This window comes from Leucopleurus acutus (assembly GCF_964270905.1).
Source record: "Leucopleurus acutus genome assembly, chromosome: 19".
NCBI lineage: Eukaryota > Metazoa > Chordata > Mammalia > Artiodactyla > Delphinidae > Leucopleurus > Leucopleurus acutus.
The window spans coordinates 51,004,472-51,065,419 of record NC_139161.1 but is presented as its reverse complement, the minus strand read 5'-3'; the positions used below and the strand labels follow the sequence as shown (position 1 = coordinate 51,065,419).

The following is a 60,948-nucleotide window of genomic DNA, read 5'->3' as shown; positions in this document are numbered from 1 at the left end:
TTGCATTTCTCTGATGACATATGACATGGAGCATTTTTTCATATGTTTGTCACTTGTGTATATTCTTTGGTGAGGTGTCTGCTAAGCTCTTTAGCCCATTTTTTAATCAGGTCTTATTCTTGAGTTTTAAGAGTTCTTTGTATATTTTAACAGTCCTTTATCACATATATCTTTTGATTTTCTCACATTCTGTCACTTGTTCTTTCAGTCTCTTGACAGTACCTTTCACAGAGCAGAAGATCTTAATTTTAGTAAATTCCAGATAATCAATACTTTCTTTCATGGCTCATGCCTTCAGTGTCATATCTTTAAAATCATGACCAAAGCCAAGGTCATCTAGATTTTCTCCTATGTTACCTTCTAGAAATTTTATAGTTTTGCATTTTATATTTAGGTCTGTGATCTATTTTGAGTTAATTTTTGTGAAGAGTGTAAGGTTTGTAGATTCTAGATTCATTATTTTTTACATGTGAATATCCAATTGTTTGAGCATCACTTGAAAAAAACTATATTTTCTCCATTGTATTCCTTTGCTTCTTTTTTTTTTTTTTTTTTCCCTTTGCTTCTTTGTCAAAGATTGGTTGACTATATTTATATGGTTCTATCTGGGCACTCTGTTCCATTGATCTATTTGTCTATTCATTTATCAATGCCACAATGTCTTGATTACTTAGCATTATAGTAAGTCTTGAAGTCACGTGGTGTCGGTCCTCCAAATTTTTTCTTCTCCTTCAATATTTATTGGCTCTTCTGGGCCTTTTGCCTCTTTAGAATCAGCTTGTCAATCCTTATAAAATAACTTGCTGGGATTTTGATCAGGTTTGCATTGAATCTATAGATCAAGTTGAGAAGAACTGACATCTTGACTATATGGTCTTCTTATCCAGGATCATGGAATACCTCTCTGATTATTTAGTTTTTCCTTGATTTCTTTGAACAGTATGTATGCAGTTTTCCTCATACAGATCTTGTATGTATATTTTTAGATTTATATCTAAGTATTTAATTTTTGAGGTGCTAATGTAAATGGTATTGTGCTTTTAATTTCAAATTCCGCTTGTTCATTGCTGGTATATAGGAAAGTGATTGACTTTTGTATGTTAACCTTGTATCTTGCAACCTTGCAATACTAACTTATTAGTTCCAGGAGCTTTTTTTGTCAATTCTTTCAGATTTTTCTACATTAAAAGATCATGTCATCTGTGAATAAGGACAGTTTTATTTCTTCCTTCCCAAGTGGTATATGTTTTATTTCCTTTTCTTGTCTTATTGCATTAGATTTCCATTACAATGTTGAAAAGGAGTAGTGAGAGAGGACATCTTTGCCTTGTTCCTGATCTTAGTGGGAAAGCTTCAAGTTTCTGTCCATTAAGTATGATGTTAGCTGCAGGGTTGTTGTTGTTGTTTAGATATATATTTTTTAAATTAATTAATTAAATAATTTTTAAATTTTTGGCTCACTGGGTCTTCCTTGCTGTGCATGGGCTTTCTCTAGTTGTGGTGAACGGGGACTATTCTTTGTTGTGGTGCATGGGTTTCTCACTGTGGTGGCTTCTCTTGTTGCAGAGCGTGGGCTCTAGGCATGCAGGCTTCAGTAGTTGTGGCATGTGGGCTTCAGTAGTTGTGGCTCACGGGCTTAGTTGCTCTGCGGCATGTGGGATCTTCCCAGACCAGGGCTCGAACCCCTGTCCCCTGCACTGGCAGTTGGATTCTTAACCACTGCACCACCAGGGAAGTCCCAGGTATTCTTTATTAAGTAGAGAAAGTTCCCTCTATTTCTAGTTTGCTGAGGGTTTTTTTTTTTTATCATGAATGCATGTTGGATTTTGTCAAATGCTTTTTCTGAAATTGATATTAATATGATCATGTGATTTTTCTTCCTTAACCTGCTCATGTGATGGATTATATTAATTGATTTTCAAATGTTGAACCAGATTTGCATACTGGAATAAACCCACTTAGTCATGGCATATGATTCTTTTTATACATTGTTGGATTCTATTTGCTAATATTTTGTTGAGGATTTTTGCATCTATGTTTATGAGAAAAATTGGTCTGTAGTTCTCTTTTCTTCGTCTGTTTTTGCTATTAACGTGATTCTGTCCTCATAGAATGAGATAGGAAGTATTCCCTCTGCTTCTATCTTTTGAAAGAAATTGTGGAGAACTGGTGTAAGTTCTTCCTTAAATATTTGGTAGAATTCACCAATGAACCCAAACTACTTTCTGTTTTGGAAGGTTATTAATTATTGATTCAATTTCTTTAATAGAAACAGGCCTATTTCTGTTCTTCTTGGGTGAGTTTTGGCATATTGTGCCTTTCAAGAAATTGATTCATTTTATCTAAGTTATCAAATTTGTGGGAATAGGGTTGTACATAGTATTCCTTTCTTATCCTTTTAATGTCCATAAGCTTTGTAGTGATGTCCCCTCTTTTACTTCTGTTATTAGCAGAACACTCTTTTTTTCTTAGTCAGCCTGGCTAGAGCCTTGTCAATTTTATTGATCTTTTTACTGTTTTTTTATTTTTTACTTTTTAATTTTTTTTGGCTGTGCCACGTGGCATGCAGAATCATAGTACCCTGACCAGAGGTAGAACCTATGCCCCCTGCAGTGGAAGTGCAGAGCCCTAACCACTGGACCACCAGGGATTTCCCTTTATTGATCTTTTTAAAGAATCAGGGGCTTCCCTGGTGGTGCAGTGGTTAAGAATCCACCTGCCAATGCAGGGGACACGGGTTCGAGCCCTGGTCCGGGAAGATCCCACATGCCACAGATCAACTAAGCCTATGTGCAACAACTACTGGGCCTGTGCTCTAGAGCCCGTGAGCCACAACTACTGAGCCCTTGTGCCACAACTACTGAAGCCCACATACCTAGAGCCTGTGCACCACAATGAAGAGTAGCCCCTGCTTGCCACAACTAGAGAAAAGCCCGGGTGCAGCAATGAAGACGCAAAGCAGCCAAAATAAATAAGTAAATTAATTAATTAATTAAATTTAAAAAAAAAGAATCAGCTTTTGTTTCATTGATTTTCTCTATTGATTTCCTGTTTTCAATTTTATTGATATCTGCTCTAATTTTTTTTTTTTTTGACTGTGTTGGGCCTTTGTTGTTGCATGTGGGCTTTCTCTAGTTGTGGCCAGCGGGGGCTATTCTTCGTTGTGGTGCGTGGGCTTCTCATTGTGGTGACTTCTCTTGTTGCAGAGCATGGGCTCTAGGCATGTGGACTCAGTAGCTGTGGTGCACAGGCTTAGTTGCTTCATGGCATGTGGGATCTTCCCTGATCAGGGATCGAACCCATGTCCGCTGCACTGGCAGGTGGATTCTTAAACACTGCACCACCAGGGAAGTCCCTCTGCTCTAATTTTTAAAAAAATATTTAATTAATTAATTTATTTATGGCTGCATCAGGTCTTTCTTGCATCATTTGGGATCTTCGTTCAGCAGGCAGGCTCTTTGTTGCGGTGTGCAGGCTTCTGTCTAGTTGTGGTGCACAGGCTCCAGAGCATGTGGGCTCTGTAGTTTGTGGCACGTGGGCTTAGTTGCCCCAAGGTATGTAGGATCTTAGTTCCCCGACCAGGGATTGAACCCATGTCCCCTGCATTGGAAGGCAGATTCTTAACCACGGGACCACCAAGGAAGTCCCTCCGTTCTAATTTTTATTAGTTCGTTTCTTCTCTAACTTTAGATTTAATTTGCTCTTCTTTTTCTAGTTTCCTAAGGTGGAAGCTTAGATGATTGATTTTAGATCTTCTTTTCTAATATATTCGTTCAATGCTATAAATTTCCCTCTAAGCACTGCTTTCACTGCATCGTATAAATTTTGATAAGTTGTGTTTTAATTTTCATTCAGTTCAAAATATTTTTAAAATTCTCTTGGGATTTTTTTCTTTCTTTTTTTTAAAAATTTATTAATTTTATTTATTTACTTTCGGCTGTGTTGGGTCTTCGTTGCTGTGTGCGGGCTTTCTCTAGTTGCGATGAGCAGGGGCTACTCTTTGTTGCGGTGCACGGGCTTCTCATTGCAGTGGCTTCTCTTGTTGCAGAGCATGGGTTCTAGACGCGTGGACTTCAGTAGTTGTGGTGCAGGCTCAGTAGTTGTGTGCTCTGCGGCATGTGGGATTTTCCTGGACCAGGGCTTGAACCTGTGTCCCGTGCATTGGCAAGCGGATTCTTAACCACTGCGCCATCAGGGAAGTCCCACCCCTAGAGTTTTTAACTCTTAAGACTTGTTCACACTCTCAGAATTGCCTCCAGTAAATCATCAATTTCAGTTGCGGTTTCCCTAGCCCAGCAGTGGTTCCAGTGGAGGGTTCTGCTCCAGTATGTTTTGATTCTCTGTATTTGCCTGTCTCTCCAATTTTGGGGGGCAGTTGTTTGCCCTGTGAACTCACTTCTCTTATGGATCTTAGGAGAGTTTTTGATTTTTCAGCTTGTTTAGCTTTTTACTTGTTGTTAGGATGGAGTGGCAATTTCCAAGCTTTGTACATGTGGAACTAGAAACTGCAACAGATTACAGTTTTAAATAATGAACTCTCTTGACTTCCTTGCTCTATCATAACCTTATCGCTCGCCTGAATTCACATCTCTTCATCTGTCTCTTTTCTAGATTCCAGGGTTTTTTCAATTTAATTTTTAAAATAACCAGTACATTTGTGTGGTACAGAAAACAAAACAAAAGGGCATCAGAATGAAATTTTTCTCCCTAGAATAAGGATCTCGATCCTTTTAGAGATAGGCTGTGCATATACAATCAGGTTTGTGGGGTTTTCCTTCCTTTGTTTTTGTTTTGTTTTGTTTTGTTTTTTGCGGTACGAGGGCCTCTCACTGCTGTGGCCTCTCCCGTTGCGGAGCACAGGCTCCAGACGCGCAGGCTCAGCGGCCATGGCTCACAGGCCCAGCTGCTCTGTGGCATGTGGGATCTTCCCGGACTGGGGCACGAACCCGCGTCCCCTGCATCAGCAGGCGGACCCTCAACCACTGCGCCACCAGGGAAGCCTCCTTCCTTTGTTTTTGTTTGTGTGTTTTTGGTTACACAAATGGTAATGTTCAGTAAAGACTATTCGGAACCTTATTTTTATTTTTAAGATAGTTTCATATTGGTTTATAAAGAGCTTCCTCATTCTTAGTCGTGGCTACAAGGTATCCCATTTTATGTATGTATCATAATTTGTTTAACCACTTCCCTGTGGATCCATTTAGACTGTTTCAAACCATTTGCTATTATGAACAATGTTGCACTAAATAACTTTGTACAATTGTGATTTTACACACAATAAAGCCTATCTGTAGAACACATTCTTAGAATTGTTCAGTCAAAGGTGCATGCATTTTTCATTTGGGAAAATTTGCTCTCCCTGGAATTTGTACCAATTGGCATTCTTCCAGCAGTGAACAAGGGCTCATGTCCCCACCCCGCCTCACCAACAAAGTTTTATGAGGGTTTTGTTTTTAATCTTTACCAATGAGTTAGGTGAAAATGTGACATGAGTGGCTGAAAAATGTACACCATACTCCATATAGAGTAATTCATACTGGAGAAAAATCATATAAGCCTAATGAATACCAGAGTTTTCAAAGGGAAAATGGAATTCGTTAGGTATTATTGAATTCATAGTGGAAAAAACCTTAGGAATGTAAGGAATGTGGGGAAACTTTTTTAGGTGGCTATCTTGACTTGCTCAACATCAAGAGAATTCACAGTGGAAATACGCCATAGGAATGTAGTGAGTGTGGGGAAAGTTTCTGGAAGAGTTCATACATTGTTCATCATCAGAAAATTCATTTGAGAGAAACCCCTATGAGTACACTGAGTGTGGAAGAACCCTCAGCTACAGCTTAGGTCTCATTGAACATCAATGAATTCACACTGGAAAAAAATCTTATGAAGGTAAGGAGTGTGGGGAAACATTTAGATATAATTCAGCCTTACCAGTTCAGAGACTTCATATTAGGAGAGAAACCTTGTAAATGTAATGACTGCAGGAAAGCCATTCCTCAGAGCCCACATCTTATTCTGCATCACTGAGTCTAATCATGAGAGAAACCCTATAATTTATTGAATGTGGTAAAACCTTTAATCAGCTCTTGAGTCTTATTCAACATCAAAGAATTCATTCTGGAGAGAAACCCTGTGAATAACATCATAAGTGCTGGAAGGCCTTCGGTTATAGTTGAAACCCGGAGAATTCATATGGGAGAGAAACTGGCTGTAATAAATGTGGAAATGTTCTCTGACCTAGGTCAAGCTTTACAGCAACATCAAAGAATTCATTTCAGGGAAGAATCCTATGAATGTAATGAATGTGAGCATACCCTCAGCTAGACTTGTACCTGAGAATCTGCTTTGTGAAAAAAAGAGATGATAAAAACTTGAGCAATTGGAATGTCTCTGTGTATTTATTTTGTGACACGAAGCTGCTAGCTGATTTCTGTACGCACTGCCTTGGTTCACGTATTTCTTATGCGAATAATGGATCAAATGGTAAACCTGGAAGTAAGTTTGTCTACAGTTCCTCTTTCTATATCATCAGAAGTGTCACATCAGTTGGAAAAGCACTGGTTGCAATTCTTGGAAATTAATGGAAACATTCTGACTTGTCATGCCATGTAAGTAGCTCAGACGTCCTTGTCAATAAGGGTCAAAGCTCCTGACAGCTCTTGTAGTAATTTCCTACCTGGAATCAGGGAAATGCAAGAAGGCCTTGAATTGAAGGGTCCTGGCAAATTTTCTCCTACCAAGTAGTTTATACTGGGAAGAAAAATTCCAGGGTGCTGTGGTAAAAGAGCCCTTATGCCTTTGAAACTGTTGAAGAGTAGAGGGGCCCTGGTAAAGATGAGACAAGTGGATACTGGCATTAAAGTTATTTTCTGGTATTTAATGTTGATTGAATTACCCATTGGGATGGTGTATATTAAAGAGGAGAAAATGAAGATGCATTCATGCTCATATGAATTAATGCTTGACTCTTTCCCAGGTTCTGGCTTCTGTGTTTCTTCTCATACCTGCCCACACAAAACTGAGGGATACAGGTTCCCGTGCAGAGACTCTTTCGAGACAAAATGTGGTGCCAGGACGAGAGTGAATGCCTGGGGTACAGAATTTACAGAGGCACTTGCTCTCTTGCATGACCCTAAGAGTGATGCCACCTTAAATACTGTGGCCTTGTGCCTCACTTGCCTCAGCCTACTCCTGGCCCTGGAGGGAAGCCCTAGAGCCTGGATGCGTTGGTTGGAGGGGACTGAATGGAAATCTGGATCTTGGGGGTCTTGGAACAGCTGGAGGAGAGAGAAAGGGATGGAAGGAAAAATGAAGGAAACACTTGGGAGGAAGCTAGCCAAGGGAAAGAGCTGTAGGAGTGGACTTAGGCACAGAGCCACAGCTGGAAAAACTGGGCAGCTCTAAGACACAGATCTCACATCTCCAGAGGCACCGGTATTGGCCCTCCCTGTATTCATTGACTCACTTACTGAGTGCTGCCACGCTAGACACATTGCTGTTAGAAATATGCTTTGATTGGTCTCTTTCCAAGGAGGTTTTCAGAAGCTAGCTCATGTAGTGGTTCTTTATTATAAAGATGTTAGGTGGATTATTATTATTATTAATTTTTATGGCTTTATTGTAAAAATAGAGGGAGAACTCAGCAGGTCTGGGCTGCACAAACTCTGCACATTCCCAAGATTTTCAAGACTGACCCTTAACCAGCTCCTGGGGGGATAACCTTTGAGCCCGGAATATCTTGCCTGCTAAAAGTATCTTCGTATATCTGAGGCCTTGGGCCATACCAGATAGTTTATGCTAACAATGTGATGCATGGTGAACACCTGTTTTTGTATGCCTAGGGGCTTTGGGCCACATCTGGGCTGGAGACTGAACAGCTAAGGTCAGTCACATAGGCTTTCCATGCTTACATGACTGACCCCCAACAGAAATCCTGAACTCCAGTGCTTGGGTGAGCTTCCCTGGTTGGCAACACTTTGTATGGGTTGTCACACATTGTTGCTGGGAGAATTAAGCACTGTCCATGTGATTCCCCAGGAAAAGGAGAAACAAGTTTGTGTCCGCTGTCTCCTGAACTCCACCCTATGCCCTTTTCCTCTTTGCTAATTTTAATCTGCATCCTTTCACTGTAATAAACCAGCTTTCTGAGTTTGGTGAGTCATTCTAGCAAATCATCAAATCTGAAGGTGGTCTTGGGGACTCCTAACATAGATATTCTTGTAGGAGAACCCAGGAAGAGCAGAACAGGAAGACTTCAGATTGTTTTGGATCCAAGGCAGCTTGAAGGACTTCTATTTTTTCAAAAAACTTCTCAGGGACTTCCCCGGTGGTTCAGTGGTTAAGACTCCATGCTTCCATTGCAGGGGGCGCAGGATCGATCCCTGGTCTGGGAAATAAGATCCCGCATGGTGCGTTGCCAAAAAAACAAAAACAACTCAGTCACAGAACTTTATTTTTAAACCAATTATAAGTACCCAAAGATAAAGTTTCCAAAAAAAAAAAAAGCAAATCAAAAAGAGCACAAGCAGCTATAGTTGTCTATATGTTGCTAAATCTAGCAGCCCAAGAAGAATTCCACCAAATATCTAACAAAAGATGTCTCTGGACTAGAGGCAAGGCAACGGGCCTTGTTTGTTTTTGGCTATCTGGAGGAACCCATCTGTGACTTCTCCATTTAATGGGCTTCTGGTCTTTACTCTCAAAGCATCCCTTTTCCCAGGGGAAATGACTACTACTAAATACATAAGTACGGTGTATTATCTAATAGTCCTTACCACCATCCCAGAAAGTCTCTGTAAATATATATTTTCCAACTACTTGTTGGAAAAGTGCCTGTCCATGGTGACTCAATAAGGATTTATTGAATGATTAGTACCTTAAACTTCACCTCCACTTGTTCCTCTCTCATCTCAGAAACCTTTGGCCTTGATTAAGCCCCACTGGTTACTAGTTTGGTGACTAATTCAAACAGCTAGTGGGAGAGCCCAGCTGCTTCAACAGCAGGAGCTTTGCGGGTCTTCACTTAGTCTTCCCACTCTGGATTTTCCCTTCTCCTCCTCAGACTGCACTGAAAGAAGACTCAAATCAGTGATATTTGTTACTTTATTATTGTTCACATTTCCCCTTCTCTTTCTCAGTCTTAAAAGTTTGAGAGTTGTCTTCACATTTCTGTCACCATCTTCTCCATTCATCTTCCATTCTTTTTATCCATATATATATATATTTTATGCTAGGTTGTTCCCCCATCTTTTGTTTGCTTATTTATTTATTTATGGCTGCATTGGGTCTTCGTTGCTGCATGCAGGCTTTATTCTCTAGTTGTGGTGAGCGGGGGCTACTCTTCGTTGAGGTGCGCAGGCTTCTCCTTGCAGTGGCTTCTCTTGTTGTGGAGTGTGGGCTCTAAGGCGCGCGGGCTTCAGTAGTTGTGACTCATGGGCTCTAGAGCGCAGGCTCAGCGGTTGTGGCACACGGGCTTAGTTGCTCCACGGCATGTGGGATCTTCCCAGACCAGAGATCGAATCTGTGTCCCCTATATTGGCAGGTGGATTCTTAACCACTGCGCCATGAGGGAAGTCCCTTATCCATATATTTTTAAAATACGAAAGTATTCTTTAAAAACAAAAACAGGGTTCTTACATGGAGTATCAGTTGGATGGTGTTTGGCTATGGGTACCAAAGACCCCAAATAAAATGGCTTACTCGTGATTTAAATTTATTTTTCTCTCACATAAAAGGCCAGAGGTAGACAATTCAGAGTTCCTATGGAGCCCTCATAGTCTCTTGGGATCATCCGTAGGGTGCAGCCCCAGCCTTCAGGTACAAGGTGGAGTTGCTGGCATCAAAACCATGTTGCAGGCAGGGAATGGAGGAAGGTACTTGCCATCTGTCTCTCAAGGAAATTTCCTACAAGCAGCCCTTTCCATTCACGTCCCACAGGCCAGGGCTTAGCCACACGTCCACACCAGCTCAAGGAGAACTAGGAATTGTACTCTTTATTGCAAGAAGCTATGCGCCCCGCTAAATCTCCGGGATTCTAGGAGGGGTGGGTGATATTGGGATAGGCAACCTCCCATCTCCGCCACAGTTGTCACAAATGTTTGTTACATTCTCCTCTTTTCTTTCTCCACCAGGGCCATTGTTTCAATGCCATATTTGCCAACAGAAATGGCTTGTCTGTTTGGGATGCCGGTTATGATATTACTTTTATATTAAATAATATACATACAGTAATGCATGTTTCAACATGTCCCTTGATATAGGAATAACTAGAAAGAATCTGGATGAGGGGAACGGTCTATGTTTTGAATTTTATGGGTCCATTAAAATGTTAACACCTGACTTAAGACACCACATCTATTCAAAGTGGCAGCTATGTCAGGTTGACAGGTGCTCTGAGATTCAATTTTTTCACTCATCTACTTTCCCAGGCACGGCTGGACTTGGTTTTTAGGCTTGTGGCGCCACCTGACGCCCATTGAGGACACTGCGTCTTCATCCCCGAAAATCTCTCCTCTCTTTATTTGCACCAGCAGTTGCTGCATTGGTAACTGCCATTGCATACATTCTAGTGCCTGGCATATGCTAAGTGTTTTTCGTGCATTATCTCACTTAATTCTCCCAAGAGCCCTATGTACTAATATTATCCCATTTTACAGGTGAGGTCACTGAGGTGCAAAGCTGAAGTCATTTTCCCAAGTATGCAGAGCCAGTAAGTAGAGTGCAGGGCTCTCTCTAAGTCCATGCTTTACCAGTCGTTCTCAACCCTGGAAAGCACTTTTTTTTTTTTTTTTTTTGCGGTACGCGGGCCTCTCACCGTTGTGGCCTCTCCCGCTGGGGAGCAGAGGCTCCGGACGCGCAGGCTCAGCGGCCATGGCTTACAGGCCCAGCCGCCCCGCGGCATGTGGAATCCTCCCGGACCGGGGCACGAACCCGTGTCCCCTGCGTCGGCAGGCGGACTCTCAGCCACTGCGCCACCAGGGAAGCCCTGGAAAGCACTTTTAATATTTATTTATTTAATTTATTTGGTTGCACTGGGTCTTAGTTTCAGCAGGCTGGCTCCTTAGTTGTGGCTCGCGGGCTCCTTAGTTGCAGCATGCAGGCTCCTTAGTTGTGGTATGTGGGGTCTAGTTCCCTGACCAGCAATTGAACCCAGGCCCCCTGCACTGGGAGTGTGGAGTCTTATCCACTGAGCCACCAGGGAAGTCCCTGGAAAGCACTTTTAAATGTATCATTGTGTTAATGTATAAATACATTTTTGTGGGTTGTTAGGAAAACTTATCCAATAGTCATAACAATGTTCTGAAGGTAAATAAATGTATTTCTGGTTTCAATAACTAATCTAAAAATGAAATTTAGGAGCAGCTCCTGCATGTAGGCTGAAGGATGCCTGTATACTTATGTGTCTTGGCACATGTTCACTGAAATATTCATCATTCATTCTCTTGAGTGTGAATTTTAGCGTCCAGGCTGTCTGTGTTACTCGGATACTGAATTTAAATTGAAAGGCTGGGAATTCCCTGGCACGGGTTTGATCCCTGGTCGGGGAACCAAGATCCCACAAGCGCGTGATGCAGCCAAAAAAAAAAAAAAAAAAAATCGAAAGGATGTTCCTTAGGATTAAGGTGACTTTTTTTTTCTTTTTCTTTTTTTTTTTTTTTTTGGTCCATTTGGCATGTGCGATCTTAGTTCCCTAACTAGGGATTGAACCCGAGCCCCCTACGTTGGGAACGTGGAGACTTAACCACCTTGGAATTAAAATACAGATAGCTCTGACCCCGTCCTAGACGTTCAAAAGCACAGTCTCCTGAGGTGGGCCCCACAATATGGAATCTGTCTTCTGCTCAATAAGGGAACTGCCTTATATCTGTGTGGTGTTATTGGATGCATTTTATGAGATGTTGAATAATTTGAAAGCATGTGATATAAAATCCATTTAATACACAAAGAGCAAAATAAAGCCAATCCCCTCCAATTAAAACAAAATTTTGGGATTCACAATTTGAAAGCTCATGAAGGAAATTGGATACTGTTCACACTAATGAACCGGTAAACAAATGACCGCCTCCTTTGTGAGTATTATGAGAACTTGGCAGTTGTTTTGGTTTGCTTCTGCACCTCCTGTGGTGATGTGGATTGAGCTGTTATTTTTAAATGTACTGCACAGCCAAGAGGAGCCTACAGAGGCATGATAAATAAAAGCAATGTGGTGTTCTGGATGGGATCCTGGCATGGGAAAAGGACGTTAGGTAAAAACTAGGGAAATATGAATAAGATATGGATGTTAGTTAATAACAGTGGCTCAACTGGTTCCTTAATCGTAACATATGTACCATTCTCAGGTAAGATGTTAATGTGAGAGGACTTCCCTGGTGGTGCACTGGTTAAGAATCTTCCTGCCAATGTGGGGACATGGGTTCAAGCCCTGGTCCAGGAAGATCCCACATGCTGTGGAGCAACTAAGCCCGTGTGCCACAACTACTGAGCCCACGTGCCTAGAGCCTGTGCTCCTCAACAAGAGAAGCCACAGCAGTGAGAAGCCCGAGCACTGCAATGAAGAGTAGCCCCTGCTCGCCGCAACTAGAGAAAGGCCCAGTGCAGTAACGAAGACCCAACACAGCCAAAAATAAATAACTGAATAAATAAATAATACATAAAAAGATGTTAATATGGGAACTTGGGTGTGGGGCATATGGGACTCTCTGTAATACCTCCACAATTTTTCTATAAATCTAAAACTGTTCTAAAGTTAAAAGTTTATTTAAGGGCTTCCCTGGTGACGCAGTGGTTAAGAATCCACCTGCCGATGCAGGGGACACCGGTTGGAGCCCTGGTCCGGGAATATCCCATATGCCACGGAGCAACTAAGCCCGTGTGCCACAACTACTGAGCCCACGTGCCACAACTACTGAAGCTCGCGCGCCTAGAGACCCTGCTCCACAACAAGAGAAGCCACCGCAATAAGAAGCCTGCATACTGCAACAAAAAGTAGCCCCCGCTCGTCGCAACTAGAGAAAGCCCACGCACAGCAACGAAGATCCAACACAGCCAAAAATAAATAAAATAAATAAATTTATATTTTAAAAAGTTTATTTAAAATAAATAAAACAAGGAAATTCCCTGGTGGTCCAGTGGTTAGGACTTGGTGCTTTCACTGTGGGGGCCTGGGTTCGATCCTTGGTCGGGGAAATAAGATACCCGCAAGCCACACAGTGCGGCCAAAAAAAAAAGTAAAACAAAGAATTACAAAGGTGGCAAAAATGTACTGTTATAAGTTTAAATGTTTTTGCATTCTATAACCTCACCCTTGTACTTATTGTGTAATGGTGCTAATGTTAGCATTGAAAAATGAAAGTGAGATGTAATAAAACTCCGTAGAAAAGTTTCAAGAACTGCTATGCCACTTGATCCTATATGTTTAGGAGAGAGTACCTTGTGAAATTGTATACATCATAAACATAGCCTTAAAGCAAAACATATTCATTGACTGTAGGTTTATGAGCTACGTGATGACACCAGCTCACTTTATCTTTATTCCTTTTGGGGAAATTGCCTTAAATTATGTGATGTCTCCAGAAACTAATTTCTTGCCTAAAACTGTCAGCTCTGTACTTGGTGGTTTTCTCATCAGGCATATCATGGGCAGACGTGCCACGTCTGCCCATTTTCAGATAAGGAGCCAAGAGGTTAAGTCACTTATTAAGGTCCCAGAAATACTAAATGGCAGAGCCAGAACCGGAATCCAGGTCTTGTGATGCTTAATCCAACACTCTTTTCACCTCTCCAAAGCAGGAGCTGGGACCTAACCCTTTAAAGGGCACACCTGCCCCTCTTCCTCCTTCCTGTCAGGAGGCCACTTTCACTCAGGTATCTACACCTGCCTGGAGCACCTGAACTCCAGAGAAGCCAACTTGGTCCCAGATCCAGGTGGCTCCCCAATAGTCTAACCAGGGATTCTTAAGTTGGGGCACTTTGGAATCCCCCCAAGGGAGCTTTGCTGACGTTTCCACCTCACCTCCAGAAATTCTGAAATATTTGGTCTACAGAGCAGCCTGGGATTTTTTTTTATTCCCTAAAATTATGACATTTTGTGGTTTAATGTTGCTACCAAAGAACAGGAAAGGATCTGCTCATTAAACCTGCTTCAAAGGAGGTCATGGAGCTTTGCATGGATGTGGTTTCTGCTGCTGATCTCAGAAGTCAGAACACCTCCCCCTTTGAAGCAAATGCCTGGCTTTAGGCAAAGCTCTTTGGCTCTCCTCCCCACAAGGTAGACGTTCTATATCTCAGGATATAAAACAGAATTCATCTGTTGGATGGTGTTAGGGTGGAAGGCTAGTCCCACAAGCTGAGGGCTGAAACAAATGTAGCCATACCTGGACATTGCGCACTGTTGTTGAGCGCGCTATTCTAAAGGAGCAGGATAGTCCTTTGACTGGTCTCTGAGGGGTTGAAATGTCCATTGTCTCACGTAATTTCACACTTAGGCCTTGTCAAGGGAAGGGAATCCCCTGATTTTGACGAGACCTAATATAATCATTTATGTCCCTCTCCATGAATCCCAGTCTCCTCCAGGTTCAGCCCCTTTCTTCTCTCATCCTAACAACCCACATCTCATATTAAGCAGTATTTGTTAGGATGATGGGAGGTGTGACGTATTTGCCTAATTTAAGGTTGTTTGTCCATCTCCTCCAGGGATGCTGCTTTTCCCTCCGGGCTCTGGAGACTTTCAACAGTTGCCCTCTAGTGCTGGAAACAATCCCAGATTCTTTCAACATCTTGGCACCAAAGATACTGCATGAATCAGTGTGTCCTCCCTTGGGGTCCAGCACGGTAGGTCAAATTACATACTCAATCATGATTAAGGAAAGGTCTAGTTTGACTATCTAGAATGTATAATTTTATAAGATTGATTGTTGCTTATCCAGGGGTGGCCCTATCCAAAATTAAAGAATGAAATTAACCAAGCTTTATGGTTGATCCATCTGGTTGCTACATTTTGGTTCACTGACCCTCCTATATTAGGTAGAACTTGTGGACGCTAGGGTCAGCTAATGTTCCTTATCACCCTGTGAAAAAGTTACCAATCCCATGATAACTACTGATCTAGTGGGATATAAGGAGCTTTGCAAAGCCAGCTGGCTATATTTGCTCTTGTAACCAGCTTTATCCTGTGCCCCCAGTTCCTGCCATTACTCTTCTGGGTTAAGGTACTGCTCCTTGAGGCCATTGTTAAAATTCAGTTTAATCACAGAAGACTTTTCCAGGTAAACATTTCTCAGTCAACATGTACAGACTGTCTCTGGTCAGCGCTGTGCTCTGGGCAAAATCCCAGAGGGCAGGTTGGGTTTTTATCACTAGGTGGGGAGATGACAAATAGTCTTACAAGAGAATACAAGATCCAAAAGGTCAAATTAGCCCAAATGCCAGGGGTCAGGAGGACAGTGGAGGAGCGACTGAAATGAGAAGAGAGGCATCAGGGAAGTCTTTGTGGATGTGATTTTTTGGAACCGGGTCTTGAAGTAGGGAAGCCAGATAAGTAACCCAAACACCCTCATCATGCAGGATTTTATTCCAGTAGATGGGAGATACTTTATGTACATGTAAGGCAGATGTGGATTTTTCTGGATGTCACATTTGAAATTTCCTCTCTGCAGCTGACTCTTGGTCAAAATAGTGCCAAAACAGGCCTGGACAAAACCGAGCCCCATGAAGAGATGGAGGTAGATGTGTATTCAGTGGGACTTTAGGAGGGCAGCCAGATTGGAGTGAGGAGAGTCTGAAGATGTGGGTGCTAATCTAGTCTCCCCTCGTCTTTTTCTTTTTAAAATTTATTTATTTTATTTTTGGCTGCATTGGGTCTTCGTTGCTGAGTGCATGTGGGCTTTCTCTAGTTGCGTGGCCAGCAGGGGCTACGCTTCGTTGCATCGCACGGGCTTCTCATTGCAGTGGCTGCTCATTGCGGAGTAGGGGCTCGTTGCGGAGCATGGGCTCTAGGCACGCGGGCTCAGTAGTTGTGGCTCATGGGCCCTAGAGCACAGGCTCAGTAGTTGTGGCACACGGGCTTAGTTGCTGCGCGGCATGTGGGATCTTCCTGGACCAGGGCTCAAACCCATGTCCCCTGCATTGGCAGGTGGATTCTTAACCACTGGGCTACCAGGGAAGCCCCCTCCCCTCTTCTGACCTGAGTAAACCTGGACAAGTCGCTGAATCCTTTGGGTCACCATCACCTGTGAAAGACTTTTCTACAGTTGCCATAGATAGCCTAAGCTTCCAGAGACCCTGATCATGGCTAGTTTATATGAGAGGGCTTTGTAAACTGTTAGGTATTTGTAAGGTTTGGATTTATCGTTCTTTTAAACCATGCCTCAAAGCTTGTATTTTGCCCACTTGAATAAGATCTGTACACCATGATATCGTATACGGATGGCATTAATGTAGTGAGGTTAAGGATCATTTGAATGACTCACTACTGCAGAGAGAGTTTGAACGAGGGAGGAAGGCAACAAGCCCGAGATAAATCTAGAGAGAAGACGTGTGGATGTTGGCAGCAGAATTAAGCCTCAGAGACAGAGGGATCCTTTTGCTTGAGAAAGACCCTGAGGTGTCATCACAGCTATGGATTTCAGTGGCAGTGGACCCAAGGGCAGCATTGTGGGCAGGCATGTGGCGTAAGAGAAAATACACTATGAACAGCAAATAAACAGAGCATGGGAGATGGCAAATGGATTGCATTAGCCTGAGAGAAAGGTTGCATCATAGAGAAGGGATCTTGCTGAAGGACTGAATATTGCATCCAAGATTTTGTTAAAATTGAAGTATAGTTGGTTTACAGTGTTGTGTTAGTTTCCAGTGTACAGCAAAGTGATTCAGATATATATATATATATTCTCTTTCAAATTTGTTTCCATTATAGATTATGACAAGATATTAAATATAGTTCCCTGTGCTATACAGTAGGTCCTTTTGGTTTATTTTATATATAGCAGTATGTATCTGTGAATCCTAAACTCCTAATTTATTCCTCCCCACCCACCTTCCCCCTTTGGTAACCATAAGTTGTTTTCTGTGTCTGTGAGTCTTTCCGTTTTGTAAATAAGTTCATTTATATCATTTTTTAGATTCCACATATAAGTGATATCATATTAGATTTGTCTTTCTCTGTCTTCACTTAGAATGATAATCTCGAGGTCCATCCATGTTGCTGCAAATGGCATTATTTCATTCTTTTTTATGACTGAGTAGTATTCCAATGTCTCTTATACACCACATCTTCTTTACCCATTCATCTGTTGATGGACATTTAGGTTGCTTCCATGTCTTGGCTATTGCAAATAGTGTTGCTATGAACGTTGGGGTGCATGTATCTTTTTGAGTTAGAGTTTTCATCTTTTCCAAATATCATCCATGATTTTTAGGGGTTGTATCTTGAGCTGGGAAAACAAAACCATGAAGACAGAGTGAGGAGTCATTCTGGCCTCCTTCAGGTTCACTAGTCACATTGGAAACTTATATGTCCCTGTGATGGTGGGAGACACTTGGACTTGATTTTCCTCCCATGTTGTTTCTCAAAATAGAGCCTCAGAAATATTCATGTAGGACTGCCTTGGCCTGGATGGCAAATAATTTCTACTCATATGGGAATTCAGACTACTTAGTAGCAGTTTCCTGAAGTGTTGTGTAAGCAGGCTCTAAGCAGGCTCGGTAGGCAGGGGCACTGTCAGGGCTCAGTCATGTCTTAGCCCTGGTGGCAGTGGGCTCATTATCTTGCTGACCTTGTGAAGACTCCAGAGCCCGGGGGAGGAACCTTGTACCCTGGGGCTCCTGGTTTGTCCTCTGATCACTTGCTCCCTTGTACATTCTGCTGTTGTCTATTTCCAGTGCATCCCCTCCCACCACCTCGGGCTTGCCTTCCTCAAAGCCCAGCACTGACCCCTCTGCCAGGGCAGCCTTCTCTTCTCTGTCTCTCCACCTGGCACTGAATCATGGAGCAGCTACTGGGAGAGTAAGGTTTTCAGGTGTTGCTGCATTTTATCGCATGTGAAAGGGGCCATGGTTTCACCTGAGAGAGAGACATGGACCTTACAAGGACCCTGGAGGACGCTCTTAGGTTTAGAACTTGCCCAAGAAGGATATGCTATCTTGGCTCAGTGATAACATGACCTTGCTGGATCAGGCTCAGAATCGGTTGCCCTGAGCTCCTTGGGGTAATTGTAACTCTAGAAAAGGAAGTTGCCTTTTTGTTTTACTTCCTTGCATCTTCATAGCTGGAGGTGCAAGGGGAACACTGAAGACTTTGTTTTTTTTTGTCTTGCTGCAAAGCTTGAGGGATCTTAGTTCCCCCACCAGGGATCTAACCTGTGCCTCCTGCAGTGGAAGCGTGGAGTCCGAACCGCTGGACTGCCAGGGGATTCCCTGAAGACTTAACTGAGCCTCGACTCAGCTTCAGCCAGTTGCTTTAGTGTGTGGAGGTGAGATATGAATATTTCAGGTCAGCCTGTTTCTACTAAACATGGGCCCAGCACGGCCAGCACCTCTATGGGACATGTAACAGAGTGCTAGCTCTCAAGGAACGCTCTGTCTATATGGGGGGAAAGGTATGTTTGTAGGAAATGGTTAAGTCACATAAGGCTAGATGCATTTGTGTCATGCTGAGTGAGATTTTGGTCTGTAGGATGTACTATGAGGTTGGTGCAGTTGAAAGAAAAGGAAGGCAGGATCAAGGAGAGAGGTGATAGTGATAAAAGAAGTGGATGTGGGGAGTTGGTAAGAGAAGTTTACAGGAAGAGAAAGCTATCCAAGCCAGTGTCCTTGTGTCCTGGCCCAGGGTTATTCACCTGGGAGAGAAGGGTTTTGAAAGACCTGAAAGTTTGCAGGGTTGGTGCTTTTGGTCATTTCTTCCAGATTCCTAACAATGACTTACATTCACAATGTTATTTAAATCTCAGGGGACACTGAGTGCTATTACTAATAGTTTGGTAGTAGTTTGGAATATGGTCCATAGACAATAGAAAATATAATTATGATCAGCACTTAGGTCCACATCAGAGCTGTAAACTAATCTGAGAAATGACACGGTTTTGAAGTATAAGATAGGAGAGTAGCCAGTACTGGTGGCCCTCCTTCCCACATCTTCCACGGATAGAAGGGACAAGGTCGAGCAAGAGCAGTATGGCTTTTATTTTCCATGTACCTGTCTCTGTGTGAATTCAAGAGGGCGGCCAACGTTCCTACCTGCCATTTTTTTCAAAAGGAGCAAAACTTCTCATACTTACCTGTAATAAGACTCAATTCGATGGAAGTCCTGAACCTGTTAGGAGACAGTGAAACATCAGCCCCTACCTAGTCATACACATCCTCATACACACTGGGCATGAGAATGGTATTTGTGGACCATATGCCTTGGCCTCCTTCCCTTGGTAGGTCCCCATTACTCCAGATGGCCCCTAAATTGGCTAGTGTAATGAAGCAGATGGTGGGCAGGGGAATATCCAGGAGGATACAGCCTATCTTTTTCCTGTTTAACCCACGTACAGGGGCTGATCAAATGAAGCACTGTTAATGTCTGCACCAGTGATACCCAAACTTTAGAGTGCATTAGAACTCCTGAAATGCTTGTTAAAACACAGATTGTTCAACTCTAATTCCAGAGTTTCTCATTCAGGAGATCTGTGGGTGGGGCCTGAGAATTTGCATTTCTAACCATCATTCCAGATGCTGCTGATTCAGACACCACACTTTTTGAATCACTGAGCTGAGCTATTGGTTTCCAACCTTGCTGGCTGCATATTGGAATTGCTTGGGAAATAAACAAAACAATAAAGCCCAGACTATATCTCATATCATTTTCAACAGAATCTATGTGGGTGGCACCAGACATCAATATTTTTAAAGATCCCCAGGTGAATTAGTCAGTAAGGAAACACAAAGTAAAACCACTATAAGAGGTCACTAGATCTCTATTGTAATGCTCAATTTAAAAAGAAAAAGAAAAAAAGAACTGATCAGATCAAGTGTTGGCGAGGATGTGGAGGAAAAAGACTCATACACTGCTGGTGAAAATGTAAAATGTGCATCCACTTTAGAAAATGGTTTGCTGGATTCTTTAAGAGTTAAATATGTGCTTACCATATGATACAGCCACTCCACTCCTAGGCAGCTATCCAAGAGAAATAAAAGCTTATGCATCTGTGCATATAAAGAAGTGTACATGAATGTTCTTAGCAACTTTGTAATAGCCATAAACAAGAAACCACCTGAATATTAATAAGTGAATAGATTTAAAAAATGTGGTGTATTCAAATAATTGAATACTGCTCACTAATAAAAACATACTTAAAAAAAAAGCTCCCCAGGTGATTCCAATGTGCAGCCAAGATTGAGAATTACTGATCTAGGTTCTTGAGACAGAAGACTGTTAATGTAGGTGTACTAGATAAATACAGTAGAACCAAATGTCTCCCATTCTTGGTCTGTGGCAGGATACTCTCGTAGTATGGACATCTTTCCTTGGGATGAATGCAGGTGGCAGTGATTGTGATGGTGGGTCATGGCTTGGACAGAGGTTCAAGCAGAATGAAGAAGGTTGAAACAGCAATCATGAAAATGGTAGACAAGCTGACTAGGGAAACAAGATGATTTCTAGGCAGAAGTGAAAGACCTCTGGGAAGTGGAGACCATAAATTTATTTTGGGGTTCTTCTCCAAAATGTACGATTTTCCCCACCAGCTGTCAGTGGCCTGGGCAAGGAAAATGGACATTTCTACTGATCCAGGGTTAACAAACTTCCAATGCGGTTGCAGACAGTAGGGCAAAGGAGTTAAGGATATTGGTGTGAGAATGGCTAAAGTGATGGACCCTATAGTCTAGGGCCTAATCCCATGAACTCAAGCAAAAGCTTTCTTTTCCCCTTTCTTTATTTTTTCTTTTTTTTTCTGATAGGTTGTGTACTAGATATATACATAATATCACTTTCTGTGAGTAGTCACTCCCTTCCCTGTTCCATAGGATTATGGTGAGGCAAACACAGAAGCCTGCCCCCACAATTGAGGCAGACAAGTGACCCAGATTTGGCTAAACCTACTATCCCTTTCCCCTGAATACAATGATTAGTCCAGGGGTGAGCACCAGACCTAAACAAGGCCAATCATAGTCCTTCCCTGTAACTGCTATTTGGGAGAGGTATCATAGTTTGAGGCAACATTAGATAGGATGGAAGGCTTCTCCTATGCAGTTACCTTTGAAGTGAGACCTGAATAACAAGAAGCAGAGGAAGTAACAAGCACAAAGGTGCTGAGTTGAGAAGGGTCAAGCTGCTCAAGAAATAAGGAGGCTAGGGGAGAATGCCGTTCCCATTGCCGGAACCGCTGTCCCCTTCACTCTTGACCCGGGTAATTCCCGCTCAACCTTCAGATTTCAGCCCAAACATCACACCCTCCGGTAAGCCCTCCTTGACTTCAAGAGCGGGTCTCCCTTCGCCCCCAGCAGACGACTGGCCTATTCCTAGGATGTAGGGGTCTGTGTTTACCAGACTCGTGTAGTTCAAGGGAGGGAGTGACGGGATAAGGGATGCAGGGGGGCGCGTGATCTCTGCCCGGTGAGAAAGCGAAGCCAACTTTCAATTTCTCAAGTCCAGATCAATGCTTGGGGAGCGACAGCAGCGCGCAGAGCGGCCGATCCCAGGGCGGAAGTGCATCCCTGGAGCCTTTCTAGGAAACTCGGAGGACCTAGCTCGTCAGTGATCATGAGGCTGAAGTGGGGCATCGTCAGGCGCACAAGGCCACTTCAGAGAGGTGGTGTGGCAGGGCAGCGGCGAGATGGGGCTCGGGTGAGCGCGAGAACCGGCGCAAAGCAAGCCTGGAAAGGGTGAGGAGACCCCGGCCTGCCGCCCACCTGTTCCTCCTGGGAGTGCTGCGCGCATTGATTGGCTGCAGTGCCGCCCGGGTACCGGAAGTGGCTGATGCCCATAGCCAGTGAAACCCAGACAACAGCTGCGGGTTCTGAGGCAGCGGGCGGAGCAGCGCGGGGAGCCCGAGGGGAGCGCGTGTGGGGCGGTAGCTGCCTGAGGTGAGACCTCATTCTGTCCTGGCCGGGGGTGGAGGGTGCTGCGCTCCCGAACCCCTGGCCCACGAGCCCCGCGAAAACCCGACGTTTAGGCCCGTGCCTGACCCGGGTTCCCTCTGTGACCTTGGACTTTATGGTCTCCCCACCCCGCACCGGGTCCCCACCGGCACATACCCTGGACGCGGCCAGGGCCCGTCTCCGTCCTGGTTCCCTGCCTGTCAGCCGCGGGCACAGGAGCAGCAGGGACACCCCCTTCCGCGGGGGTGTCCTTACGTGGGGAATGATGGGGGCTGTGGTTTCCTCTGACATTCCATCCCCAAGTAAGCTGCGGGGACGAAATGGCGGGCAGTGTCATAAACTTCAGGCCTCCTGGCAGACTGTGCCCAGGGCCGGATATTGGTTTAAGAGGGTTAGTTACGGAAAGGAGACAGATTTCAGTGCAGAGTTAATAGAGCCTTTTGATTGTGGAAACCAGGAGGACAGAGGAAAAGAGGATAACAGTGCTTTAAATTGTCATCCAGATTGGCAGAAGGAACTTATTTTTACAAATAGTTATTGACGTCAGCTATGTGTCAGACACCGATCTAGGCTCTTTAGATACAAAATGAATGAACTATCCAGTTAGTCCTCAAGGGTGTCACAGATTAGTTATGTAAATAAGATATTTACACAAATTCATTTAACAGATATTTAGCAGGTACCCGAAATGTGCTTGGCGCTGGGAATATCAAGATGAATAGAACATCATCCTTGTTCATGGTCTGAAGAAGGAAGCAGAGATGAAAATAGAGTAACAGTACAATGAGGTAGCTGCAACAAGGTGAAGGAGTCTTAGGGACAGAGAAGAAGACAGAGGGGACTCTCTGTGTCTGAGCTGAGTCTTGTAGATGTTTGTTAAGTGTAAAAGGTGGGCAGTAGTATTCCAGGAAGTGGGAATAACCTGTTCTCAAAGGCAGAGAAGCTTTAAAGAATAAGAAGTGTTTGAACTGCAGCACCCTGAGCATGACTGCAGCTCCCACCTGTCATTGGAGAGCATGGGACAGGAGATGGGAAGGGAGACAGGGACCTGACCAGGAAGGCATGATGAGCCATGTTAAGTTTTTATTCTGTAGCCATTGGAGAGCAGTGAACAGGAAGCGACATGATAACTGTAGTACAAAGAAAGAGGTGAGTGAAATGCTGATTCAGAGGACCAAGAGATAACCTCCTTCCTGCAGGTGTAAGTGAAGACTTTGGGGAGGAGGTGATCCTTGTACTGGATACTGAGTATTTAGTAGGATCTGACCTTTCAGAAGTTAAGGGAAAGTATTTTTATGAATTAAGATGCTTTTGTCTATAAGTCACAGGATACAATTCAAGCTGGCCTAAAAAATACAAGTGTATAAGCTCTCATAATTGGAAGTCAAGAGGTAAAGTGGTTTCAGGAATGACTGAATCTAGTGGCCCTGCTGGCTCCATTTCCCCTCAATTTTCTCAGCTCGTCCTGCCTTCATCCACAGCTGGCAGCAGCGGTTCCAGGCAACAATATGTAGAAGTCTCTTCTGTGGTTCTCTCAGGACGGCAGGAAACTATTCCCAGAAGTTCCCAGCAAACTTCCTCAGAGTATCATTGACCCAGATGAAGGCATTTGTCCATTCCTGAAACAATCCCTACTGTTCTGAACAGTTACTGGCAAGGGGAATGGTATTAACTTAACTGGGTTAACTCATTTGGAGCTCACGGGTGAGGTCAGGTCTCCTGCAAAGAGTGCGAGGCCACTGCAAACTTTTTTGCTCAAATATCCCATAAAATAATTTGAAAAGCTTTGTGTATCCCCTTACGTGTTTGTAAGTTGACATCCAAAATGTTTCATCATTTTTTCATCATGAATTTGAATAGTTGCACAGGATGTTACTTTTGGTATGTTATAGATTTTGACATTTCAAAATTAAACGTCATGCTAGTTGGCAGGATTCCTGCCCTTGGATCCGTATGCTCACCACATCCTTCACCCTGTCTGTAAACTCCACTCTTCCCTCCTTCCCCCACTTCATTTGTCTCCCTGTCTCACTTGGTCATCTCAACTGTGTCCTGGCTAACATCCTCAAGTCCCTCACTTTCTCATTCTTCCACCACATGTGTCCACAGATTCCCAGCCTGCTCTGGGGCTGTCAAAAGTGTTGCTGGAGAAAGTCAGGAAAGCACTCCGATGGGCTGATTTCACTCCTCTCTACACTGATGCCTCCAGCATACTTGTCTCAGCAAGAGGTTGTAAGCGTGTAACAAGAGAATGTGTGTAAGTTGCTTGGCACATAGTAAGAGCTTCCATTACTCCCCAGAAGTTTAGTGCGTCCTCACTTATCTTCTCTCCTTCTTTACCCCAACTCTGCACATGCTACATTGAGGTCAGAATGTTCTTTCTGTTCCTTTTCTTATTCCTCCTGTACTTCCTAGTCTCTGAGGCTTTGCTCACCCCATGCTTTGCCCAGAATGCTGTTAAGTGCAGTAGTCTTCAAATGACATATATTGAGGGAGTCCACAAACATTTTCTGTAACATCTGTAAGTGCATGGATTGTTGAATGGACATCAGTCTCTAGATCCTTGACTTAAGTCTGTACCCTTGCCTACCACCAGTGTGCTTGAGAGTGGACCTGTGGCCTATAGATTTCTCTTTTCCACCTCCTTTTTCACAATTGCTCTTTTCCTCCTTTACAGAAGAAAGACATACCTCTCACCCATGCCCTCCTTAATTTTACTATAGCATATCACTCTGGGGTGGAAAAACCTCTGGAGTGCCACACAGGGGGACAATTTACTGAGGGAGTAAATGATTCTTGGACCTTTTATAACTCCCAATCTTTGCTTTTTTTTAATTTTTAAATTTTTTCCAATCTTTGCTTTTAACAACATTTAAAAAAGACCTAATCAGGCTGTCAGCTGATAGATTATTCAATGATTTTTTACTAAAAATCACAATATGTTTTTGGCAGATAAGTTTAGAGGACTAAGTGATATTGCTATCCCAAGAGATTGCTGTAAACTCTGATTTAGGCAGTTTGGGCAAACTCAGGTCCAGTCACAGTAACTAGGGTCAGTCTGATAAGCGTAATGGAAATGTGACCTAATCAGTTGTATTATATTCCCTGTCTGCTCCCAGAAGTTTAGGGTAGGGTTGGGGAGGGGTCAAGTTGGAGGGCAGGAAAAAAGAATGCAGAGCAAGAACTGGCAGTGTTATCTGTAATCCTGCTGCTTTGCACATGTGTTGATCTGCTTGGTGGACTAGACCTTGGTAGAGATGGATGCACCAGACTGAGAGTTAGATAACTCCAGTCACTCAGACTGTCTAACACAGTGGTTCCCAAACCTGATAGGGCATCAGAATCACCTGGGCACTTGTTAAAAATACACATTCCTTTGCCTACTCCTGGAGATTCTGACTCTGAGAGGTCTGATGTGGGACCTGGAGATTAGTATTTTTAGAGATTTTCCAGTTGACGTTTCTTCATCTAACCTAATTCCAGGCCAAGAATCATTATTTAAGCATCATTAAAAAAAAAAAAATCTTCCTGCTGTGATTGTAAGCCAACTAAACAATTTTTAGGGTTTTATGTGGTGGCTTCTCATGTAGACAGTATGGTCCTTTTGAAGTTTTATTTCTCATGGTTAATTAATAGGTGGATATTTGGTTTATGCATCAGTATTTTGTGAATGAGGATTTCTGAGTGCATTGAAAAAAAAAATTCCAGATCTGCAGAGTTGAAGACCCTATTCTGAACTATGGAGACCCAGTAGATGCTTGTCATCCCCCAGACTGAGGACCAAGAGTGGTCATCCTACTCCTAAGATGGCACATCCATCTTATCTCTCTCCAGAAACAACTAATTTCAAATATAGAAAAGTGAAGAAGTGACAAACATAAGAAATTATGTTTGGAAATTTAAATTTATGCTATGAGTAATAGAGTGTTTCCATATGAGGATGAGGTCTAATGTGTATCTGTGCCTCTGGAAAATCAACCAAAAGGAGAATGGCTTTGGGACTTCCCTGGTGGTCCAGTGGTTAGAACTCTGCGCTTCCACTGTAGGGGGCATGGGTTTGATCTCTGGTCAGGGAACTAAGATCCTGCGTGCCACACAGTGCATCCAAAGAAAATAAAAAGGAGGATGGCATTGATTTGTGTATGAGAAGGTGTCTATTAAACAAAACAATATTTAACAAATGGCATTAATATCGTGTCACTGGTGGAATGCAAAGTAAAAGAATAGTCAGAGGGGGCAAATTTTAGTTGGGGAAGACTTTCTGGACTAGAATTTTGAACCAGGTGTTGAAGTTGGGGATAGATACACATACCTAACTTCTATGTCTTGCATCTTGTTTTACTGTGGACACGTGGTTTTCCATATGGTGTGGGACAGATGTGGGTTTTATGAATGCTGACTTTGTATGGAGCTTGATGTTGGAAAAGAAGTAACTATAGGAGAGATGCTGGTGAAAAGGAAAGGCCAGCAAGGGGGTCAGAAGTAGATAGGGACTGAAATACCAGCTTGTAGAACTTGTTCCTGGCTGAGCATTAGAGAGAAATTTATTTAAGACAGTGCTTTCTAACTCAAATAGTACCATGGATGAAGATAGCTAAATTCTCTACAATGGATTCTTACAGTTACATAGGTACACATTATCTATAATTTTCAAAAATTTCAGTGAAAAGGAGAAATCCAGTTTTTGTGTGCCTGCCCTTATTCCAGGGGAAAATTAGAGAAGACGCTGAGTGGGGGAAAGTTGAAGAAGATTCCAGGTCATTTTTAGGGGTAGCACAAAGAGCTTCCAACACTTCAGGATTTCAGTAGGAGATCAGGTTCCTTCCAGGTGTCAGGAAAGAGGGCTTACCAGGGCTGCACCCCTGAGTGATTAGGGAGGCCAGAGGGTATGATCCTGTGGATGACTGGAGGCTGGGCAGAGAAAAGGGGCAGTACAAAGGGCACCCCAAAATCACCCCTTTCCCCTTCCCTCACCACTTGACCCCAGTCTCTCCTGCCTCTCAGGATCTTCATTTCTTCAGTAATCTCATCTTTTCTTCCCTCTTAACCTTTCTCTCTACTGGCACCATCCTTTCTAATATAAACATGTTCAAATCTCTACCATCAGAGAAAATTCTTCTTTGACTTTCTTTGACCTTTTACACTACTGCCCATCTTGGTCCTCTCCTTTCACCCAGATTTTTTGAAAGAAGCAGCAAATTAATTAATCAGTCCACTGCCACCTGGCTTCTGCTTCTGTCATTCCATTGACTCTGTTTTTACATGTCATCTGTGACCATCTAATTGTCCCAGCAGACGTTTTCCAGTTCTTATCCTACTGGATCTATCAACTGTGTGTGACGCTTTGTAATTCCCTCTGCCATTGCCTTGGTGACTTATATTGACACTTTTTCTGGTTCTTCTCCTACTTCACTAACCATTCTTTCTCTTCTTGGCAGGCTTCTCTTCCTCTACCTACCCCTTTATCATTAGGGTCCTAACAGGAAACAGGTACTTCGCTCAAATTAGGATAATTTGAGAAGGGTTTATTTGCAAAGAAGTTAATATAAAAGATGTAGGTGTAGGCAAGATACTGAGGAAAGCTGGGATTGGCAATAGCAGAGTAGTCACCAGCCCTAGGCCAGAAGAGGCAAGAGGTAGGGGAGGGCCTGGAGCCCACAGAGACAACTGGGTAGGATGATTCCTTGAGAGGAGTAATGAACTTCAATTGAGGGACACCATGAACCAAGGTGATCTCATAGGAAGGAACCAGGAGGATAAATACTCTGACCTCACTGTCCTCCCTCCTTCCAGCCTCCTGCTAGGGCTCCCCATTGGTGGAACACAACTGGAAGCCAGAGGGCCCCTTGATGAGTGCTATATAGGTTACCTTCTGGGGCAGAGAACAGGGTGAAGAAAAGTTGAAAGATCTGGAGCGGAACATGGAAGTTAACTGGAGTACTCTTCAGTGTTGGCCTTGGCTTTCTAGGTTTCTGTCTTCAGTATCTGACAGTTGTCACAACTATACTCATTATTGTCTATGCTGAGTACTCTCAAGTCTGTATCTTTAGTCCTGACTGCTCTAAGCTTTAGACCAATATATTTTGACTGATTCCTTGGTACTTCTGTATGGATGTGTTGAAACTCATCTTGTCCAAAACACAGCTCATTTATCATCTTCCCTCCTAACGTAGCTGCTCCTCAATATTCCCAACCTTGGTGGTATCACTATCCATCTAATTACACCCTCCTTACACCTATATCCAATCATACCCCAAGTCTTAGAGAATTTGTCCTCTCAAGCACTTCTCTAGTCTGTTTCCTCTTCATTCACACTACCACTATTACCCTAGTTAGATCTCATCACCCTTTGCCTTGATGACTGCATCAGACTTCTAACTGATCTCCTTTATGTCCTTGTCTGCTGCTTTCTGGTTCAGCCACTAAATGGCCACTTGTGTATATCTACCTGAAATGCTAATCTGACCATGAACTGTGTCATTCCTTGGCTTAAAAACCATTCCATGACCCTGCAATATAAGGATGAAGTCCCATAGCTGCCCCATTCCCCCTTGAGAATCACCTTCTGCAATTAACACTTTTATCGATGGGAAGATTGTGTTGCTCAGATTTGCTGTGGTGCACAGATGCACTGCTCTAGGCAAAGGGCCTCTCCTCTTCAATATTAGCTCCCGGTTGCTTAATACCTGAACAGAAGCTGGGCTCATTTCCCCAGCATTTGGATCTTCTGTGAGGGGACAGCTAAATCCTTGGGGCCATTGTACCAATTAGGAGCAAGTTTGGCTTCATAATTAAAAAACCATAATAGCTTAAGCAAGGAAAAAGCTTGTTTCTCTGTTAGATAAAAGAAGTCCAGAGGCAGGCGTTCCAGGGCAAGTATGGCAGCTCCACAGAGTCATCAGGGACCCAGGTGCCTTCCTGTTCTTGTCCCACTGTAAGGTATGCTGGTGAATTCATGGTCCAGGATGGCACTTCAGCTATCACTTCATGCCCCAGGCACAGCACAGAAGAGGGTGAAGAAATGTATCCCCTTACTTTTAAGGAGATATCCCAGAAGTCCCTTGTGCTGTCATTTGCATTTTACTGTCTCATTGGCCAGAAGCTAGTTACATGGCCAAATCTAGCTGTAAAGAAGTCTGAGAATATATTTCTTTAGGCAGCCTCATTGCTACAAAAATAAATTCATTATTCTGTTGCTGATGAGGTGGGGAAGAGTGGAGATTGGGATAGACAACTAAAAATCCTTGCCACAGCCTTTTAGAAGTTTTAAAAAAGTATAGGCTTTAAGATTTATAAAAGTGCTAAGAGGGGCTTCCTTGGTGGCGCAGTGGTTAAGAATCTGCCTGCCAATGCAGGGGACACGGGTTCGAGCCCTGGTCCAGGAAGATCCCACATGCTGCAGAGCAACTAAGCTGTGCGCCACAACTACTGAGCCTGTGCTCTAGAGCCTGCGAGCCACAACTACTGAGCCCACGTGCCACAACTACTGAAGCCTGCACACCTAGAGCCTGTGCTCTGCAACAAGAGAAGCCACTGCATTGAGAAGGCTGCGCACCGCAGCGAAGAGTAGCCCCCGCTCGCCGCAACTAGAGAAAGCCCACGCACAGCAATGAAGTCCCAGTGCAGCCAAAAATAAATAAAATAAATTTTTAAAAAACTAAAAAAAAAAAAGTTCTAAGAAAATTGTATAAAGGGACCAATTAGAATATTAGTAAGTAAAAATCAACAGCATTGCTATATGTATGTATATATATATATGTGTATACACACACACACACACACACACACACACATATATATAATAACAACCAGTTAGAAAATATAAGAAAAACTCACTAAAAGAGAAGACATACAGAAACGTGATGGATATAAAAACATCAGGGTAAGTTTGGAAATTTTACAAAATTATACTAAAATTTATTTGGAAAAATAGAATAAACAGGAATATTTGAAAAAGAAGACTAACAAGTGAGCACTTTCTCTAACATATTAAAAAATTTAAAGCTACAGTAGGTTGAACAGTTTGGTGTTAGAGAGGGAATAGATCAATAGAACTGAATGGAGCCTGGAAATTGACCCAGATATATATGGAACTTTAGACTATGGTATAGGAGTCATTTCAAATTAGTAGGGAAAATTAGGTATTGATACAATTTAGTAACCATCTGGAGAAAATTAAGCTAGAACCATACTTTATCCAAATATATGGGAGCCAAGGGTGGTTCCTTCTGTCCCTGTTGTAGCTAAGTCACATTAACCTTTTGAATAGGTAATGTCTACAACATATACAATCCCCTATTCTCTAGAGTTGGTGAGTGCCACAGAACTGGGCTAAAGATATTTCTTCTTGCTACTTATTTCTGGTTTCTTCCTCTATAAACCCAAAGGTTATATTAGTCATTTTTGTCCCTTTCCCAACCTTTTCCCTATACCATCTATTAATATGGCCACAATTTTCCTTAAATGTTTTTATTACCAACCTCAGTTTCTGCCTCAATTCACTGTTAATATTATGGAACTTTTATCAGCATCTTCTTACCATCCATTTCCTATTCTCTCCTTAAATCTTTTCCTCTGATAATTTCCCTCACTTTTCTCAGTCAGCGTCTGCTCTTTGTGTAGCATGTCCACCATAATCCTAAATCTTTCTCTTCTCTTCAACAGCATCCTGTAATCTCACCAGATACAGAGAGTGCTTTTGGGTGCTGTCAGAACCATGTCAAGCTCCATACTCCCTAGTATTGGCTTCATTTAGCTGTGATACAGCCACTTCACAGACTTACCCTCTCTCATTTCAGATTGTGAGATGGGGACTGAGAACAAGGAGGTAATTCCCAAGGAAGAAATTTCTGAAGAATCTGAACCACATGGGGCAATATTAGAAAAACTTCCAAAGGTGGTTTATCAGGGTCACGAGTTTGGAGCAGCATGTGAAGAAGACATATTGGAGGAGCATTCCAGAGAGTCCACAGAAGAGGTTCTGGAGCAGGTGTCCCTTGAGGAGAGAGACTTTGCATCAGGGTTGATTATCTTTAAGAAATCACCCTCAAGTGAGAAAGACCATGAGAATAATGAAAGTGAGCGAGCCTACAATCCTAGCTCAAACCTGATCACGTACCAGGGAGATACTACAGCAGAGGCAGTTAGCACATTTGCTGCTTCTGGCCAAAACTTCATAGAGAATTTAGGACCTAATAAAACACATAGAAATTCTCTGGGAGAAAAGCCTCATACATGTAAAGAATGTGGGAAAGCCTTTAATCAAAACTCACATCTTATTCAGCATATGAGAGTTCATAGTGGAGAGAAACCCTTTGAATGCAAAGAATGTGGAAAAACATTTGGAACTAACTCAAGCCTTCGAAGGCACCTGAGAATTCATGCTGGAGAGAAGCCCTTTGCTTGTAATGAATGTGGAAAGGCCTTCATTCAGAGTTCACATCTCATCCACCATCACAGAATTCACACTGGAGAGAGACCTTATAAATGTGAAGAATGTGGTAAAGCCTTCAGTCAGAATTCAGCCCTTATTCTACATCAGAGAATCCACACTGGGGAGAAACCATATGAATGTAATGAATGTGGGAAGACCTTTAGGGTTAGCTCACAGCTTATTCAGCATCAGAGAATTCATACTGAAGAAAGATACCATGAATGCAATGAGTGTGGCAAAGCCTTCAAGCATAGCTCAGGCCTCATTAGACACCAGAAAATTCATACTGGAGAAAAACCCTATCTGTGTAATGAATGTGGGAAAGGCTTCGGTCAGAGTTCTGAGCTCATCCGGCATCAAAGAATTCATACAGGAGACAAACCATATGAATGTAATGAATGTGGGAAAACTTTTGGCCAGAACTCAGAGATTATTAGACATATTAGAATTCATACTGGTGAGAAGCCCTACGTATGTAAGGAATGCGGGAAGGCCTTTAGGGGAAACTCAGAACTTCTTAGACATGAGAGAATTCACACTGGAGAGAAACCCTATGAATGCTTTGAGTGTGGAAAGGCTTTTAGGCGGACCTCTCACCTTATTGTCCACCAGAGAATTCATACTGGAGAGAAACCTCATCAGTGTAATGAATGTGCCAGAACCTTTTGGGATAACTCTGAGCTGCTTCTCCACCAGAAAATTCACATTGGAGAGAAACCTTATGAATGTAATGAGTGTGAGAAAACATTCAGCCAGCATTCCCAACTTATCATACATCAGAGAATTCACACTGGAGAGAAGCCTTATGAGTGCCAAGAATGTCAGAAGACCTTTAGTCGGAGTTCTCACCTCCTCCGACATCAAAGTGTTCACTGTATGGAATGATCTGCAAAGCATGAAAGCCTTCTGTGGAAAAGCTGAAGTCAGACTTATTGTTCTCAGTCTGTACCCCAAGTTCTCAGATCAAATGAATGGACAGAACCTCCTCTGTCCTTTTACTGATTTTTATTTAAACAGTTGGTCAAAAAGGATGAGGCACTTTTATGAACTATTCATTGAGAAGTTTCAGTGTACTGAGTTAAATCATAAAAGCTGTTTCAGGCCTTAATTCTCCACTATCCCTTTTTCCTTTCCTTCCTCCCTCCCCACTAGTGGATCACATAACATTAGGGGTCTTTACTGGCCATCTAGCCCAAATTGTTACTGTTCAGGAAAAATGGAGGAACATGATTCCACCACTTCCTAGGAATGACAGAGTTGACCTCTCGAATATTACCCCTGAAATGTTAAAGTCATGGCCTAGAAGACACACCTCTCTCTTTCCCACTGTTTAGCATTGGAATTTAGTAAGCTTTTATTAGCTTCAAAATCTTCCAAACTTGCTATCAAGTTCCCTTGGAAGATGGCAGCATTAATGAAGAAGCGGGAAGCTTGGGTCATTTCCCATCTCCTGCTAGGCTTCCTTAGTCATCTGAGAGGGTGCCATGATAGAGGAAACTGACAAGCAATTTATAGGATTGTAAGTGAAGGCCCTCAGAATCCAGAGGGGCTGATTAGCAAGGCCAGGGGATAAACAAGTGGGGCCAGACTACTCAGCATGGGCAGAAGCAGCTCTTTTGCAGCTCTTTCTCATTTCAGGGCCGTTCAGACTGAGTGCTCCCAAGAACTCTGCTGCATTCACTTTGGGCCTCAGCTTGTGTTGCTGCTGACAGATCCTGTGTCAGGAAATAACAAAGAGGACTGCAGCTTCATTGTCACTAGGCACCTGGCCACAGTGATGAGCTGGTTCACCTGACTGACCAGGACCCTGCCTTGCCAAAGCACTTAAGCTCCCATGACCTGGGCCCCACTGCTGGGGTCCCTGGCTAATAGGCCAGGATGTGACAGCCTCTTCTCAATTTGTCCTTGGCTTTGGAATTCTCTTTCTTCAGCATTTCTACATGTGTTTTCTGTGTTCTCTTACGTGTTTTGTTTTGTTTTTTTCTTCAAGGAAACACATCCTCAATTTTTCATGTGTCAATGTTTCTGAGGCAGTGAATGGTAGTGGGAATTGCACTAACGGGACCCAGCTTGCTTGGGTCTGGTCTTAGAACTAGACCTTGAATAAGGCACTTCACCTGCTGATCCCTAATTTCCTCATCTGTAAAATGAGGGGAGTTGAACTAAGTGATCTCAAGTTTCAACTGGCCCAATAATTCCTTTTTTCTTTTAAAAAAATTTAACTTTATATATCTTCAGTGTTTTATTCTTTAATCTCTTTATTACACTAATACTAATCACTAGTATTTATTGAATTTTTACTATGTGCCAGGCACAGTGCCAGACAGTTTACATTTTTGTTTTCACAGCCTCCCTATGGTGTGGGTACTCTTTTTTTAAAAACAAACAAAACGGCTTTATTGAGGTATAATTTACATACCATAAAATTCACCTGTTTAAGTGTTCAGTTGAATGCTTTTTAGTTAATTTACAGAGTTGCACAACCATCAGTGATGTGGGTTCTCTTACACCAATTTGAAAGGTGAGGGGCAGGGGAGAAGTCAAGTAACTTGCCCATGATCACACAGCTGGTAAGTGCTAGAGCCAAGACTCCAGCCCTGAGCTGTGCTCCTAAGCACTGTGTTGTACTGTGAATTGGTGCATGCATTACTGCCTTATTCGAAATCCTTTGTACATTTTCTATTCATTATTAATTACTACATGAATTTGAATATAATGGATTTAAATCATGTCCTTGGAAACATAATTGGTCATAGCCAAAACCCATCAAGTGGGTTTATTCTGTACCCCAATATGTGCCCCCACCCCCGGGCTCATGCTCTTGGCTTGAGAAGAGGGCTGTACAAGTAAAACAGTTGATGAGGACTTCCTTGGCAGTTCAGTGGTTAAGACTTTGCCTTCCAATGCAGGGGTGTGGGTTCGATCCCTGGTCAGGGAGCTAAGATCCCACATGCATCAAGGCCAAAAAACCAAAACATAAAGCAGAAGCAATATTGTAACAAATACAGTAAAGACAAAAAAAAGTCCATATCAAAACGAACAGAAAAAAGTTGATTACACAGTTTCCACATCCTTCCAGGTACCTCTGTCTCTAGTAGTTAGACGTTAGTAGAAGTTCTTTAACTCATCTCTTTCCATAGGGTGTTTACAAGTGCAGTGTGCTCTCATTCCTTTTTTCATCACTCAAGCTCAAATTGAATTATACCCAAACATATCTTTCTCATGTGAAACCTGGATGTTACTTATTCCTTTAACTTATTCCTGTGTTTGAATATTTTATTTGCACATTCACCCCTTGCCAGCCCTTAATATAGAACTCAGCACCTCTTCAAGCTCCCCAGAAAGGATCCCCTCACAGAAACATATCCATGAGTAATACGGACTCTACTCAAGATTCTGGTGTGTAAGAGGTGGAGAAGGGGGTTTGTATCCTACTAGACATCTCGTTCTCAGCAGTCCCTTCTTTGCCAAACTGCCACTGAAGGTTTTTCTCTTTGTCCTCCCCTCTCAGGGCTGTCACCTCAGCTCCTTTTTAGGCCCTTCAATAACAGACCGCTCATTGGAACACTAGAAGGCAATTTAGTGACCAATTTTTGTTGTGCCTGATCATATTAGGGGAAGAAGTTCTCACCTCTCATTCTAAGAAGAATTTTCCAACATATATTAATTCTTTCCCAAGAGAAATTCTGGTGAATGAAATTATTTCCACCTTGTTATATACACTACACATACATCCTGTAACCTCACTACCTGCCCTTATCCACCTTATACCCAGCTAGCTCAGAAATATTTCTCTCTTTTCCTTGTTTGCCCCCTCCCCCTCAATTTTCTTAGGAGCCAAAATCTGACCATAATATAATTGACTGGTAGTCATAATCTAGTGCAAGTAGAATTCTATCAAGGAAAGAAAAGATGTGAATTTTCCTAATTTTAGACCCATTAAAAATACCAGGCCTCACAATCTCAAAAACCTACCAAAATAGCCAGAAATACCCTTCAGAATTTTTGCAGACCTAACCATGTACATTTTCATCCTTCCCTAATTAAACAGTTTTACTGGTATATTAACACTTTATGTAAATAAAGTATTTCTTTACAATTTTACTGATTTGATGCCTTTCTAAGTATATTCCAAAGTACATTGTTTCATTATGGTCTTAATATGACTTTGTATGCCATTTTCCTGCCATCCTATAAATTTCACCTTAGTACCCCAAATGTGCTCTGGTAGCTTCTGGTTTTACGTAAGCTGTTCTCTGTCCTTTTATTTATTTTTTAAAAAAAATTAATTATTTTTGGCTGTGTTGGGTTCTCATTGCTGCGTGAGGGCTTTCTCCAGTTGCAGTGAGCAGGGGCTACTCTTCGTTGCGATGCGTAGGCTTAATTGCGTGGCTTCTCGTTGCGGAGCATGGGCTCTAGGTTCGTGGGCTTCAGTAGTTGTGGCATGCAGGCTCAGTAGTTGTGGCACACAGGCTTACTTGCTCCACGGCATGTGGGATCTTCCCGAACCAGGGCTCGAACCCATGTCCCCTGCATTGGCAGGCGGATTCTTAACCACTGCGCTACCAGGGAAGTCCTGTTTACTCGGTCCTTGATCTTCTGCTTTGCTTGGTGAGGTCTTTTATCTTTCATGACAGGGAAAATGTTACCTACTTTGTTTATCTAGATAGATACAGTTAGTTTTTCAGGATTATCAACTTAATGTAAGGTATTCTGGATCTGGAATTTCTTGGTGTCCAGTGGTTAGGACACCATCGGGCTGAGGGCCCGATCCCTGGTCAGGGAACTAAGTTCCCACAAGCCTTGCAGTGCAGGGGGAAAAAAAAAAAAGATATTCTGGATTTAAAAAAAATGTTACTGAGATTTCTGTGCTGGTGTTTATTATTGTTTTGTTTTGACATGTTCTCCTGAGTGACTCCTGGTCTGAGGCAGTTTCCTTAGGTGGTTAGGTACAGGGTCTTTGAGACTCAGGAAAGCTCTATCTAGAAAAATGTGCATGCAAATTCAGGGAACTCATGGACCATCTGAAACTCATCTTTGGACCTCTGTAGTCCTTTACACGGTCCTGAAATCAAACTTTTACCTATAAAACAAATTACCAAGTAACCCGCAATAACCTCTACCTCATCACATCCCTCAGCTTTGGGGATGAAGCTGTGCCAAGACCATCCGCCTGGGTGAACCCCTGAAAGTGAACGGGAGTTGGAGCCTCAGTAAAATCCAGTGGGAAGCGGGACGTGGTGATTCTGGTGATAACCTGAGGCGAGGAGCCTCAATAACGGGGCCCCTGCACATTCATCAACCACCTGCTGAGCCCCTACGACGCATTGGGACCTGTGCAACGCGCGGGGGGCTAAGCGCTAAGAGGCTGGTGGGGACTTCAGCTATGCAGTAGAGGTCAGCGCTGCGGAGTGGGGAGTAGGCGAGAAGGCTTCGATTCTCCCACGGAGCAGGAAGCCCGCCTCCTCCCTGAGAGCTGGGGAGCGGCGGCCGACGAGGCAGGCGCGGCCCCCTCCTCGAGCCCGAGGACGCGAGCTCACCCCTCTGCACCCACTGGCCGTCCCTGCCACGTCCTTGTCTCCAGCCCGGGCCTCGCACTGGGGCTCGGCCGCGACTCGCATCTCTCCTGCGGTGCCGCTGACGAGAATGCTGATGTTTATTTGTACTACGCTTTGCAGACAGTGTTTTCATCGGTGGACCCAACTTTGCCGGCACCGACACCGACGAACCTCTAAGTCATCGAAAGCGCTCGGCCAGCACTGCCTCCGGGACCAAGAGGTACTGATAAGAGCCTCATCGAGCCCTGAGGCTGGGGCCGCTCTCGGAAGCCTGGGGACCCTTGTCCGTGCGCCACCTGGCGGGCCGGGGCGGCGTGCGGCGTGATTGGTAGAGGCCCGGGGTGCCTTTTTGCTGGTGACCGGTGGGGGCCGGAGGCTGAGGTGCGAGGGCCCCGAGAGTGGGCTACTGCGCGCTGCTGACCCCGAAGTCAAGTACTGGGGCGCCCGCCGGACGGGACCTGGGCTGGCGTCTCTCAGGCCGCCGTGATTTGTCGTTTGTGAGGACGTTTCACATCCCAGGGTAGGATCTATTCCGCCGTTCCCTGATGTTCATGGAGTCCTTGCCGCGGCCCAGGTTCTTTCGAACTTCCAACCAGGCCTATTAAGATACTTATCTAATAACTAATTATTAAAATTTAATTTAGTGGCAGTGGGAAAGGACATACTCAAGGTACAGAAGGCAGGTTTGGCTTCAGAAAGAAGGAAGAAAGCACTGTCCTCTGAGGCTGCTGGAGGAACTGAGACGACAGATGTGGAGGGAATGAGCGCAGGGTGGCCAGCAGAGTTGATTATTTGAGGCCTTTTGCTAAGAAGGGTGATTATGCATTGGAGTGGGCAGATTACCCAAAACATCATCTAGAAAGGAGAAAAATGCTTCTGTGCCCCTGATCTGCTGGTTATGTCGGCATTCTCTGAGCTGGGTTGTGGTGGGGACAGGGCGGAACTTTAGTTACAGGAGGACTATAATCCACACTCCACTCCATTGACTCCCAAGTGGGAGGAATCCCAGGAGTGCAGGGAATGTGGGAGAGACCCGAGAGGTCTTCATGCGGTCGGGTGGAGCTGAGATTCTCTGCATCAGAGAGTTCACACTGGTGAGCAACCCTGCTAATGTAATGAATTCCACCTTCAGACAGAATTCCCACCTTGGAGTTCATCAGAAAACTTGTACTGGAGAGGCCCTTGGAATACCAATGCGGAAAAGCCTCTGGTCAGAACTCTCACCAGTTTCAGCATCAGAGCATCCACAGTGCACAGCGATCTGGGGATTTACTCACTGTAGGACACTTTCATTCCGACCTGAAACTTTGCTCTGATCTTTCCTCTTCTTCCAGTCACTAGACTGGAAATGCCCTTTGTGCCAGCTAATTTTGTCCTGCTCCTTGAGGACAGGGCTACCTTGTTGTAGAAGAGCGTATCGCATTCAGCCCAGGGTTGCCACTCAAAAATTAACCAATGAATGACTTAAATAAATAAGAGGCCATAATGATGAATTGGACATTTCAAATTTAATTAACTGAATGTAGAATCATAATGCCTTTGCTGTCCTTTATTTTTCTATGCAGATCCTTTATCCCCTAAAATGATGGCCATGGCATTAAAGGTCTATATCACCCATCTAATATAAATTATATCTCTTTATGTGATATGGGGACACGTAAAATGTTAAACATCGAACCAAAACCTTTCTTTAGCTGAGGGAATTGATCCACTATACGATTTACTCAAATACAAGATAGCCACAGATTGCTTTAAACACACCTCTTTTCCTTGCAACTTTCAGCACTGAAACAAAACAAAACCCAAATCAGATACTTCACCTGTACCATCCTCAAAATCTTTCTTTCATAAGAGGCTTTGTTTACTTCTTGATCTCGTTTCTGTTTTTATACATTATTTCCATCTTCTTGGATATATTATATTTTTTTCTTCATGTGAGCTATATCTTAAATGTATTTGCTGGGATTCAGTATTCTTATTTTTGCAGCTGCTTCAGCATCATCACAGGCTTATGTTTTCTTCATATGTAGTAGTATGCTCAGGATAATCTTAAAAATTAGTTGTTCTTGTGTGTTTTGTTTTGTTTTGTTTTTTTGGCTGAGCCACACAGCTTGTGGGATCTTAGTTCCCTGAGCAGGGGTTGAACCTGGGCCCTCAGCAGTGAAAGCGTGGAGTCCTAACCACTGGATGGCCAGGGAATTCCTTGAAAATTAGTTTTTAAATGACTTGTTATTGAAAGGATTAGAATCTATTGCAGGACAAACCATATGTTGGGAGCCTCACTATCTACAGCAGAACCCTGCCAGGCTGGATGTTCTGTCCGTTGAATACAGGCAACGCCTCTTTAACTCCTTTCTTTCTTTCTTCCTTTCTCCCTTCCTCCTTCCTCCTTTCTTCTTTCCTTCCTTCCTTCCTTTCTCTTTCTTTCCTTCTTTCTTTCTTCCTTCCTTCCTTCCTCTCTCTCTCTTTCTTTCTTTCCTTCCTTCATTCCTTTCTACAGAAATTTATTTTCTCACTGTTCTGGAGGCTACAAATCCCAGATTGAGATGCCAGCCAATTTGGTTCCTACTGAGAGCTCTCTTCCTGGCTGTGGGTGACCACGTTCTCACTATGTCCTCACATGGTGGAGGGAGAGGGAGGGAAAGAGGAAAGAAGGAAGAGAGGGAGAGCGGGAGAGCTTCTTTTTCTCTTAAAATGTTTTCTCAGGTACCTTGGGGAAAAGTGTCCCTTTTTTCTCTCTATGCCACGTGGACCCGTTCATTAGCTAGAAATAAATTCCAATTAAGCAAAGAAACAGCAGTAATGCAGGAAATGCAAGTGAATCAAGGAAAAAGTAGCCATTTGTTTTTAAGGCAAACAACCAAATAACCAGTGCCACCAGCCTGTAAAGACCCCAAACACACCCAGAAATCCCTTCAGAATTCATCGTGGATTGTCTAATCTTGGTTATTCCCTGAATTTCAATTTCCTCATCCATAAAGTGGGGAAAATACCCACGCTTCAGGTTTGTGGGAGTATAGTACAAAATGGTATATCTGACAGTCCACTGCTTTGTGCATAGTAGGAGCCCAATAAATGCAGTTTCTTTTTCTCTTTTACCCACTTTCTTTCTCCTTTGATTTACCCCAAGTTAAAGATGCTTTCCCACAAGCGTTAGAATTCAAAGAGAATAAAAATTGCATCTTAACCACTGCATTGTACTTATTTTTATTTCCTGTTTTTTTTTCTTTCTGTGTTTTATCTTAAATGTACATTATTTCATCTACCTTAAGCACACTAAGTAGCCCTTGTGAGTTGACATGGGAATCTAATTACCATTATAACACTGTTTCTTTGTCAGGGCCAATGTATTATGTTTGCAGGTCTATCACAGAAGATTTCTTCCTTTACAAGTGGGAATTCCATTGTGAAGTGCTTATAGGAAAAGTCAAAACTTCTTTCTACTGCTTATAAGTTTTAGTTCTTGTTTCTAAAATGAAATTCCATATCTCAGCCAATTCTGCTGCCTATGTATTTATTACTGGCTTTAAGCAATTCGATTTTGATAGTACCTTGGTGTATCTGTCTTCACGTTTCTTCTGCTTTGTGTTTGTTGAACTTCTTGGATCTGTAGATTTATAGTTTACAGCAAATTTGGAAAGTTGTTAGCTGTTACTTCTTCAAATGTTTTTCTGCTTTCCTCTTTCTTCCCCTTGGGACTCTAATTACACATGTATTAGGTTGATTAAAGTTGTCTCACAACTTACTGATTGATGCTTTGTTCATCTATTTTTTTTAAAATGTATTTTTTAATCTCTGTATTTCATTTTGGATAGTTTTTATCCAGTACATTTTTCATCTCAGACATATCTTTCATCTCTAGAATTCAGTTTGGGTCTTGTTAATATCTCTTCTCTGTCTTTCTCCGTGCTCATGTTTTCCTTCACCTTTTTGAACATACGGAGTATAATAGCTGCATTCAGTGTCCTTGTCTAATAATTATCATCTGTGTCATTGCTGGATCTGTTTCTATCGATTTTTTCTCCTCATTATGGATCATGTTTTCCTTTTTCTTGCATGCCTTTAATTTTTGATTGGGTGCCAGGCATTGTAAATTGTATGTTGTTGGGTACTTTTCTTTTTTTTTATTTAATTCCTTTAAATATTTTTGACCTGGGAAGCCCTAAGCTAACATTTTTTAATGTTACCTGTTCCGGTCACTGGGCTAGGTGTTATTGAATTTAATCCCCATCACAACCTATGGTACTAGGTATGGATGGGTACGATTATTTCCCCCATTTTACAGAAGAGAAAGCTGAGACTAGGAGAGTGATTTACCCAAGGCTGAGTTATGTGTCCCACAGAATTCATGTTGAAGTCCTAATCCCCAGTACCTCAGAATGTGTCTGCATTTGGAGATAGGGTCTATAAAGAGGTAGTGAGGGCTTCCTTGGTGGCGCAGTGGTTGAGAGTCCATCTGCTGATGCAGGGGACACGGGTTCGTGCCCCGGTCCGGGAAGATCCCACATGCTGCGGAGCGGCTGGGCCCGTGAGCCATGGCCGCTGAGCCTGCGCATCCGGAGCCTGTGCTCCGCAACGGGAGAGGCCACAACAGTGAGAGGCCCGCGTACGTAAAAAAAAAAAAAAAAAAAAGAGGTAGTGAAGTTAAAATGAGGTTATTAGGGTGGGCCCTAACCCACGATGACTGGTGCTCTTATAAGAGGAATTTAGGCCACAGATATGCAGAGAGGGAAGACCATGTGAAGACACGGAGATGGTGGTCATCTGCAAGCCAAGGGGAGAAACCTCAGAAGAAACCAACCCTACCAACACTTTGATCTTGGACTTCTACCTTCCAGAATCTTAAGAAAATAAATTTCTGTTGTTTCAGCCACCCAGTCTATTGTACTTTGTTCGGGCAGCCCTCATGAACTCACAGGATCACCACAGCTAGTGAGTCCTGAGCTTTGGGGTCTGTACTGGCTGCCTGCCTGCAGAGCCCACCACTGCTGAACTGACCACTGCTGCTGAAAGGGTTCTGTCAACTACAGGCTGCCTATCAGCTTCCTGAGAGGGGGAACAATCTGTTTCTTCCTCTATCTCCTGCTGTGGACAAAAGACCACACTCGTTAGCAGGTACAAGTTCTTTTGTTTATTCAGCTGCACAGCTAGGGGAACTTTCTGCTATCAGTGAATTCCAAAATGCACATGTGAGCAGGGCACTCATACATAGAAACACGAACAGATTATGATTGGACCAGTATGGCACCTTTAAATCGCAGGAGCCCCTCTTGGATACGGAAGTAGTTCCTGTAATACAACCAAACTAAGTATACAGAACCTCTGCTGTTGGAATAGCTTCTTTTGCACTAACGAAGTCAGAAGAGATGGCCTCAGGTCAACATTTTGCCTACAAAATATTCTGGTTTCAGCTCTTCTCAGTGATGAATACAGGGTGCTGCAGTCAAAATGATGGCTATTTCTGGAGTGACCACCACCAAGACCAGAGCTCTAATCCATACCCTTGACATCTTGACCACATCATCTGCTTCCCAGATCCTGCTCTGCCCTTTCAGGGACCAGGACTCTCCTTCGCCAGTCAGTCCGCAGCACCAGGCTGCAGAAGTGGGGAGATGTTCCATGGGGTGGAGCACGCTCATGGTCTTCCCAAATTTGTTCTCTCCTTCTCCAGTTTTAATTGGGGAAATTGTCACCCTGCTAGAGGTGTTTTCCAGCCTCCCTGGTAGATAGATGTGGCTGTGTAGTTGAATCTTCACCAAAGGATTGGGTCCCCTTCTGCGACACCTGCTGAAAAGGAAATTGCCAGTCCTTGAGACCATTACTTCACTCTTACTGGGAAATGGAATGTGGATACGGTAAGGATCCAGCATCAACCATGCAGACAAACACATCCTAATCCAGGGGACAGAGGAGCAAGGTGGGTCCCTGACGTACCTGGTGAAATTAAACCGAGCTATCCCTTAGACCAGGGCTTGAAAAAATTTCCTGTAAGGGGCCAGAAGTAAATATTTTAGGCTTTGTGAGCCACAGTCTGTCACTTAACTCTTCTTTCCTGCTTTTTACACTTAAAAAAATGCAAAAACCATTCTTAGCTTGTGGGCTTTAAAAAACAGGCCGCAAGATGGATTTGGCCTGTGGGCTGTTTGCTGACCACCTGCTCATGTCTGGACATTTATGTGAGAGAGAAATAAAACTTGTATCTCAGAGTCAGGGAAGGCCTCTCTCAAGAGGTGACACTTAAGTGGAGATCTAGACAAAGTAAAATGTGACTTACGTAACTATTTGGGAGGAGAGCATGGAGTTAGGGAATGGAGAATGAGGACAGAGGTCCTGAGGTGGAAAGGAGTTTATAACACGGGCCAGTTAGCAAGTAATCACCTCCTCATTCCAAGTCTGCCGTCCCCTGCCGTACTCTATGAGACTGGAACTGGAACTGTCGACATCTCCCCTTTGCCAGCTGGCACAGTGTCAGGCTTTGCCAGTAAAGGGCACTGGAGGGACAAAGCGAAGAGGAAGGGGCTTGTCCTTCTGGTAGTTTTCCTTCTTGTCCTTACGGTGCAGCACCCGTCCTCTGGTGAGTTTGCGGGCACCTCGACCAGTGGCTTCCTGCTCTGACCTGCAGCGCCTTGATGAACTTCACCAGCCAGTGTTAATATTTAACAACTAGTTAAAAAAGAAAAGCCCTGATTTGTAGCATTCCTGATTTCCACGGCATGAATACTCTCACCATGACCAATTTCAGTGCAGGCTGGCGAAAAGAAGTGCAGAACTGGCTGTTGCAAGCCTGTACAGACCAGCTCGCACGTACCCCTGGGGCAGCCACACCTGTCCAGTCAGGCCTGAATTTCACCTGTCCAGTCTTGGGCTGGGGGTGCGGGGGAGGGTTGGCTCTCCTAGGTCTGCTTCTTCCTCTGATGCTCTCCCTCAGTCCTAGAGGTAGTAGCTGTTCCCCATGCTGCTATTCCTATATTAAGATCTCGTTACCTCCTTTAACAGATAATCCCCCTTTACTAGCTAGCACTTCTTTGTATTAAACGTTTCCTGCTCAGAGAACAAGTGTGGTTTCTGTCTCATGCCTGGACACTTGTAGATGTGACCCTGTCCCAAGAGGCAGCTCAGTATGGGGCCGAGGAAGGGCCAGGACCAAAGGCCCATTCACAATAATACTAATACAGGATGGCCACAGCTGCTCTGTGCCAGGCCCAGAACCCTAATGAAGTCGGCATCTTGGCTGTTACTTGCAGCCAAAGGCATGCTAGTTGATACAGTCATCTCAAACAGAGGGCATGAGGCGATGAGCTGAAGGTGGGACTAGGTAAACATTTTTTCCTAAATCAAGAAAGACACAGGAAAAATTTGAAGGTGCTTATAACTTTTATGGAATATAGTCCTAAAACTGATCAGACAAAAGTACAATTCTGTCTGGAAACTTTCTCACCCACAGTCCATTGGGAAGGCTCTTTTCTGGCATGAACTCTCTGATGTCTGATAAGCTCAGAACTCCACCTGTAGGCCTTCCCACATTCTTTACATAGGAAAGGTTTCTCTCCACTGTGGATTCTCAGATGCTGACTTAGATATGAGCTTTGACTGAAGGCCTTCCCACACTCATTACACTCGTAGGGCTTCTCCCCTGAATGAACCCTCTGATGTTGAACAAGGTGAGCACTCCACCTGAAGGACTTCCCACACACATGACATTCGTAGGGTTTCTCTCCTGTATGAATTCTCTGATGCTGAATGAGGTTTGAGCTCTGGTTGAAAGTTTTCCCACAGTCACTGCACTTATAGGGTTTCTCTCCAGAATGGATTCTCTGGTGGATTATAAGGTGTGAGTTATAAATGAAGGCTTTACCACATTCACTGCATTCATGGTCTTTCTTCCCTGTGGGAGTTGTCTTAAGGGTGACGACCATCTGCCTGAAGCTTTTCCCCTGAGCGGGGGACTGCTTCAGCCTTTCCCCTTTGAGATTTCTCTGCTGCTGCTCTAAAGGGGCCTCAACTTCAGAGGCAGCTTCAAATGTAGAGGTGCTGGTGGTGAGTTTTTCTCTGAGCACCTGTGATTCCACGTCAGTAATGGGTGGTTCTGGCAACGACCCTTTGTCCTTGGGCTCTGCATCATCTTCTGCAACAACTGATGGAAAATGTAAATATACCTGTTCTGGATGTATAGAGAAATGACACTTGGATTAGGATTTCTGGCATGAAAATAAAAGCTTAAAAAATATTCAATATACACACACGACAAAATTCAGAAGGAAAGTCATTTAAATATGAACACTGGTCATCTATTGGTGATGGGATTGTGTAGGGGAGAAGGTTTCTCCTTTTTTCTCCCCCCTCCCCCTTATCTGTTTTTTCTAAATTTTCCTTAATGGAACACTGCAAAAATGTTATTTGAAAAATAAATTTCAAGGCAGGACCTTCTTTTTTAGGATTTACTCTTTAAAAATATGAGCAAAAATAATATTTTCAAGAAACTGGGGAGTGATGTTGTGTGGGAAGGGAAAAATGAGAATCACAGGTTGAGGGAAAAGGGACGTTCCTAAACGCGCAAAGACCCTGCTCCTCCTGACTCCGTGACCTTCACCTCTTCCCCGTCATTCCCTGCCCCACAAATCTCTAGCCACAGAAAAGGATCCCCAAGCAGCTGGCTCCTTTACTGAAGGGACGACTGCCTTCTTGGTGCTTTCTGCCTTTCCCTTTGACCTGCTCCTTAAAAAACGAAGAGAAGAGTGCTTTGCGTTTTGGTTTTTAAAACATCTCTAACGCTTTTTGTCTTTTAATTGTAATGCTTTCTGTAGTCTAAAGAGGACAAAAAGCAATTGCTATAAGGTAATGCAAGACTTTAAAAATACATTTTTTTTCAGGTTAAATGCTTGTGGTTAAAGAAATCTGAAACATGCTTGCTGAAAAAAAAAAAGTCAAACAGTAGTTAGCTTTGAAGAGAGACTTACAAAACAGAAGTAAAGGAGACAAGGAGAACTCTGCAAGAAAGGCAAGGAAGTGCTGGGAAATAAAAACATACTTATGGAGCAGACACTAAGATTAATCTCCATTTCTAGTTTTTCCCATTTTGTTGCCAACAAGAATTTGAATTTTCATAGGCTTTTGTCTGATGGTGGTGGGGTTGTGGTGTAAAATGAAGTATTTAAATAGAGTCTTGATTAGCAAAATATTCATGTCACGTTCCCGATGGTTCATGAGGTTATACAGCACTCAGCAAGGCCAGTGTGTGGTCCTGAGGCTCTCCCTCTAGAGTTTGCCGTAGGAAGGAGGAGAGGATGTTTGTGGGGATGAAGGCAGGCCGGAAAGGAAGTTTTTGTGGTGAATCTGAAGGGCAGAAGTGTAGATGGAAGAGAGTATCAAATAGGGCTTTTAGGTGGGGGGTAGGTGGTAGATAAAGGTGATGACAGGCTGTGTCTCACGCGGAGTGTGTTATGGCTTAAAAAGTATGTTTTGGGAGTCATGAGAAAGTTGAAAAAGATTTCCAGGCTGGCCTGCAGCCCAGGGCAGTGGAGATGATGAGGCAGGAAGTGAATGAAGTATTTTCTGGTCCTGTTTTAGGGCCCTCTAAAGCCCGGAGATGCTGGTGAGGCTTTACAGCCAGGTTATGATTGAAATTTAATCCTTACAGCTACTACATGAGGTAGGTTATCGTTATTCCTAATTTTGTGAGTGATGAAACAGGCTACGTCTCTCACCTAAGAGGTAAGAATAGCAAGGGCAAGATGAGGATGGCCAACTCTTGACCACCTACTCTGTGCCCTTTATACCCTCTCCTCCTCCTCTCCCTCCCCACAGAATCCTGCTCCTCACCACGCTCTGGGAAAGGCTGGGTCTCCTTGGGCTGGAGCTGGATGCTTGGTTTCTCCTGGGCTGCTCCCACAGGCTCCTTCTCCTCCCACGGCTCTTCCTGTGCAGGTCCGTGTACCGGGCCTGGGACCTGGAGGTGATCAGGCACCACTCGGTTTCTGTGGAGCCAAAGCTTCCAAGGAGACTTTGGAGAGCCTCCTCAGAGTCAGCACAGGGGCAGGAAGAGGAGCTAGAGTCTTATTCAGGACTTGAGGGCAGAAAAAACACACAGAAACACACACTCACTGCTCTGCCTGGCCCAAAAGAGTTTTGAACTTGGCAACTCCCCCTACTGCTGCCCCTCTGTCCAGCCTGAAGGTCATTGATCTGGCTCCCACAACAGATCGTATGTTCCCCTTCCCACCTGCAGTCCTGGTTCATCAAGTCCTTTCTCTAAGTCCTCCAGCACAGTCACAGCCTCCTCTCCACTCTCAGGGTGATGTCCCCGCACCCAGGACTGGAGCTTCTCCGGTAGGATGGTCAGGAATTGTTCCAGCACCAGCAACTCCAGGATCTGCTCCTTGGTGTGCGTCTCGGGCCTTAGCCACTCACAGCAGAGCACCCTTAGTCGGCTCAGGGCCTCCCGGGGACCAGGAGTCTCCTGGTAGCAGAGCTGCCTGAAGCGTTGGCGGAAGATCTCCTGACTGGGAGAGCGGTTCCCATGTAGCCTGGTCTCACACTCCCAAGACTGTTCCTCTTCCTTTGGCTCCATCATCATAATCTTCTCTTGACCCTGTGTATCCTGAAGGGCCAGAGTTTCAGCTGCTGTTAGTGATCCAGCCATCCTAGCCTGGACTGGCTCTGTAGAAGGCCCATACTAGCAGGAGTCTTTCAGGGGCACCCTGTAACAAGTAGAAATCATTCTTTTTTTTTTTTTTTTGCTGTACGTGGGCCTCTCACTGTTGTGGCCTCTCCCGTTGCGGAGCACAGGCGCCGGACGCGCAGGCTCAGCGGCCATGGCTCACGGGCCCAGCCGCTCCGCGGCATGTGGGATCTTCCCGGATCAGGGCACGAACCGGCGTCCCCTGCATCGACAGGCGGACTCTCAACCACTGCGCCACCAGGGAAGCCCCATTCTTTTTTTTTTTTTTAATTCATTAACACACACTCAGAATCTACCAAGAGCCAAACCCTGTACTATACCCTTTAATACTTTTTTCTCCATTCCTCTCCAGATTCTTATTCCAGTAAGAGTCATTGCCTTTGAGATACTTACAATCTGGTAGACAGATATGTAAAAAGTTTGCTACACTAGATAATACAACTAGATAAATGCTATAGCAGGAGAAAACAGCAGGAAAAAAAAAAAGTGTTCCGGGATCCCACTGGAAGAAACAAGTCTTAAGCAAAACCCAAGTTTCCAGAGCTCAGAGCTGACAAACGTTTCAGTGCAAGGTGACTGACTCTCAGAGGTATTGAAGAGGCAGCCTCCTCCCAGATGGCCTCTCCACTCTTTCTCAAGTTTCTGTAGTGGCCACAACAAAAGAAAAATTTAAAATTCCTATGAGGCAATCTTATTCAAACGCCCAGGATCTGTAGTAGGGTCCTGAGATGCGGCTGCTATGGGCAAGACGTGGTCTCGGGTAAGGTGTCCAGCGTCAGGAAAATCTAAAGGGAAGGAGGTGGGACGCACCCAGAGGCCATTAAAGGCACACAAACAGGGGCGCTGGCCGAGGAGAAAGGAAGCACGGAAGACGAGCGCAGAAGGCTGTTTCTCGGGGTGATGTTCCGGCGGCGCCGGCCCGCAGCTGAACTGCGCACGGCACTGGGCAGGGGACCGCCCGATCGCCTGGGGAGGGGGCTGTCCTCCATACAAGTTACAATTCCCCACCCTTCACTTTAACCCCTGGGATCTCCAGAGAAGAGAAGAGGCGCACCGGGCCAGCCACCGCCCTCCACAACACGTGACGTAATCCGTGCAACCGGGCGCGGGAACCGTGGGGACCCAGACACCGTTCCGCGCGGTCTGGCCTCGGCTCCTCACAGGGTTGCCTGCGGGGTGTGCTCACTGCAGAAACCGCCGCTGCCTTCCGGGACTGGCCATAGCAGCGCGGGCCAAAGAGCGACACCCGGGGCGCCGCCGCTAAGACTCACCTCGCAGGTCCCCGAGCTCCCATCTGACCACTTCTGCGTAGCGCGCTTCCAGCCCACCCGCGGGGGCAGGTGTGCGCCTGCGCACCCGCGGCCGCGACCTCTCCGGTCGCGGAGGGCTCTGGGAATCGCAGTCGTTGGACAGGGGAGCGGGGCCGGCGTGAGCGGGCCTTTTGGCTTAATGGCTGGAGGGCCTCGCTTTTCTGTTCAGTTGTAGGCCCAGGGTCCGTCCAAGCCGATTTAAACGGCAGGGAAATTCCAGCCTGTGCGTGGCCTCTTTGCAGCGTTTCCTCCTCTATGTTCTGTTTTCTCGTTACATCTTCCCAGACCTGATTAAAGGGTCACAGCCGAGGAGGAAGTTACCCCCAGGGAGAAAATATTCCCAACCACCGGCCTATGCGTGTCCGTTAGTAAATAAAAAACAATTCCTGCGGAGGAGTAAAAAGAAATGTAAGGTTGCAGTTTACTGGGGTAGGGGAAAAAGGACTTGTTGATAGAGGAAATCACTGCCATCTTCTTTTCCAATAATGAGAGAAATATGCGTCTGATTATGAGTTCTAGGGGAGGTAACCATTATGAGAGTGGAAAAGTACAATAGAACGTCCAAATTAACAAGGGAAAAAATAGGATGCACTAGAACTTGAGCAAACTAGTAAAAATCAGAAAAAAAAGAATCCAACTGGATCAAAAGAGGAAATCAAAAGCGAAATTACAAACTCTTGAATTCTGCAGGGGGGATCAAGAAAGACTGAGATAAGAATTTGGACAATTCATTAGCCGTTTAGGGACAGGCAATAAACAGAACACTTCGTGGTAAAATCTATAGGACCTAGCAACAGCCATGCTTGAAAATGTATAACCTTAACTACCTCACTTGTTAATGAAAATAGATATAAAACAATTTAAGTCACCTTAAGAAACTTTTTTTTTTAAGCTGAATTTTCTTTTTTTTAAAATTAATTAATTTATTTTTGACTGTGTTGGGTCTTTGTTGCTGCTCCCGGGCTTTTTCTAGTTGCAGCGAGCGGGGGCTACTCTTCGTTGCAGTGCATGGGCTTCTTATTGCGGTGGCTTCTCTTGTTGCAGAGAACGGGCTCTAGGTGCGCGGGCTTCAGTAGTTGTGTCTCGCGGGCTCTAGAGTGCAGGCTCAGTAGTTGTGGTGCACGGGCTTAGTTGCTCCGCGGCCAGTGGGATCTTCCCGGACCAGGGCTCGAACCCGTGTCCCCTGCATTGGCAGGCGGATTCTTAACCACTGTGCCACCAGGGAAGTCCCAAGAAACTTTAAAATCATAGTAAAATAAACCCAAAGAAGCAAAGAAGAGTGAATCAGTAAAGATAAAAACTAATTAATGGGGACTTCCCTGGTGGCACAGTGGCTAAGACTCCGCGCTCCCAATGCAGGGGGACTAGATCCCACATGCCGCAACTAAGAGTTCACAGGCTGCAACTAAAAAATAGATCCCCCATGCTACAACTAAGACCCAGGGCAGCCAAATAAATAAGTAAATAAATACTTTAAAAAAAACATGGAAAAATTAAAAAGAAGAGATAAATTCAAATGCTAATTTCTTTGAAATGAGCAATAAAGCCGATAAACTTGTTTAGAGCCTTATTAAGAAAAAGAAAAATTAACCAGAATGGGAATGAGAAATAGAACATAACCATAGAATCAGAAGAGATGAAAAGAATTAGAGACCATTTTATTAGGGTAGGACTTTAGGGTAGGATATTGGAAAACCTAGATGAAATGGATGATCTTCTGGCAAAATATAAATTACCAAAATTGTGTGCACCAGCCAAATGTATATAAAACAACCCTGACTGGGGGTGGCAGGGGGTGGCAGGGGGTGGGTAAGAAGACCCCAAGAAAGTGCTAGAGAGCAATTACATTTAGATGTAACATGAAGCACCACTTTCTGGCAAACAACTGAGTTTTAAATGGGAATCATTAAAATACGTAACTAGAGGGAATTCCCTGGAGGTCCAGTGGTTAGAACTCTGGCACTTTCACTTCCGGGCCCGGGTTGGAGCTCTAGTCAGGGAACTAAGATCCCACAAGCTGCGTGGCACAGCCAAAACAACAAAAACACTCAACTAGAAACCAGTCACCAAGTTTAATTTGAAATAAATGGTTACTTTGACCAAGCAAACAAAATATAATTTAACCTGAATTTTTTTCTGCAGTGACTAGTTTATGGTTACATCTGGAATGGAAAGAAAAGAAAGGAAATTACACATACTGTGCTCCTGTGATGACTATAGTTTTCAACAACTGCCACAAAACTAGAAAATTATAAACTCGGACATTCATTCAAACATTTATTGAACAAAAATATATATGTAAATCTAGGTCTGGGTTGGAGGAGAGGGGATACAAAAACGTAGTTCCCTGCTTTCAAAAAGCTAAATGTGGGGCTTCCCTGGTGGCGCAGCGGTTGCGAGTCCGCCTGCTGATGCAGGGGACGCGGGTTCGTGCCCTGGTCTGGGAAGATCCCACATGCCGCGGAGCGGCTGGGCCCGTGAGCCATGGCCGCTGAGCCTGCGCGTCCGGAGCCTGTTGCTCCGCAACGGGAGAGGACACAACAGTGAGAGGCCCGCGTACCGCAAAAAAAAAAAAAAAAAGCTAAATGTGTAGGGAGTGTGAAGAAAAAAGAACATGCATAAAAGATTTACAATGTAGTAATGGCTTCCTGTAAGCTGTGAGACTGGAGAAACAAAGGACTTTGGTTTGTTCAAACAAGTCATGCTTCAGTGTTTGAATTTTTCTTACAATGAACAATGTAAAAAAAAAAAAAAGCGACAAGGCATTTTCCTTTAAAGAATTGAGTGTGTGCCAGAACCTGTCAGACACGTTGCCTATGTTTAAAGAAAAAGTTAGTTTAAGCGGTGGGGACTCTGAATGCCGCAGGGGATCAGTAGAGCCTGAGATAAGAGTCAGGACAATGCATTAGCTGTTTAGGGACAGTAATTAGACCAGACCTCAAACTAAATGCCAAGCCAAGAACTTTTACTTTAGGTAATGGGCAGCCACTGGCTACTTTCTGAATGTGAGTTTGCATGTCTGTGTGTGAGATAATAAAAGCAGTATTTCAAGAAAATCAAATAGTGGTGTGTATGATGGATTAAAAAGGTGAACAGTTCTGAGGCAAGTAGAACAGCAATGGAAGACCAAGGCTCAGAGAAGCCAAGTTCACTTTCACTCTCAGGATCTCAAGGTGCTGCCAGATCTGATCCAGATTCTTTATGCTAAGAGGAAAGAAAGCACATGGGGGTACAGTCTCCTTGATCACACATCCAAAAAATGGTCATGGATACCCTTCAGAGGTAATGAGGAAAAATCATTTTACCCAAGATTCTAATAAAACTCCAGAGACAGAGAAACCAATCCTTCCAAACTCGTCCCCAGCTGTTCAAGGCCCTCTTCACCATAGGCTTAACTCATGCCCAACCATACAAGACATGGGCATAGTGTCACATGACTGACCAGAATTTTAGGTCTTCTAATCTCATAAACATCAGAGGTAGGGAGAAATTTCCTCCAAATCTTTATTTCATGAGAGATTCAGAAGCTGAAAGGAGAAATTATTTGTACTCTAGCTGCAGCCAAAGGACATCAACATATTTACCTGCTCTATTTTCAACATCCTCAACTGCTACATTCAAACCCATCCTGCTTCAGGGAAGAAATGGTTTGGAGGAAAGGAGCCAGCTCAAGAGGAGATTTAGAGACCAATGTCACTGGTGTGCTTGGTAAAGACAGATTTGATAGTGTGTTGGGAGAGAGACCTCAATGGGTTGAGGAAGAGAATTAAGAATTGGAGACAATGTGGGAATCCCCTGGTGGTCCAGTGGTTAGGACTCTGCTTTCACTGCGGTTTTGATCCCTGGTTGGGGAACTAAGATCCTGCAAAAACTGGCTACAAAGGGAGATGATATAGGGAAAAAATGGGTTGGGGTTGAATTTTGTTTGGTTTTTAGGATGCAAGATACTTGAACATATTTGTACACAGCTGGGAAGGGGCAGTGGAGAAGAGAGGTGAAGATACAGGAAGGAGATGGGATAATGGGATGCGGTGAGGTCCCAGAGGGAGTGGGATAGAAAGCACAGACAGAAAGGTGACCCCCTAGATATGAGAAAAGGCAGTTCTATTAAGAAGGGAGCAAAGTTGGGTACAGTATATGAGAGATGTGTGAGGGAAAGGAATGGAAGCAGAAAGTTGAAAATGTTTCTGTGCAAAGGTCTCTACTTTCTTTGTGAAGAGATCGCGTGCTAAGAAGGGTGGTGGGTGGGTGGTTAGATGTGCAAAGAGAGGGGGAGGTGTTAAGTGGTATTACAGACAATGGGAGAGAGTGCCGACTAGAATTGTATTAGTGTTGAGTGCCCAAAGGCCTATGTCTCCCTAGGTTTGTGATTTTCTTCCTCAACCCAGGTGCAGACTCAGGGAAGGACAATTAGGACTGTCCATGGTAGTTTTCTTTTGGCCAGGTACACGTGACTGAAGAATGAGGCAAAAAGGATATTGGTAAAAGAGTGGCTGAAGTGTTGGACAGAGGTATCTAATAGGAAAGGGTAAAAACCAGGGAGGGACAATGGATAGAAAGGTCACTGGACTGGAGACCCGATGAGTTATAAGAACACAAAAATTAAACCATACAACAGTGCCTTGACTCCTTTGAAATAGTTCAGCTGGTCGAAAGAGCCTTTCCAACTCACTACAATTTGCCTTTTATGATATGGCATGTAATTTGCTCCCTTCCATCTTTCTTTCTTCCTTCCCTCCCCCTTCCTTCCTTCCTTTCTTTCTTTGATATCTTTGTCTGGTTTTGGTATCAGGGTTTTGTTAACTCTTCTCTAAACGTTTGACAGAATTTGCCTGTGAAACCATCTGATCCTGGACTTTTGTTTGTTGCCTTCTACCATGTGAAAAAGTTGAGACCTCCTTATTTTCTCTGATTATTACTGTCTCAAAACCAGTTAAGTCACCTACAAGAATTAAAGTTCACTATCATATTTGCAAGATACTTATTGATTTGACCTCTTAATACTTTCAGCTTAACGCTAGCCTCTCCAAGAAAAATCTTAATTCAACTCTATAGTGCTATATAACTTTTCTCAGATTCACTGCTAACTCTATTATTCCAAGATACAGCATCCTACAGAAGGACAAATACTGCATGATTCCACTTATACGAAGTACCTAAAATAGTCAAAGTCACAGAAGCAAAGCGTAGGATAGTGGTTGCCAGGGGTTGGGGGGAGGGAGAAATAGGGAGTTGCTATTTGGCAGGTGCAGTTTCAGTTATGGAAGATAAGTAAGTTCTAGGGGTCTGCTGTTCAACACTGTGCCTATAGTTAAAAGACTGTGTCATACACTTAAAAATTTGTTAAGAGGGTTAATCTCATGTTGAGTGTTCTTACCACACCAAAAAAAATAAATAAATAAAAGAAGAAAAAAGATACAGCATCCTTGAAAATTTGTATAAATCCCCCCCACCCCCACTTTCCCCAATCCTTACCATTTACTTACACTAAGCCAAGCCCCTTCTGACTTCAAGTAGGATCAGGAAATGCAGAATCATGTAATTTTCCAGAAGGCTTTAGCCTGGGAGAATATGTTGTCTCCTTTCCTTCAAAATGCCTTAGATAATCACTGCCCATAGGAACTACTGATAAAAACATCTATCATTTGTTGTATACTATGTGTCTAGAACTTTGCTAAATGCTTAACAAAACTGTCTCATTTAATCTTCACGATAGCCCAAGGGAGGTATTGTTATCTTGATTTTACATATGAGAAAACCAAGGCTCAGAAACATAAAAAAAAATTGCCTAAGATTACATAGATTAAAAGTGACAGAACCTGGATTTCAGTATGTCAGATTCCAAAGTGCCATTATACTTTAAAATCCTACAGAAGAGATTTCATCACAACTTCTACCCTTATATGAAAGAAGGTAACTTGAAGGAAAGACGGTCCTATGATTTACTAGTCACTTCCTTTTCCTAATTAAACTAGCTGCTTCTGTATCTGATTTTACTAGGAATGGAAGAACAAGCTCAAACTCCCTAATCTACTCTATTTATTGACATTTATTCTAATGAGAAAACATCAGGACCATTTTCAACCTTTGGATTAGACTCTGTCCCAGGAAGAGCCATTCATTCTAGAGTTCAGGATATCACACCTATCTTATATTCCCTTGGTACAGTTCATATTATGGATAAAAAGATGAGAAAAGTTATTAGATTCCTGGTGCTGCTGAAGAAGACACACAAGGACACAATTTTGTGATGATGTGGGTGCTTTACAAGCAAGTTCTTCCATTTGCAAGATTTCCCTGTGGTGTGGAACCTCTGATGATAAAGTAAGGAGTGAAAATGTAATTAAAGGCTTACCCCATCAAGGTCTTTGTGGAAAGTGTTTAGGAAGGACAAATCTGCACACAGCCTGAGGCTGAACACTCTAAACTGAATCAGATGAAAATCGCTCTTAAGAAGCTTAGAATTTTCCAAGTATTATAGTTACGATGGCTAAAGGTAGACACAACAGTATTTAAAAACAAATATATATATATATATATATATATATATATATATATAGAGAGAGAGAGAGAGAGAGAGAGAGAGAGAGACATTTTATCATTACTGTCTTCCTAGGATTCTGTGTGGTGTCTCTGATGCTAAGACCTGAGCTCTGACTGAAAGTTTCTCCATATTCATTACATTCATGAACTTTCTCTCCGGTGTGAATTTTCTGATGCCTAACAAGGTCTGAGCTCCATCTGAAGGCTTTTCCACATTCATTACATTCATAGGGCTTTTCTCCACTATGAATCCTGTGATGTCAAATAAGGTCTGAGCTCTGATTAAAAGTCTTGCAACATTCATTGCATTCATAGGGTTTCTTTCCACTGTGAATTCTTTGATGCTGAATAAGTTGAGAGCTCCCCCTAAACGCTTTCCCACATTCACTGCATTTATAAGGCCTCTCACCAGTATGGATTCTCTGATGTTCTATAAGGACTGAGTTCCTGCTGAAGGCCTTTCCACATTCACTGCATTCAAAAGGTTTTTCTCCAGTGTGAATTGTTTGATATCTAATAAGATCTGAGCTGCCTAGGAAGGTTTTTCCACATTCATTATATTCATAAGATTTCTTTTCCTTGTGAATTCTCTCCTGTCCATTAAGTTCTGAATCTGAACTGAAAGCTTTCTCATATTCAAGTTTTTCTCCAATATGAAGTCTCTGATGTTTAAGAGAAACTGTGCACCCACAGAAGGCTTTTCCACATTCAGGGCATTTGTAGGGTTTCTCTCCACTATGGATTCTTTGATGGTGAATAAGAAGGGAACTCTGCCGGAGGGCTTTTCCACATTCGCTGCATTCATAGTGTTTCTCCCCAGTATGAATTCTCTGGTGGTTAACAAGATGGGAGCTCTGACTGAATGCTTTCCCACAGTCATTACATTCATAGGGTTTCTCTCCACTGTGAATGCTGTGATGGATAATAAGATCTGAGCTTTGATTGAAGGCCTTCCCACATTCATTACATACATATGGCTTCCCTCCACTATGAATTCTCTGGTGCAGGATAAGGTTTGAGCTTCCCCTGAAAGCTCTTCCACACTGATTACATTCATAGGGATTCTCCTTGGTATGAATTCGTGGATGTCACATGAGATTGGAGCTCAGCTAAAATCTTTGCCTTAGTCACCACCAACATAAGGCTTCCTTCCCGTGTGAATTCTCTGACGTATAACCAAGTTAGAGCTCCTGGTGAAGACCTTTCCACATTCATTGCACTAACAGCTTCTCTTTATGGTATGGATTTTCTGATGCTGAGTAAGTCCTGACTTCTGTTTGAAGCTCTGGCCACATGCCTTGCACCTATAAGTTCTTTCCTCTGTTGAAACTCTCTGATGTGTAACGGTTGGGGTCAGATCACAAATTCTCAGTTTCTTATCAATGTCAAGCTTTCCTTTCTTAAGGGTAATGCTCACTTGGCTGAACCCCTTTTCCTCAAAAGAAGAGTGTAGCAGTCCAGCCTCTGCTGAGTTTACCTGTTGCCTCTCCAAGCTGTTCTCACTTTCCCTGGGTCCTAAGAATTTAGATCCATGGGGTATTTGTACTGGGTGTCCTGATCCTGTTTCTTCAGAAATTTCCTGCTTTAGCTTCCATTCCTCCTTCTCAGTTTTCTTTTCATTATCTGAAACATAAGTTAAAAGTATAAATGCTGTGATGGATAATCAGATCTGAGCTTTGAGTTAAGGCCTTTCCCACATTCGTTACATATATATGGCTTCCCTCCACTGTGCTAGGAGAAAAGAAATTCTTATAAGGGGAAACAAACGTTCAAAGTAAAACATTTCTATGATTGGGTTAAGCTTCTAGATTCTCAAAAATGGTGTTATAATCTGGGAAAGAGAAAGGCTTCTAAACCTAACTTTGGTCTCTATGGTCTTTAAAAGCAGTTCCCAAACTCGGCTGATTGTCAGAAACACACGGGAGAGCTACTGAATCAGACTTTGAGTCCACATCATTCTCTCGGCAAACTGTCTTTTTCCTTTAGTACCTTAGCTCCTGGATCTTAAAATTTCCTTTATGCAAAAGACCAGCCCTGTATTAACTAGATTTCTTTAGTTCCACTTCCAAAATCTTAGAAAAGAGAATCAGTTATCCCAGTTTAGGTCAAGTGTTGACTTTGACTGTAATCGGTGGTGGTAGGGGCTAGGGGGTATCACACAGGATAAACTTGGTTGCTGGGAGCCCACCTCTGGAGGTGAGAAGGGCAGTTAGGTGGATCATGGTGAGCAACCTTGATACTTCAAGAGTTGTTTATGACATATTTTTGCCTGAGAGGTGAGACCCTTAGTTACAGTTTCATCTTCTTGGCCATTTAGTGGATATACCCAATAAATAGGGAGAAGAATGGCAAGTAGTTTTATCTCAACTGTCAACCATGAAGGACTGAAAAGTAATTGCCTCAAAACACCACTTTAAATGCAGAGGCTGTCTCTGGACCCAGTAAGAACACAGCACTGTGCTGGATTACATAAGTCTGTGGGGAAGTATAGAGAGTAGTGGAGGTAAAGGAAGGATGGGTGGACTTGCTATCCCTTCAAAGGAGCAAAGTAAAGATGCCAATAGAACTTGGAAGAGATTACTCTTTAATAATAAACCAGCAAGTATCAACATATAATGGCTGAAATTATCCACATGCAGAAATAACTCAAAGAGGTAAGGAAATCCTGGAATTCCTAAGTCCAATCACGGTTACCAGGACCTGGTTTCAGAGGAGCACTGGATGGAGTATGATTATAATAATCAAGACAGGGGAACTTAATCAATTGTCTTAAACCTGACATGAAGAAACACTAGGTTTCTACATCTAGAAAAGATGGACTCAGAGAGCAAAAATGTGCCTGTGCCTCCAGCACTGGTTCAGGGGAGGGTGCTCACTCCAGCTCATGGGGGTATTCTCTGTCCCCTTGGCAGACACCTGCCTTCCTCCCAAGAGCACGTAGATATACCAAGTGATCAGAGCAGGATGACATCTGCATTAATATTACCTGACAATGCCCTTGCTTTGTTTCCATGCCCACTAAGCAAACTTTTCTTTTTTTTTTTTTGGCTGCCTTGGATCTTTGTTGCTGCGTGTGGGCTTTTCTCTAGTTGCGGCGAGCGGGGCCTACTCTTCGTTGTGGTGTGTGGGCCTCTCATTGGGTGGCTTCTCTTGTTGCCGAGCACGGGTTCTAGGCACATGGGCTTCAGCAGCTGTGGCGTGCGGGCTCAGTAGTTGTGCCTCGCGGGCTCTAGAGCGCAGGCTCAGTAGTTGTGGCACATGGGCTTAGTTGCTCCATGGCATGTGGGATCTTCCTGGACCAGGGCTCAAACCCGTGTCCCCTGCTTTGGCAGGAGGATTCCCAACCACTGTGCCACCAGGGAAGCCCTAAGCAAACTTCTGATTAGAATTTACCTTCCTCTATAGGTTTTCCTAGATAGAAAATGTGTTGACAGCCCACTCAATTTCTGATCAGGCAGTTGTATTTTCCCCTGTTTTTTATACCACTTTCTTGTGGTTTGGGTAGGTCTATTTCCCTGGCCTGAATAATTCTGGATAGGTACACTGACAAAGTAAAATTTCTGGACCTGGAAAGTGTAGGACCAGACCCTGAAATCTGGTGATCAGAGCGTAAGGCCCAGCTAAAGAGCCAGCTGGACAAAATCTATATCTCACAACCAAATGAAATGGTGAATATTTTCTCTTGGAAACCAGATTATTTCTAAATTTACAATTCTGAAACTGACATGTTTTTCTAATATTCTTGTCTCTGGTAATGCCCTGCCCCAAGCTCCCAATCTTACATTATTCTTGAATAATTTTTCCCTACTGTGCTGCATTAAATGGTGTCCCCCTAAAATTCATGTCTACCTGGCACCTATGGATGTGACCTTATTTGGATATAGGGTCTTTGAAGATGTAATCAAGTTAAGATGATGTCATTAGGGTGGGCCCTGAATCCAATATGACTGGTGTCATTATAAGAAGAGGGAGGGCTTCCCTGGTGGCGCAGTGGTTGGGAGTCCGCCTGCCGGTGCAGGGGACGCGGGTTCGTGCCCTGGTCCGGGAGGATCCCACATGCCGCAGAGCGGCTGCGCCCGTGAGCCATGGCTGCTGAGCCTGCGCGTCCGGAGCCTGTGCTCCGCGGCGGGAGAGGCCGCAGCAGTGAGAGGCCCGCGTACCGCAAAAAAAAAAAAAAAAAGGGGAAATTTGGACAGAGAACCGGAAGTAAGACAACCATATGAAGATGGAGGCAGATATTAGAATTATGCTGCCACAAACCAAGGAACTCCTAGGGCTACCAGAAGTTGGAAGAGGCTTGAAAGGATCCTTCCCTAGAGGCTTCAGAGGGAGCATGGCCCAGCCAACAGTTTGATTTTGGACTTGTAGCCTCCGTAACAGTGAGGGAATAAATTTCTGTTGTTTTAAGCCACTCAGTTTGTGGTAATTAGGAAACTAATACGCTTACTATGAAGTCCAGTTAATTTTCCAGAAAAAAATGTCATTCTTTCCATTCCCGTAATTTCCCCCTGGCACCACTCATGGCTTTCCAGATTTCAGTAGATTACCATGAGACTGGAGCATAGTCATTAGGAACATGGGCTCTGGACATAGGCTGCCTTGTCTGCCTCTACCATCTATTTGCGGTGTGACCTTCAGTTACTTAACATTTCTGTGCCTTTGTTTCCTCATCTGTCAAATATGGACAGTAATAGCATTTAAAAGAGGTTTTGTGGGGATTAAATACATGTAAAGTGCTTAAAATGACACCTGGCAGAGTTAGCGCTCAATAAATAATGGATAGTTTAAATTTTGTTACTTGGTTAATGATCTTGACACCAAGATTTTCCCGCTTCAGTTCAGACTGGACAATGCTGTTAGTTATGCATCACTTTCGTCATGTTAATCACTGTTCAGAAACCTTTAATTCTGTTTATTACTGTACCAAATCTAACTTACTTTAGTTGAGTGCAGGAATTACTGCAAGGCATCAGGATGTCTCATTTTATTTGCTAGAGGCATTTTTTGGGGGTGGGGGTGGGAGGGACGAGCACTGGCGCAGTGAGCCTGACTTTCTAGATAATAGTTCAAAACGGAACAGAGACAGTTCTGTATCCCAGAGGGATTCAGAGGTCTGTGATGCTTGTTCCAAATCCAATAAGCCACCAACCTGACCCTCATCCAACCCAGAAGAAACTTCGTTTTGCGAAGGTCACAAGGTCCCCATAAATAACTCTTGGAGTCACTGAAGAAGCTCCTTACCCAGCATGACCTTGTCCCCTTCACTCTACTGCACTCGGTTCTCGCGGAGACCACCTTGTGCGTGGACTGGCAGCGCACCCGGCCTGGCCGCATCCCGTACGGTCT

The 60,948-nt window shown here is 43.6% G+C and overlaps 2 protein-coding genes across 2 annotated transcripts; one reads left to right on the top strand and one right to left on the bottom strand.

The window, feature by feature from the left end:
* Nucleotides 1–21,977: 21,977 nt before the first annotated feature.
* Nucleotides 21,978–35,114, top strand: ZFP3 (ZFP3 zinc finger protein). Its single transcript, XM_082859901.1, has 2 exons — nt 21,978–22,065; nt 30,879–35,114. Exon 2 carries the CDS (start codon nt 30,887–30,889, stop codon nt 32,396–32,398), a length of 1,512 nt encoding a protein of 503 aa, XP_082716027.1. The 5' UTR covers nt 21,978–22,065; nt 30,879–30,886; the 3' UTR covers nt 32,399–35,114.
* Nucleotides 35,115–44,392: 9,278 nt separating this feature from the next.
* ZNF232 (zinc finger protein 232) lies at nt 44,393–49,065 on the bottom strand. Its single transcript, XM_082860930.1, has 4 exons — nt 49,021–49,065; nt 47,291–47,768; nt 46,891–47,017; nt 44,393–45,232 (listed from the first exon to the last, which is right to left on the bottom strand). Exons 2-4 carry the CDS (start codon nt 47,708–47,710, stop codon nt 44,472–44,474), a joined length of 1,308 nt encoding a protein of 435 aa, XP_082717056.1. The 5' UTR covers nt 47,711–47,768; nt 49,021–49,065; the 3' UTR covers nt 44,393–44,471.
* Between the last annotated feature and the right edge of the window lie 11,883 nt (nt 49,066–60,948).

Bases quoted from the DNA above. Each gene is read 5' to 3' on its own strand.
- ZFP3 (XM_082859901.1), top strand. From the start codon at position 30,887: ATGGGGACTGAGAACAAGGAGGTAATTCCCAAGGAAGAAATTTCTGAA.
- ZNF232 (XM_082860930.1), bottom strand. From the start codon at position 47,710: ATGGCTGGATCACTAACAGCAGCTGAAACTCTGGCCCTTCAGGATACA. The intron at 47,018-47,290 runs GTGGGAAGGGGA...GATCACCTCCAG, and splicing joins TTGATGAACCAGGACTGCAG to GTCCCAGGCCCGGTACACGG. The intron at 45,233-46,890 runs GTGAGGAGCAGG...CTATACATCCAG, and splicing joins CCAGCCTTTCCCAGAGCGTG to AACAGGTATATTTACATTTT.